Source organism: Silene latifolia, chromosome Y, assembly GCF_048544455.1.
Source record: "Silene latifolia isolate original U9 population chromosome Y, ASM4854445v1, whole genome shotgun sequence".
NCBI classification, from domain to species: domain Eukaryota; kingdom Viridiplantae; phylum Streptophyta; class Magnoliopsida; order Caryophyllales; family Caryophyllaceae; genus Silene; species Silene latifolia.
Window position 1 is genome coordinate 389,547,124 of NC_133538.1, and position 72,089 is coordinate 389,619,212.

The following is a 72,089-nucleotide window of genomic DNA, read 5'->3' on the forward strand; positions in this document are numbered from 1 at the left end:
TCAACTTCTATTGATAATTTATTATTATATTATTTACATTCATTTGTCATTATATAAGAGTATATTAATCAATATTTAAATAAGATATTCACAAATTATTGATAAGTACAAAGTTTGATATCTATTTTTCAAGGAGTATTAAAAGATAAAGAAAGTTGCTGCTAATTTCCGAATCGAAATATCATATTATGACAAATGAGTAAATGTTTTGAAAATTTTTATTGTGCGATTGTTTTACAATTTAAAGTAAAAATGGTACCACGAGTAATAAAATAGATTTGAATGAGGCTTGAAGGTAAATTAGATACACTTATTATAGAAATAAGTATAAGGTTAAGATTCAATTCAAGCAACGATCAACATTAAAAAAAAGTCATGTAAAACACATAAAAGGGTAAGAGTAGTTTTTCCCTAACATAGTGAAGACCGTCTCTCTCAGGCTTTTCTTCTGACAAATTTGCATGCATAAAAAACGGTACTATTCAATTATATGGAGCAAACTAATTATTGTTGATGCTATATTTTTTTTTGTGTGTGTAGATTGAGCACACCATCACTATAAGTTAGGGAGAGATACGAATTGGACAAGGGTGAGACATATTCGTCATGCATAATACAATGCTTTAACCACCTTTAGGCAAAAATATAAAAATAATGAAAAAATTTAAACCTAAAAGGGGTCACGTACTTGCCAACTCTTCTATAGTTCTCTACCGCATTAATATTCTCATGAAGTTTATGACATTTATTTCATATTAATAAAAAAAAATGATTATACTACTTCGTACAATTTGTGATTTATAACTTTTAACTAACTTATTTGAACTTGCTTAAATTTATATATTTTAAGTAAAGAATATTAATTATAAATATGATAAAGATAAAGTTTGATCTTTAATTTCCTCAGAGATAAAAAAAACTCAATTTTTATTTTCATATAATATAATAATTAAAGGTCATAATGTAAAACAAGAAATTACACCACAATCTACTATTTTAATATGTCGATGATCAACACTCAAAATAGCACATTTGTTATTTAAATAGTGTAAAAACTCTCAAAATGCTAAAAAAAATGTTCAATATGTCGTTATCAAACAAAACCTAAGTTTCGACATTTTTTTTGTCATGTTCAACTTAATCTTTACGGGATGTAAAAATGATGAAGTTCAGAGAGTAGCGGTTAGTTTTCTGTTAGTTAGATGGACTTTTCAAGAGAGAGATGAAAGCTTTGCATTTTAGACCGTTTTATGTGTGAACCGAAGGGATTAAGTAGTGGGCTAAAAGTTGTTTCGAGTGGGAATGAGGTTGATTGCGACGAGTTGGTTGACTAAAGTTTTTCCTTACTAGATCTAGAAAGGGGATAATAATTATGAGATAGTAAAATTTGAAGAAAAAAGGACAATAAAAATGAGACGGAGGTATTAAGATTTATTATTTATGCAAAGTGAAATAGTAGCAAAGTTCGTGTATATATATAATATTCAAATTTATTCAGTTTACAAACATAGTACCCAAACACTTTGTTTGAGTATTTGGAATGGAGGTAGGGGAGGTGACGAGAAAAAGACGAGGAAGGGAAAGGGAGAGAGATAAGAGGGAAGATTGCTTCTTAAACTTTTCTTTGTTGAAGGAGAAATAAATTGTCTTCGATAGGGGAGACGGGGATCCATATCATCTGGAGTAAAGATTGGTGTTTCATGGACGTGAATGTGATTTATGACTTCTTAGATGTAAAACGTGGCAGAAAGGTAGTAATAGTGGTAGTGGATTGGAGGTTGTTTCAAGTAGTAAAAACTAATCACAGTGGCTGATGTTTTATTTTGCGGGGAAATTAGTGGGATGGAGAGAGGGTGCATTTGTGGAGGGTGATGAGTTTCACGAGGATAGTGATAATAAATAAGATTATTTATCAGCAAAATATCGCTTGCATTATAACATATAGGTAACATGAATTATAACAAGAAACCTCAAAAGATCATATTGATAAACTTAATCTTGACCCCCATCAATCCAAATTAAAGTAAAATCTTAATTATTTGTCGAGAGTAAAGGTTAGTTTCCATTGGATTGTTGATTTTTCTAGAAGTAAGAGTTTAGTTTTACAGTTGGTTGGATAAATTTGAGAGAAGTTTCTAAGCAAGGGATGAGATTATCTTAGATCATGTGTCTGAATAGGGAAGAAAAATAGGGGTCTGCATGAAGGATTTTGTTTCAAATGAAAAGATGGGGGCAAGACTATTGTTATATGGGGTGTCCTAAGCAGCCCCAACCATGTAGTATTGCGTTGGAATTTGGTTCACATTCAAAGGTACGTCTATAGTTTGACCGTGAGATATAACACTTAACTACCTGTAAATGTTTTTACGTAACTACCATTTGACCCAACAATGATTAAATTATGTTTGTTATTCTAAAGAAAGAGATTTGTTGCATCATTGAGTTGATTATGCAAAGTAGATATTATTATTTTCTTTGATCAATTGAAAAATAAACAGGTATTAATGAACAAAATCTAAAACTCTGAGTCCCAAGTATCATATATATAAACTTCATATTGATTTTATTTTCTTAAAAAAAGAACATTGTCGAGAGCAAGGGTTAGTTTCCATTGGATGGTGGATATTTCTAGAAGTAAGGGTTTAGTTTCTCACTTGGTTGGATAAATTTGAGATAAGCTTTGGAGACAAGGATCGATCTTTCAAGGAATGACATTGTTTTAGATCACGTGTGTGAATAGGGAAGAAAAATAGGGGTCTGCGTAAAAGATTTTGTTTCAAATGAGAAGATGGGGGCAAAGATTATTGCCACAGAGAAGGGGGGGGGGGGGGTCATCAGCAGCCCTAACCATGTAGTATTGCGTCGGAATTTGGTTCACATTCAAACGTACTTCTATAGTCCCGGGAGATATAATATTCTAACTACCTCTAAATGTTTTTACATAATTACAATATTATCCAGTAATGATTAAATTATGGTTGTTATTCTAAAGAAGGAGATTTGTTGCATCATTGAGTTGATTATGCAGAATAGATATTATTGTTTTCCTTGACCAATTGAAAAACAAACAGGTATTAATGAACAAATTCTAAAAACTCAGTCCAAGTATCATATATATAAACTTCATATTGGTTTTATTTTCATAAAAAAAGTATTTTATTAATCAAACACTCTTTTATTCTTATATCAATATTATGTTAACAGGAATTATTTTTTGGTCATGCGGCATACATAAAATCTTAGACATGAACGATGTACTATATGTCTATATTCCATTTTATTGTGAAATTTATCACACATTATTTTAATATCCGTGCAACGCACGGGCAAGAAAACTAGTACTGTTACTATAGAACACATAAATAACATTATCAAGACAATCTAAATGCCATGTCTTGTAGAAGAGCTCGTTTCTGCAAAGCATTTATATCGTGATTAGACCCTGCATTCTCGAGAACATCTGTGAGTATTGCGGCTGCATGGCCAAGCGATTCCTTTGCTGCCCTCTTCAACATGTTCAGCCAAAACTGTATAGTCAGTTAGATAAATAGTCTAAAAAATCAATGAAAAAGCCCATCAAAATCAACAAGACAACAACTCAACAAATAGCCAATCAGCCATTGTCCTTCTTTTCGTCGTATTGAACTTTGGAAGCAAATATGTCAAGTGTGAAGGAGAAGAAAGATAGGGTTGGCATCCAATTGAAAAGTGAAAACTATTCAGAGACAATGAATAAGATCTACCTGAATTGTTCCCAGATGCCAAGTTCTTGATACACTCACACCTCCCATGTAGCTTCCAATGTTGGCAACCAGAGCACCCTCTGTATCCTACAATAATATATTGATAAATACATCAACAACCATGGTAGAGATTTGCCATAATGAATGGCGAAATAGAAAGTTCGATGTTGTTCTTCACTTCCATCATTTTCCTTCGGGTCCATATATTTCAAATGCGGATTATTGGCCACAAAGTGAATGATGGTTTCTCACTCAAGCTGAATTAGTTTACGACACATAAATCCTTAAGATAAAACCAAATGGGATCTATTAACTGCAACAACTGCTGAAATTTGACTGGAAATAGTCGCTGTTTTGGGGATATGTGATGCTATATGTCAAGCAGAATTAACTAACTATGCCAACCACTAATCCGAGTTCTGAATAAACCATCTACATATTATACAACAAACGAATACAAGCATTCAAACTGGAAGTAACCATATGAAATTAACATAAATCAAGCTTCAAGACAAAATAGACCAACTTGATTTGAATCAAAGACCTCATCCAAAACACACCTGAACAAGATAGTCGCTATATAAGACTGTTTGCTAGAAAGCGAATTTTTCCATCTCAACAAATAAATACTGAATTCTAGAACAATGACAATTGGTAGAACTTAAAAAGCAAATAAATATTGTCTGTGTAGTGTTTGTGTTTTTCAAAACTTGTATAAATAGAGGACAGGCAAAATCAAACTATCTCATTTGAAAATCTAAGCGAATGCGTAACTTATTCCATTTTCATCTCGTTTCCCCTTCCTTTTTCTTCTTAAAAATGTATAACAAGCTCTTAAAATTGACGGTCTTTGATAGTTTCGCTCCAAGAGACCAAAACCACCCCAAAAAAGAAAAACTTGTAGAAAAAAACACTGCATTTTTCACGCTATATATGTATTGCAGCCATAACACATAACTGATCCTGCAGACTTCTTTCACTAAAATGAACCGGGTAAGCTCAAAATCAGTTGCCTTAATTGTAGAACAATGACAATTGGTAGAACTTAAAAAGCAAATAAATGCATATACATAACTTTCGGATAGACGACTCTCATGCGGTATACCTTCTATTATTAAACAGACACCCAATCCTGCACACTACATGGATACGTCTGTACTCATCTTAACTCCATTATTTGTATGTTTCAATGTTAAGTCTCTCGTTTTTTTTCATGATGCTAACACATCAAAGAAGCCATCTTCGAGCACATAAAAAAGAATAACTACCACCAAACTTGATTTTTAAGCACGTGTCCATCCTTTTTTAAAAGCTGCTCAAACTAAGCTTTCACCAAAACAGAAACACACCCCGAATCATGACGAACACAAACTACCAAAGCTGGAACCTTTGCAAGCCTTAAATATCACCCTTTAATTCAGTATCAATTATAATCAATGCCCAAATAATACTACATCCCAGGGTTCACAGAATCATCACAATTATCATCAACCAAGTAAATCATTTGACTAATCTAAACACCATAACTTCATCCAAGAGCTAGACTTGCTAAAACCATTTCACACTCAAGACAGTCTCAAGACTCGCAACTGAACCGGATGCTACTTAAAGACGGTCTGACTACATATTCATCCAGAGCTAGCGTTGCTTAAAACCTTTATAGCTGACTACAAATTCATCTAGAGCTAGCCTTGCTTAAAATAGTTGTCAGCTTAAAACGGTCTCAACTGAACCAGATAGTATGAAAAGAGGTCGTCTTAAGTTACTTAAAGACGATCTGACTACTAATTCATCCAATTCATCTAGAGTAGCCTTTCTTAAAACTGTTGTAAGCTTAGACGGTCTCAACTGAACCAGATAGCATGAAAAGAGGTTGTCTTAGGCTAGTTAAAGACGGTCTCACCGTGATGTTAAGGCCGCTTTTATTGTGTTAGTCTTGTGCTAGTTAACATCTTCAGTGATTGATAGTAATGTATTGTGTCGGTCTAAGGGGGTGATTTTATCACCCTCGTGTCTTTTAATATGGGCCTTTTAGTCACTTTTCCTAGCATTTGGCAATTGGCTATGTGGTGGTAACTTGTGCACTTTACCTCGGTTGGATACTTGATCTTAATGCACGAAACCCGAGAGGCGATAGAGCACCTTTCAAAAGTCAAGACAAGGCACGAGAGGATCACTTGCAACCCGAAAGCCAGTGGGAGAAGTAAGAATGAAGATTAGAAGAAATGAAGACAATTGAAGAGGTCTAGCTCGTGGAAAATAGAAGTCCAGAAATGCGAGTCTGTGCGCAGCCTGCGCAAACAGGGTGTGCAGGTGCGCACTATTGCGCAGGCAAGAACAGTAGTTGCGCAGCCTGTGCAGCTCTGCTTTACGGGTTTTCTAATCTTCTTTTTGGGCTTCTTAAGTGGAAATCTTTCTAGGTTTTCGTGAAGCCCTATATATACCCGAGAGTTTGAAGACCTAAAACATTCACCTACCATCCTTTCATCTCATCTAATCTCATTTTTAGGGTTCTAATCTTGTAATAATTTAGGGACTATTTCCATTCAAAGTTGTAATCTTTCCTTATTTCTTTGGGTTTTGAAGACTATGGAAGGCTAAATCTTTCCCTTCTTGGTGTAATTCATCCAAAGTCTCCAACTTTGGTATTGTAAGACTCTTTTAATCTCCTCTTATTTATCTAATGATCTTTCCTTATGCTTAATCTTCATGTTGAATGAGTTTATGTTTGGGTTGGCCATCCATGCTTCTTATTTGTTCAATTATTGCAAATTCTAGAGAAATGGTTTAATCTATCTAGGATTGTTTGGAGCAAGCTTGTTGTATTTTGATTTGGTTTAAAGGATTCATGCAATAAGTAGGAAATTTCATGTCTTTTCTCATTTGTATGGTTTAATCTTGTGAGAATTGATCTTAGCTTCTTGTCTTGGCACAACTCTTAATGCTCATGTTTTATTTGCACTCGTGGTTTAATGAATTGTTGATTAAACTTGGAGGACATGCATAGATGGTTTAATTTGTGCATGTTATTATCTTGACTTGAAAGTATTGGGTAGAAATTAAGAGGAGAATTATTAAAGAGTTAAACTTTACCATTGTTGGTTACAAAGGAAGAATTGCACCAAGTTCTCTTAATTATTGAATCATCTTACTCACCAAGTGTTTGTTATATTGCTTGTTAGACTAAGATTGCAAATTTTACTTTGTTTCATGTCACCAATCAACTCAAAAACCCCCCTTTTCATGTCTCTCTATTGTTGCCATTGTGAATAACCATTGTTTGTTTATAATCTTGTCTTTAGTAGTCAATAGTTTACAATTCAAGTATTTAGCTTAAAAGACCTTCTTTTGGGACCGACTCTTACTTGCACTATATTACTTTATCATTTAGAGTAGTCTAGAGTATAGTTTGGCTTATAAATTGTTAATTTGGTAGCTTAATTCTAGTATTTTGCGACACCTAGTTTTATCGCTACCAAATTTTGGCGCCGTTGCCGGGGAAGGGCAACATAGCTAAAGGCTTGATTGTTAAATTGCATGTTAGTTATTTCTCTTCTCTTTGTTTTGGATAAGTAAGTGGAAGTTCTAACTTGTGTGTGTAGTGCGAAGGTTTATGTTTAGTTCTCCACAACACGGTGAATCAACCCCCGTGGAAGAGGACGCTTTTGGAGCATATTCGTGGTTATTTACTAATCCTTGGTACCAAAGAGCACAAAGAGAACATAGAGTAGAAGAAGCACCTTTAGAAGAACCTATTGAAGTAAATCCGATTGAAGTAGAGTATCCCCCTATGGCGAATTACACGAGAACCATCCGGGAGATACGAGCAAGGAATTATGATAAGCAACCCTTGTGTATCACCTATCCCCCTTTAGGAGCCAAAGCAAATTTCGAACTCAAAGGCTTCTTTATCCATAACTTGCCTAAGTTCCGTGGCCATGCGGGGAATGACCCAAACCGTCACCTTTCGGAATTTCACATGATGTGTGAAGGTGCTATTCCGAATGGGGTGACGGAGGATCAATTCAAATTACGGGCCTTCCCATTTTCTTTGTTGGATTCGGCCAAAGATTGGCTCTTTTATCTTGATCTGGGATCTATAAGAACTTGGAAGGAAATGAAGGCGGCCTTTCTTGAGAAGTACTACCCCGATGCCCGTCACAACCGTGCTAAGAAGGCCATTACTACCATAGAACAAGACCTCAATGGTGAAACCATGTATGAGTATTGGGAGAGGTTCAAAAAGTTGGTAGCTCAATGCCCATACCACGGGTTGAGCGATGATGATCTTCTTGTGCACTTCTATGAAGGGCTAGGCCAAGATGATCAAAGAATGGTCAATTCCTCTACCGGAGGAGAGTTGGAAAATTTTTCCATAGTGGATGCCAAGGAAATCATTGAGAGACTTGCCTCTACTACGAGGAATTATGGAAGAACTCAAAAGGGAACAAGGAATACTTCTTCAATGGGAACCTCTTCCTCATCTACTCAAAACCTTGAGCAAAGTGTGAATGATTTGACTCACTTAGTGAAGAATATGATAGTGAACAATCCAAACAAGGATGGGGGAAGGGGGAATCAAGTGGAATGCAACTATTTTCAAGGTCCTCGTTTGGAGGAAAATTGCCCCATCATGATTGAAGAAGGAATTGGCGTGGAAAATGTTAGTGCAATGGGGTATGGGAATTACAATGTTAGGAATCCTTCCGGAGGAGGATACTACAATTATGACCCTAGTGGCAACAATTACAATGTTGGGAGTAGAGACAATCCTAGACTTGGTTGGGGTGGTGACACCTCAAAGAGCTTTGTGAATGGTCAATTCAAACACTTGAGGGACCAAAATTCCCGACAAGGTCAAGGTTCAAACTCTCAAGGAAATAGGAATGGGAATTTCAACAACCAAGGTAGAAACCAAAACCAAGGTCAATCATCCCAATTTGGCAATCAAGGTAACAACAACAATTCTCAAAAGGAACCAAGTGTTCAAGACTTGCTTAAGAACATTTTGCAAGAGCAAGTCAAAACGAACAAGAGGCTTGACAAGATTGATGCCGACAAGAATGTTAGTGATGCCAAGGTTGCCAACCTTGAAGTCCAACTTGGCCAAATTGCCCAAGAACTTGCCAAGAAAAATCAAAGGACCTCAACTTCTATTCCCTCCACTACATTTCCTCCTAGAGAGAATGCTAGTGCTATGACATTAAAGAAGGGGAGAACTTTAGAATCCCCTCCCAAGAAGAAGAGAAGGGGCAAGTCACAAGAAAGGGTTATTGACATTGAAGAGCAAATTGAAGAAGAGCTTGTGGTTGAACAAGAGAAAGGATCATATTCAAAAGCTAATGAGGAAAAAGAAAGGAGTCCTTGGAGCATTGACAAAGGAAAGGAAGGAAGCACCAACACAAAGGATCAACTCAAAGAGATTGAACAAGAGTACGAACCGGAGGTACCATTTCCTAGTGCCCTCACAAGTCCCAAGAAGTTTGATAAAAATGTTGGAATATGTGTCCTCCGACAATAATGCGATCACAACTGTTGATCATGATGATCACATGTTTAAGTCTCATTATAAAGAATACAATTGGAAAGTAATATTTTACTGTCAACTGATCAACATATATCGGTAATGATTGGCTGACTAGAGTTTGACATTACTTGTAAATGCGACGGTGGTGATCATTGACCCCTAGGTCATATCTATAGGGCAACACTCTTAATTGATCATTTAATTAATCGTATAACGTTGCGAGTTAATTAAATTACTTGAAAATTGACGGACGATTTTGGAGGAAAAATTTACATATCACATTGAAATTTGATTAAATGAGATACGGTCTGAGTAATCGAATTGTATCATTACTCAGATGAAATTATTGTTTAAGGAAACAATTAAATTTGAATGAATTATTATAAATACAATTTATTGTGATTTATAATTGGAGAAATATTTTGGTACAAGTAATTATGAATTACTAAGTCGATTTTTGTTTATGACGTACTTTATTAATACGTTGATTTTTAATATGTTAAAAATACATAACAAATTTATGTAACATATGACATGTGACATATTGACAAATTTGACAAAAATAAAATGGGTTCCATTTTATGAGTGTACCGAAATTAAGAGGGGATTAGGCAAAATATTGTGTTGTTTAAATTAGTGGAAAACACAATCATTTGCATTATAGACTAGCCTTGCAACCTATTGCTTATTGTAAAGAACAACACAAGCATGCATTGGCTCCCCAAAATCCCCCCCTTCCACCCGGTTTTTGAGATGGAAAAACCATTATGGTTTTTCATCTTATTTACCTAATAACACACTAAATGTTGTAGTGTATCATTCATTCTTTACTCATCCAAAATAAGAATTCTAGAGAGACAAAAAAGCTCTCTTCTTCTTCTCTCCCAAAACCGAAAATATTAAGTGTTTTATAATATTTTTGGGTCATTTTTCTACAAGATTAATATTGTACTAGTAACTATAATATTAATTTTAATTAAGAGTAAGCTTTGGGTATAAATCCTTGGGAGAGATCCTACACTTGGGTCTTTGTTCATCCAAAAGGGAACGCTCAAGAATAAGAGAGAAAGGTGATCTCTCTTGTGCCCATATTAACCAAATTTCCAATATAAGAACAAGTTTCTTCTTTATTTTGTTTAAATGTTTGCATGCATAAGATCATTAGTTAATTTTATGACAAATTAAATTAAAATATATATGAATATGTAAGTATATAGATCTACTTTTCCTTCAATCGGTATCAAGAGTCATGGTTGTTTGCATGCAAATCGGTTAAAAGTTTTTCCGAGTTATAAGAATAACATATAAAACTTGAATAACTTGTGTTATTATGATATATCACGAAATTAATTTATGCATGTTAAATTTCTGGTCCTAAAATGTTTTAGGATATTTTGGTTAAATTTACGGATTTTTATTGTTCATATTATACAATAATGGCATTTAAATATGATTTTATGAGTAAAAATGTCATTTTCGGTCTAAAATTAGCTATACTTCGAATTTTCCAGTGATTTTTGGATATGTTGTCACATATATTATTTTGAGATAACCTGTAAATTTTCATAATTTTTGGACATGTTATGCTCGAAAAATGGATTTTTCATTATTAAAATCGGTTTTAGGTGAAAAATAGGTTAATATGAGATAAATTTCGAATCTGCTCATAGAAATTTAGTATGACGTCACATACAATTTTACAAGATGTGTGTAAAATAATGGGCTATAGTGAAGTCTTTTTGCGTGATTTATGGATTTTTGAAGAAAAATGGCATGAATAGTGACTTAATTAATGAAAAATTAATAAAACATACTCTATGACTAAATTAAAACATCATATATTGCATTTTATTATCTTTTTCAGATATAAAATTGAAAATTTAATGAATATAATTTTTCCATGTTTTTATGATTATTTTGTTAAAAACCGATAAACCGCAACATTGTTTTTTCGGATAAAATTCGAAATTTTTAACCTAAGTTTTTTGAACATTATGAGTGTCATGGTATTTTTCCAGAATGTTCATGAGTTTAAATTTTAAATTTTGTGATTTATTTGAAGTTTATAGCTTATTTTTGAAATTTTTAGTCCATTAATGAACAAATTTATAAATATGAGTTAATTATGGTCAAATTATTAGTGAAGACTAAATTTTGAGTCCTAAGAAGTTAGGGTAATTAACTTATGCATAAATATGAATTTATGTAATTTTTGTGATTATAAAATGTTGAAATCACGCAAATCCGTAAAAACCGAGTAATATACGATATTGGCTAATTAAAGGCGATTTAGCATAAAATTGGGCATGTTCATACATACTTCCTCCATTCAACTCCACTCTACCATCTTTCCTTTTCTATCCATTCAACTCCACTCTACCTATTTCCTAAAAAAGAATGTCAAATGACCATTTTATCCTCATACCCCATTACTTATTTACAATATTTGCCACTCATACCCCACTACTTCTACCTCAAACTCCACCCTTTTCCACTCATTCCCCACTTAATTACATTATATCTCATTATTTATTTACAATATTTTCCACCCAACCCCACCCTTCTTAATATTTGTGCAAAATACAAATAGGTAGAGTGGAGTTGAATGGAGGAAGTATTATAATGCTGCATTTTCTTTATGATTGTCATAATTTAATTTATGTAATTTTTGAATTATGTAATTTTACTTAGTATGGCCTTAGTTTTTAATTGATATTTCCCGAAATGTATGGGAATATCGATTCGGTTGTAATTTTATTGTGATCTCGTATCACCGTTTTGTAATTTAATAGATTTATTTTATTTTATCTTAGTTACAAATGTATAATAGGAAATTATGTAATTTGCTATGTAATTTAATTTATCTCGGAGTTCCCAAAGACGGATTTCTTCAAGATGGCGATACATAAAGACGGTGTTACCTCGAGATGCGTGCCACAACCGAAGTTCAAGGGACCAATGGAGTTGGTTTCCGAATATGTAATAGTTAAATAGTTTTTCTATTTTAGGAAAGGCCATACTAGGATTTATTTATTTTATGCTTGCATTTTATTTTTATGTCACATGCATCGCTAAATCGCCATAACTAAAACATGCATCATCTTCTTTCATCGAGTTTATCGACCGTGTCAATTAGAATTATCGTAGTTCACCGCTTTAGTTCACTTAAACCGTGATAGATAATAAATTGACATGACCTCTCGCTAAAACAATTAATTGAGACATAGCCTTACCAAATAGTAGAAACCATGAAAACCTATTTCGCGAGGGAGTGCACTCGGCCCTACCGGAGTACAAAACTTGTTACGTAGGGGAAGTGGGTGATGAATGTCTATCCACCGAATTCATGTTGATAAGGGATGAATCGGCCCTACCGTGCCCGAGTTGATGTGGATTTGGATCATGGACACATTTATTCGAAATTTGGATTGAACTCAACAAAAGTTTTTCGATAAGGGTTTCATCGGCCATACCGTGCCCTTGTCGGATGTGTTTTGGGCTATAGATAATTATTAGAGTAATTTTATCGACCAAGAGTTCTAAAAGTAGAATCGATTAAACGTTAATCCACCGAGTTATATTGATAAAGGATGAATCGGCCCTACCGTGCCTAAGTCGATATGAATTTGGGTCTTGGAATCATTTATCTAGTTGGGTAGAGGTCACTAGAAAAATGCATAAAACTTGTTTAAATTATAATTTTTACGAGTATTATTATTAAAACGACATTTGTTTTACTCCTTCTATTTTGTTTTGTAGACCACTTTTTTCATAACAAATGGCAACACCAACCCCTATTGCAACGCCTCTCGCTAGTTCATCATGGCTCCGATCCTTCATGGACCGATGTAAACTTGAAAAGAATGGGTCAAATTTCTCCGATTGGGATGCCCAACTCAAATTGGCCGCCCAAGGTGACGACAAGCTTCGTTACCTTACCGAGGCCTCTCCTCCCGAACCTACTACTAGGTCGACCGCCGCCACTAGGGAAGCATATGAGGCTTACCAAAAGGAGTCTGCCGCAATGAAAAATGTCTTGATATTTGCGATGGAGGCGGACCTCCAAAGGAGAGCCTTTAAAATGGGCAATGCTAATGAGATTTACTCCAAGCTTGTGACAATGTTTTCACAAACTCCGCGGATCGTCCAATATGAGGCGGCCGCGGCATTCTTTGATCTCGATTTCAAAGAGGGCCAAAAGGTTAGCCCTCATGTGCTCAAACTTATGGAGCTTGTCGAGACCTTGAAGATTCAAAAGGTTGAAATCCCCAAAGAACTCATTGTAGATAGGATTCTACACTCCTTGTCCAAAGTGAAAGCGTATGTTCAATTCCGGGTGAATTTTAACATGCAAGAGAAGGATGTGTCTCTTGAAGAATTTCACAAGTTACTTGTGCAAGCCGAAAGGGACATGGGGTTAAATGTGAACCCACCCAAGGATGTGCTTAACATAAGCACTAAGAGTAAGGGAAAGTTCAAGAAGAATGGGAGGAAGGGTAAGAAACAAGCTCCCACATTCACCAAAGCTAGGACTTGTGAAGCTAGCACTTCAAAAATCAAGAAGGGTCCTCTTGATAAATGCCATTATTGTAATGGTATGGGACATTGGAAAAGAAATTGTTCCAAATACCTTGGTGATATTAAGGTTTGGACATGATTACTCCAAAGTAGGTAAATGACTATCCTTTCTTTTATGTTTCTAATTCAACTATGGTATTATGATAAAAAGTTGTGATAATGTATCTCCCTTTTTATTGTAAATAGGGCCTCCACCAAGCAAAGACAAGGGAATGTAAAAGCAAGCATAAGATACCATCAAGAAGCTAGGAATAGCTCTTATGGAGCTTTGCTTTTTATTGTCTTATTTTATTCATGTTATGGATTTTAGAACCTTAAGTTTCCGTGTTTGACATGGAAAGGTATTTTGGATAATGGTTTGTATTTTGGATAATGGTGACTTGGTTTGCAACCCAAGTCACCCGTTTTATCATCTTATCCTTTTGTTCTAAAAATTCATGTTTAAATGCTTACTCTTAGAAACATATAACTTAAAGTGATCTAATAGACAAATATAATGGCGGGTTTCATTATATGTCCACATGCTTAAGGCTTGTGTATGATCATTTACAAAGTTACCTTGAGTCTACGAAGTCTCTTAAAGGTATGTCAATCACCAAGTACACATCTAAAACTATTAGTCAATCTATGAAATAGTTCTCCTTATAACTTCAACATCATTATTTGTGTGTCATATGCTATCTTTGAATCTATAGTGTATTTATTCTAAAGATAGAGTGGGAGAAAAATGAGGACACAACACACGAGACAAGAAAAATTTGTGTACTTGTGTAAATGAGATCTACGCAAGGTAGAATGATTTGAATTAAGGGTATATCTATTCACATAGTATACCAAATAGATGAGATCTATGGTCTCAAGTAAGTTCTATATGACTAAAGAGACCAAGTGAAGTAATCATAAGAGCATATTCTTAAGATAACTACACGAGGAGACCAAAAGAAAGTTTTGGAACAAAATGACTAATGTAAGGTCTTAACTAGAGTTTTGACTAAGTTTATGAATTTTTGACCAATAGTTTCAACCTTGAGATTTACTTAAGAGCCTAAATGAATCAATGTAACATCCTAGTAATAAGCGATATTTATCACTAGAAGTTGCAAGGATTGCTCCAATATCCAAAGTTTTAAACCACGCAGATGTCATTACTCAACCTCATTATGAAAATGAATTGGTTAAACATCCTTCTAAAAGGGATATTTTGAAGGATGTGTATTAGATATTACTTATATTTAATAAATGACATTGCCACACATCATTATGACATGAGTGTGTTAGAGATTTAAAATCTCTTTCCATAAGGTTAAAATGAGACCTCTTCAAAATAGGAATTTTGAAAGGATATGATGGGAACATATATGGTTTCATCTTAATAACTTTGCAAAGCAACATACATTCCAAAATTTTGAAATGTGTTCAATTGAGTAATCAATTTCGAAACATGTGGAATTAAGTGGGAGTTTATATATTATCATGTGAAGACATGGGATTTAGTGGGATCTGTCAGCCTCTGAATGTTTACAACTCATTACTCATTAGGAATGACGAGCTAATATCTTCTTTCATAAAGAAGTATTTGAGTTTTCAATTCTGGATGAAAATGGACTATGATGAATCCAATTACATCAAGGGATGTTGGATTAGTATCAAGAGATACACATCGTATCAACATTCACATAGGTTATTCATGTAGATGAAAATGGAATTGCCATTAGCAGTCATGGTCGTTCATTGAACCTATGAACGGTTGATCTCATGATTATTAGTAACTAGTGTTTCCGCCATTAGAATAATCATGTACATGTCCAATTATGAATCATATGCATAAGAGCATGATGATTGATTGGTAAGCCATAATAGAAACGTCATGAATTCTCAAGTAGAATCCGATGAGCGATTTCGGTGTTTAACAGAATACTCTATTATGTGTTAAGAGGTTGCACATATTATAGAAAGTTCAAACACACGTAAAAATTTATGAAAATCCTAAACTTTTCAAATAAAAAGGAAAAATAAGAGGTTATTGGAAAGATACATAGTTGAATAAGAAGTTATTCAAAACTAATCCTTCCTAATATGCTAGAACTTGTGAGAAGTGCTAGACCAATCTTCTTGACAAATTGTTGTAAGACTCTACAAAACATATACCTAGTGCATTGTGTGTGGATGGAGTACTTGATCAGTACAAGTTATATCATTCACCACAAATTCGTTCGTTATGTGATAATCGATAAGGAAGTTCTTTCAAGATAAAGAACCAAAACCGAGGTCGGGAACCTTGATGTGTACTTGGTAAGATTCATGCTATGAGAGAGAACATGAATGTAAAGGAAAATGCAATTATAAGAAGTTTGAACACATGGACACATGGCATGTTAAACTTCTATTGCAATCAATAAGTGTTTACACTTACGATATACATCACAAGGTTGTAATATGGTATTGACTACCCGAGTGTGATGTCGACATTTGTCGTTTGAGTTATTATTAACTCACCTTGTACATTGTTATATCCAAACGGGTTGTGGAGACAATTGAACCCCGTTAAAGTTAACATGGATTAACATTGTATTTGCCCATAGTTACTTCCATGAGGTGACGTCTCGAAGTGACTAGAGTGTGATGCGATTGATGGCAAGTTCAAGTGACATAGAGTCATGTGAGATGACTAGTCGATCACATAAAGGCATTTGTTAGGAACATTTTGTCGGGCCTAATGACCGCTTATAGAGTTCTGGCAAATTTATATAGCCTGGTCGTGGCGAGAGCCGCTATAGTATTCAAATGAGTCGATTCTTTTGACTAAAGACTATTCGCCTAAGATGGCACGATTTGGATTAACTTTGATTTGTGTTACTACGACCTTCGTAAATGGGGTCAAATGGGCATATTTTGGGTTATGATGGTCGTGGCTAGTCGAAGGGAATGAGTGCGATAGGAATTGTCCATCCCTAGTCATGGTTATAACAATATCTTAGGGCCACTCGAGGAGTAATGAATCGAAATGCGTGGCCACACTCGGAAGGTATCTATGATAGATAAATCCCAAATTGATCAATCGTTATTCTCCGGATCGAGGAAACCACTCTCGATATGATCACTTGCAAGTACGACCTGAAAGACACCTTGCATTGAGTGGGAGATAATAATAGGACAAGAGAATTGGTGACGCACACTTGTCGAGGACAAGTGGGAGATTGTTGGAATATGTGTCCTCCGACAATAATGCGATCACAACTGTTGATCATGATGATCACATGTTTAAGTCTCATTATAAAGAATACAATTGGAAAGTAATATTTTACTTGTCAACTCGATCAACATATATCGGTAATGATTGGTGACTAGAGTTTGACATTACTTAAATGCACGGACGGTGGTGATCAGTTGACCCCTAGGTCATACCTATAGGGCAACACTCTTAATTGATCATTTAATTAATCGTATAACGTTGCGAGTTAATTAAATTACTTGAAAATTGACGGACGATTTTGGAGGAAAAATTTACGTATCACATTGAAATTTGATTAAATGAGATACGATCTGAGTAATCGAATTGTATCATTACTCAGATGAAATTATTTTTTAAGGAAACAATTAAATTTGAATGAATTATTATAAATACAATTTATTGTGATTTTAATTGGAGAAGTATTTTGGTACAAGTAATTATGAATTACTAAGTCGATTTTTGTATATGACGTACTTTATTAATACGTTGATTTTTAATATGTTAAAAATACATAACAAATTTATGTAACATATGACATGTGACATATTGACAAATTTGACAAAAATAAAATGGGTTCCATTTTATGAGTGTACCGAAATTAAGAGGGGATTAGGCAAAATATTGTGTTGTTTAAATTAGTGGAAAACACAATCATTTGCATTATAGACTAGCCTTGCAACCTATTGCTTATTGTAAAGAACAACACAAGCATGCATTGGCTCCCAAAATCCCCCTTCCACCGGTTTTTGAGATGGAAAAACCATTATGGTTTTTCATCTTATTTACCTAATAACACACTAAATGTTGTAGTGTATCATTCATTCTTTACTCATCCAAAATAAGAATTCTAGAGAGACAAAAAAGCTCTCTTCTTCTTCTCTCCCAAAACCGAAAATATTAAGTGTTTTATAATATTTTTGGGTCATTTTTCTACAAGATTAATATTGTACTAGTAACTATAATATTAATTTTAATTAAGAGTAAGCTTTGGGTATAAATCCTTGGGAGAGATCCTACACTTGGGTCTTTGTTCATCCAAAAGGGAAAGTTCAAGAACAAGAGAGAAAGGTGATCTCTCTTGTGCCCATATTAACCAAATTTCCAATGTAAGAACAAGTTTCTTCTTTATTTTGTTTAAATGTTTGCATGCATAAGATCATTAATTAATTTTATGACAAATTAAATTAAAACATATATGAATATGTAAGTATATTGATCTACTTTTCCTTCAAAAGACACCGATCTTTATGAGACTTTTAGGAAATGTGAGGTCAACATCCCTCTTTTTACTATCATTAACACCGTTCCTAGGTATGCAAAGTTCCTCAAAGAACTTTGCACCCCTAAACGGAAGCAAAGGAAAGGAGTTGAAAGAGTCACGATTAGTAGGCATGTCTCGGCAATTTTCAAACAAAATCTTCCCAAAAAGTGCGATGATTCGGGCATGCTAACTATACCGTGCTCAATTGGAGGCAAAGCTTTTGCTAGAGCTATGCTAGACTCGGGGTCCTCTATTAATGTCATACCTTATTCCATTTATGAGACCTTAGAATTGCCTCCCTTGTCTAGGACCAATGTTGTGATCCAATTGGCGGATCGTTCCACAATTCACCCTAAAGGTCTTGTAGAAGATGTGTTGGTAGAGGTTGATAAGTTCATATTTCCGGCCGATTTTTATGTTTTGGACATGGAACCGGACTCTAAGGCTACACCCCTCTTGCTAGGGAGGCCTTTTATAAGAACCTCCAAAACCAAGCTTGACATGTATGATGGAACTTTGACCATGGAATTTGAAGGGAAAGTTTTGAAATATAATGTGTATGAGACGATGAAAAAGACCGATGATTTGAGTTGTTGCTACTTTCTTGATAAAATTGAACATTTGGCAAATCGAGTTTACCAAATTAGTCATAGGGACCCACTTGAGGTGGCCCTCACTAACAATGTCGAGAAGGAAGGGTTGCGGTTTTTGTTGTCTCATGATGTGCAGGAAAATATAGAGGCATTGGAAAAGGAAGAACCACTAGAAGAAGTAAAGGAAGAAAAAGAAATGAAAGAAATTGAGGAAGAAATGTCGAGCACATGCACAGCCTGCGCAATCCCCATGCGCAGCCTGCGCAATCCTGCGCAGCCTGCGCAATTTCCAGCTTAACCAAATCGTGTTTTTCTTCCTATTCTTATGACAACCCATCCAAATTTCATCCCCTAGAGGCCTCCCTTGAAAGACCACTTCCATCCATCATTAAGCCACCCACCCCCAATCTAAAACCACTCCCCGACCACTTGAAATACGTCTTTCTTAGGGCAAACAACACTCTACCCCTCATAATTTCAAGCCAACTTGAGAGTGATCAAGAAAAGAGATTGGTGGATGTTTTGCACAAGTACAAGGAAGCTTTCGGGTGGAGCATTGCGGATCTAAAAGGGATAAGTCCAAGCGTTTGCATGCACAAGATCCGTTTGGAAGGGGAAGCAAAGCGGGTTCGGCAACCACAAAGAAGATTAAACCCACCAATGATGGAGGTGGTGAAGGAAGAGATCATCAAGCTACTCCAAATGGGAATCATCTACCCCATTAGTGATTCTCAATGGGTAAGTCCCACTCAATATGTACCTAAAAAGGGTGGTGTGTGATACCCGTCATTGTGAGTACCAAAAATAAGATTTATAATTTCCTATTAAGACTAACCTAGGCTAGTGGTAACAGGGTCGAACCACAAGGAGGCAGACGTAATTTCTAGCTGTCTAATTCTAGTCTAAAGTAACGAGTGTGGGGGTTGAGTTAAATTGGTCTATAGCTAAGAATAAATAAAGACAATAAACTAAAAAGACGGCTTAAACAGATAAAGAAGGGGTACTAGGATGGTCGGTTCATTAAAGCTTCGGCGGCAGCATACTAAGTCGGCCTGAATCAAACACAAGTGAGGCGGGAAACAAGAGGTCCTCTCGGTCCACTCTTAACAAATAGCATCTTTCGATCTCGCTATAGGTCCCTAATATCACTAATACTGACTCTCGTCCTGAAAAGTGACTAACGATCTAAACTATACCTATCTTTCGATCTCAGCACAGTTTAGTCATCTTAATCGGTGATCAAACAACTTTCCCTATCTTTCAATCTAATGGGTCAGTCATAAATTAAGCATCTAATCAGTCGCATGCATTCGATTCGTTAAATACATCATTAAAATCAATTAAAACGAAAGCTAATCTCACGAGGTCGGTCGATCGATCGACCAAGTATGTCGATCGATCGACCGACACGCGAATCAGTCCAATTTAATACTATGCCGCCTACGCCATAATTCGCCTACATCCTAGCACAAACTATTTAGCTACTCATGCTGAAAGTGATAACAACAATAATACTAGGGCAATAAAGTATTGAATTCATGATTAAAGCGGTAATTAACATACAACAATAATACGGTTTCGGGAATCTAACTTAGCAATTCTATACTAATAACGAAATAGAACGAACTGAAAGTATAAGAGGAAGAATACCGAAAATCGCAGGAGAACAGTAACGGAATGATTAGGAGTATGAATAAAAATCCGATGCAATCAATATCCAAAACCCTAACTATGATATTCTAAAATTGAATGTGAAACTTAGATAAAAACTTGATGTAAAAACTGAATGCTAAACTGATGTTTCTAGGTTACGTTATATAGCAACTAACGTAGCTTTATTTCCTAAACCTAACATAACTTTGGGCTTCAAGATTCATGATCTTTTAATTCTCGTCTGGAATAGCAATTGGGTCGATCGACTGGTCTTGATGAAATGAGCTTCGAACTCGATGGTTGGTCGATCGACTGATGACCTTGGTCGATCGACTGCTTGAGCTGCTACTGACTTCTATAAACTCGTGAACTTGTCATTTAGGCCTTGAATTGCGCACCAAGCTTGTTCCTCGGGTGAATACTTCACGTCATATGCAATGCAGGATACTCGGGGACGGATTTAGCTCGATTTCCGCTGGATTCTTCACATTTCTGCAATAATGTACAAAATACGGAAGTAGACGGAAATAGGGAGAAATGTAGCATAAACTACATGAATGAGCTCTGAAATGCGTGTAAAATGGGATGTAAAACATCATATAAAAGACACGCATCAGTGTGACGGTAATCGAGGGCAAAGAAGGAGCTTTAATTCCCACCCGGATTCAAACCGGGTGGAGAGTTTGCATCGATTATAACCGCCTAAATGCCGTGACTTTCAAAGATCATTTTCCTCTACCCTTTCTAGACCAAATTCTAGAGAGGTTAGGGGGAAAGGAATTTTATTATTTCTTGGACGGATATTCCGGATACTTTCAAATTCCCATACGTCCGGAGGATCGATCCAAGACAACATTCACATGCCCTTTCGGAACATATGCATACCGAAGGATGCCCTTCGGTTTGTGTAATGCTCCGGGTACATTTCAACGTTGCATGGTGAGTCTTTTCTCGGATCTTGTTGAAAGAGTCTTAGAGGTTTTCATGGATGACTTCACCGTCCATGGAGATAGTTTTGAAGCTTGCTTGGACCACCTAACTATGGTCCTATCACGATGCATGGAGTCACGCCTTGTGTTGAATTCTGAAAAATGTCACTTTATGGTTAAAAGCGGCATCGTGTTAGGTCACATAGTCTCAAAGAGAGGGATTGAGGTGGATGTGGCTAAGGTTGAAGTGATAAAAACCTTGCCATATCCTACTAATACTCGGGAGATAAGGTCGTTCCTAGGACACACGGGCTTCTACCGTCGATTTATTAAGGACTTTTCCAAGATTGCTTACCCCTTGTGCAAGCTTTTGCACAAGGATGTGGAGTTTGTTTTTAATGATGCTTGTAGGTTGGCATTCGATAAGTTGAAGGAAAAGCTTGTAACGGCCCCGATAATTCAAGCTCCAAAATGGGACCTTTCGTTTGAAATCATGACCGATGCTAGTGATTATGCCCTTGGCGCGGTTTTAGGCCAAAAGGACGGGAAGATTGCTCATGTGATACAATATGCTTCTTCATTCTTGAATGATGCTCAACGGAACTACACCATCACGAAAAAGGAATTTTTAGCGGTGGTGTATGCCATTGAAAAATTTTGGGATTATCTCTTGGGTTCCAAGGTCATTATCTACACCGATCACAAGTCTATAAGGCAACTTGTAGACAGGAAAGACACCAAGGCAAGGCTCATGATATGGGTGCTTTTGTTGAGCGAGTTTGACATAGAGATCAAGGACAAGCAAGGGAGTGCTAATGTGGTAGCCGACCATTTGAGTAGGCTTCACATCAATGAGGATCTCGTGAAGACCATGGGAGTAGTTGACGGTAGCTTAACACATGAATCTCTATATTCCATGAAGGCCGTTGAGCCTTGGTATGCCAACCTTGTCAATTACATGGTAACCAAGAAGTTTCCCTCCTCACTCTCCTCAAGTCAAAGAAATAAGATCAAGTCCGATTCTAGATTCTATATATGGGATGACCCATATCTATGGAAAATGTGTCAAGACCAAGTCATCCGACGTTGTGTACCGGATGTAGAAATCCCATCCATACTCAAACATTGCCATGAGTACGCTTGTGGGGGTCACTTTGGGCCTCATAGAACGGCACGTAAGATCCTTGAGTGCGGGTTCTATTGGCCCAAATTATTTAAAGATGCTCACGTTTTCGTCAATACTTGTGACAAATACCAACGGGTTGGCAACATCTCACGACGAAACGAAATGCCCCAACAACCGATGCTTTATTTGGAGGTTTTCGATGTGTGGGAGATAGACTTCATGGGTCCATTCCCCAAGTCGGATGGGTATCTCTATATCCTATTGGCGGTGGACTATGTTTCAAAATGGGTCGAGGCTATACCAACTCGGAATGATGACGCAAGGACGGTCTCTAGCTTTGTTCACAACAATATCTTCTCAAGGTTTGGCTATCCTAGGGCGTTGATAAGTGACCGGGGGACTCATTTTTGCAATAGGATTTGGAAGGATTGTTAAAGAGGTACAGGGTCGTGCACAAAGTCTCCACCGCCTATCACCCACAAACCAATGGGCAAGCGGAAGTTTCAAATCGGGAGATCAAGAATATCTTACAAAAAACAGTGAACCCCGATAGGAAAGATTGGAGTCAAAGGTTGAATAACGCTCTTTGGGCATACCGCACCGCTTACAAGACACCCATTGGTATGTCCCCATATCGACTCATTTATGGGAAGGCATGTCATCTTCCTTTGGAAGTGGAGCATAGAGCTTATTGGGCCATCAAATCCTTCAACCAAAGCATAGATGATGCGGGGTTCCATCGGAAGCTTCAACTTCAAGAAATTGAAGAAATCCGTCTTGACTCTTATGATAATGCCGCCATATACAAAGAGAAAGCTAGAATATGGCATGATCGAATGATAAGTCGGAGGGTTTTCAAGGAGGGCACCAAGGTTCTTATTTTTCAAAAACGGTTAAAGTTGTTCTCCGGGAAGCTAAGATCAAGATGGGTTGGACCATTCATTATGAGCAAAGTTCATCCTCATGGAGCGGTCGAAGTTGAGAACCCGAGCACGGAAAAGACAATTAAGGTGAATGGACAACGACTTAAAGAGTATCATGAAGGCATGGAAGCACAAATCGTTGAACAAGTCACTTTGGAAGACCCCATTTACCAAGCATGATCATGAGAAGCACTTTGTCGAGCCATCGACGTTAAATAACGGCAATTTTGTAAATATTCTATCCCAATTTAATTGCTTTTTTAGCGTAGTTTATTTCCGAAATTTATTTCCGCAATTTAATTACTCGCATGTTAATTTCGTTAAATTAATTTCATTTGCATTGACATGTGAAAAGGCACTTGAGGTTTGTTTAATGATATAGTGATTTGCAAGAACCCTCTTGGAAGGCGTGCCCAAGAGGAGATGAGAGCCGGGTTTAATGGACAAAGTCATTGGAAGAGACCAAGGGAAAGGGAACAAGAAGAAATGGGTAAAAATTCGGCTAAGTAAGAAAATTGGAATCAAACGAAGAAGAGCCAAACTGCGAAGGTATGCGCAGCCTGCGCATAAGGCTGGCGCAGGTGCGCACGATTGCGCAGGCAAGAGTAAAATTTGCGCAGCCTGCGCAGGGCTGTAATCTCAGCTCTTTATTCTTCTCAAGCCCGAATTATTCCTCATTCCTCATACATCCTTCATCGACAACTCCCCCAAAACCCTCCTCTTAATCACTCCAAATCCAACCAAATCACCACTTATCATCAACAAACCCCAACTTCTTCACCAAATTCTTCAACAAATTCATCTCTGCAATCAAAAACACCTTCAAACATCCCATTTTCTGACAAAAATCCCCCAATTTCCCAAACCCTAGAATTTTTCCGGGTTGATTTGAAGCTTGTTCAAGTGGATTTCTGGGTTATAAAGGGATTTTTATGCAACTTTCTTCTTTATTCCAGCAAGATTGAGGATTTCCGGGAAGGTATAACAACTTTCTTCACTATCTTTGTCTTAAATTTATTCAATTCAATTTCCATTGAGTAGTTGAGTTGATTTCTTGCTTGTAATTGATTACTTGGGGATTGTTGGCAATCATTTTTACATTAGGGAAGGCAAACATTCAACAAAATTATCTTAACTACACTCGATTGTGCTAGTGCCCACAAGATTTCAAAATTCCTTCACCCGGGGACCTTGAGGGACATGGCTATCTTTGACCAAACCCTTGCCTTCCTCACCAAGGTGGGGTTAGAGAGGTACATTAACCTCCAACCTCATACATACCCCGCCTACACCTTAGAATTCCTCTCGACCATCCAAATCACGGGGGAAAAAGCGAATGAAAGGGTGAGTTTTAGGTTGAACAAAACGTGGCATACCCTAACCTTTGAAAGGGTGAGGGAAATTTTGAGAATCACCAAGCCTCCCTCCTCCATCAAACCCCCGGGATTAGCCTTAAATAACACTTGGTGTGCACTCACGATGTCCAATAATAACAAAATCTCCTCAATCACAACCCCCCCCCCCCATCCGGATTATCACACGTATGATTTCATGTTTCTTCTTTACGATGAGGGAACCTACCAAACTAAATGAGGGGGTCCGTGAGTGCATGTGGGCGATGTTGCCCGAGGGGGAGGGGGTTCCGGATTGGGCAAGACTTTTTGTGATTGGTGCATCTAAGCAACGAGAGAAAAAATGGAGCATTAATTGTGGAGGTTTGGTCACTCTTTTTGTGGCTAGTTTGGTTGGGGATATTCCGGATGAACAACCTCGAGTGTGGGGGAATAACCTTTACAATGAAGCGGGGTTGGTGGAGACCCATATGATTCATCCATTGGACACGGTCCCATGGAGTTGTCATTGGTTGGGGGAAGGGGGTGTCCAATACATGAAGCTACCATTGAATGGCCCCCTCCCAAGTGGACCACGAGCCCGGGATTTCTTTTGTCCCGCCGAGGCCAATCTCCCCAACCCACCCCCACAAAGAATGAGGAAGAGAAGAGCCGTTGAATCTTCCCGTGGTCCCCAACAAGAGGAAGAAAGAGAGGTTAAAATTATTGAGGGGGGATTCCATGCTACCCCCCACATTCCTTCGTCCTACCAAACGCCTCAAGACACTCCTATGTTTGAGGCCGGGGGTTCCTCAAGTCCACCTTTAGCACCATGGCAACACCAAATGTTCAAGTACTTTGAGGAGACCCGGGGGATGTTGGAAGCAATTAATGGGAGGGTTGAGAACTCCCATTCTTGGCAACAACAACAAGCGCTAAGATTGGAGAGTTTTGATCAATTTCGGAGATCTTTTGAAGAGCATAAAAGGTTGGGAGATGAGGCCGAATTGGCCCAAAGGAAAATGCTTGAGGGGATTGCCAAGAGGCAATAGGAGTCGTATGCGTGGCAACAACAAAGCGCCAAGGCTTGGGCGGAGAATCAAGCAATGTGGCAAGAGCAAAACAAGTGGCGTGAACAAGTGAGCCAACAATTTGGGGTGCAAAACGAAAGGCACCACCAAATACCTTGGGGATTCTTACTATGACGCTCAAGCCCATGAAGACTCCTTTGGCCTCATTCAAGGCCTTTTCGGAATGACTCTCCACCACCATGAATTAACCTATCAACCCACCATCAATGAAAATCAAGTTAATGAGGCCTACATGAGGGTCAAGAAAGAGAAAGAAAGAAGAGAAAGAAGAAGAAACAACCAAGGGGCATATGAGCGAGGCGAAGGCTCGGGCCCCTCCAACTAAAAGTTTGAAGAAGTTGGCACTCCCTCACATTGAGGACAATGTGAAATTTAAGTGTGGGGGAGTGAGAAATTGTAACATTTGTAAATTGTCTTACAAATCAATGCAAATGCAAAAAAAAAAAAAAAAAAAAAAAAAAAAAAAAAAAAAAAATACGGCTAGGTGAAAACCCACAAGGGTGGGCACCTAGGCAAGATTGGAAAAGGTGGCCGAGAACGGAATGAAAACCCGAAAGGGCATTCCGGGCAAAATGAAGAATCGAGTTGCGAGCCACCGATGAGAGGAAAGGAAAAAGCTAAGGTGAAAACCCGAAAGGGCACCTTATGCAAAATGAGGGATTTTCAAACAAAAAAAATCGAAAAACTGAAAAATGCAACACCAAAAAGATGGAGGGATAAGAAGGGAGCAATAAGGAGGGTCTTGGAAGGAGGTTAGATTTAGGATTTAATTTCTTTTTGAGTCAAAGAAAATTGTTTCAAATTGGTGGTTTTTCATGTTGGCTACTAGGTTGTTGATCTTTGTTGGTGTTTGGCCAACTTAGTAGCATGACTTGCATTGCTTGGAGTGATAAGGGGGTGATATATGGGGAAGATGAATGAGTTGGAGGATTGTTTAGGTCACTTTGCTATTGCCTTGGGATAAAGCAAGAGTGACCACTTCTACTTTGGTGATATAAGAAGGGTGGAGTTGCGTGATGAGTCGGCGTCGGTGGTGTGTTGTGTCCGTGTTTGAGGGAGAAATAAGGCGGGGGAGTGAGTGAAGAGTTGTGTCAAATTTGAGTCAAGTTATTTTCTTTTTAATTGGTGGTTGTGTTTTGAGGGAGATATAAGAATGAAGAGGAAAGGGGAGAGTGATCATTCACTCCTACACTCTCTTATAGACTTCATGTTTGCTTATTTCGGGTTTTGCTCGGGACTAGCAAAAGTCTAAGTGTTGGGAGTTTGATAGTAATGTATTGGGTCGGTCTAAGGGGGTGATTTTATCACCCTCGTGTCTTTTAATATGGGTCTTTTAGTAAACTTTTCCTAGCATTTGGCAATTGGCTATGTGGTGGTAACTTGTGCACTTTACCTCGGTTGGATACTTGATCTTAATGCACGAAACCCGAGAGGCGATAGAGCACCTTTCAAAAGTCAAGACAAGGCACGAGAGGATCACTTGCAACCCGAAAGCCAGTTGGGAGAAGTAAGAATGAAGATTAGAAGAAATGAAGGCAATTGAAGAGGTCTAGCTCGTGACAAATACCAACGGGTTGGCAACATCTCACGACGAAACGAAATGCCCCAACAACCGATGCTTTATTTGGAGGTTTTCGATGTGTGGGAGATAGACTTCATGGGTCCATTCCCCAAGTCGGATGGGTATCTCTATATCCTATTGGCGGTGGACTATGTTTCAAAATGGGTCGAGGCTATACCAACTCGGAATGATGACGCAAGGACGGTCTCTAGCTTTGTTCACAACAATATCTTCTCAAGGTTTGGCTATCCTAGGGCGTTGATAAGTGACCGGGGGACTCATTTTTGCAATAGGATTTGGAAGGATTGTTAAAGAGGTACAGGGTCGTGCACAAAGTCTCCACCGCCTATCACCCACAAACCAATGGGCAAGCGGAAGTTTCAAATCGGGAGATCAAGAATATCTTACAAAAAACAGTGAACCCCGATAGGAAAGATTGGAGTCAAAGGTTGAATAACGCTCTTTGGGCATACCGCACCGCTTACAAGACACCCATTGGTATGTCCCCATATCGACTCATTTATGGGAAGGCATGTCATCTTCCTTTGGAAGTGGAGCATAGAGCTTATTGGGCCATCAAATCCTTCAACCAAAGCATAGATGATGCGGGGTTCCATCTGAAGCTTCAACTTCAAGAAATTGAAGAAATCCGTCTTGACTCTTATGATAATGCCGCCATATACAAAGAGAAAGCTAGAATATGGCATGATCGAATGATAAGTCGGAGGGTTTTCAAGGAGGGCACCAAGGTTCTTATTTTTCAAAAACGGTTAAAGTTGTTCTCCTGAAGCTAAGATCAAGATGGGTTGGACCATTCATTATGAGCAAAGTTCATCCTCATGGAGCGGTCGAAGTTGAGAACCCGAGCACGGAAAAGACAATTAAGGTGAATGGACAACGACTTAAAGAGTATCATGAAGGCATGGAAGCACAAATCGTTGAACAAGTCACTTTGGAAGACCCCATTTACCAAGCATGATCATGAGAAGCACTTTGTCGAGCCATCGACGTTAAATAACGGCAATTTTGTAAATATTCTATCCCAATTTAATTGCTTTTTTAGCGTAGTTTATTTCCGAAATTTATTTCCGCAATTTAATTACTCGCATGTTAATTTCGTTAAATTAATTTCATTTGCATTGACATGTGAAAAGGCACTTGAGGTTTGTTTAATGATATAGTGATTTGCAAGAACCCTCTTGGAAGGCGTGCCCAAGAGGAGAGAGAGGCGGGTTTAATGGACAAAGTCATTGGAAGAGACCAAGGGAAAGGGAACAAGAAGAAATGGGTAAAAATTCGGCTAAGTAAGAAAATTGGAATCAAACGAAGAAGAGCCAAATCTGAAGGTATCGCGACTGCGCATAAGGTCAAGCGCAGTCATTTACGATCACAAGCAGTAAGAGTAAAATTTGCGCGACTGCAGTGGTCAATCTCAGCTCTTTATTCTTCTCAAGCCCGAATTATTCCTCATTCCTCATACATCCTTCATCGACAACTCCCCCAAAACCCTCCTCTTAATCACTCCAAATCCAACCAAATCACCACTTATCATCAACAAACCCCAACTTCTTCACCAAATTCTTCAACAAATTCATCTCTGCAATCAAAAACACCTTCAAACATCCCATTTTCTGACAAAAATCCCCCAATTTCCCAAACCCTAGAATTTTTCCGGGTTGATTTGAAGCTTGTTCAAGTGGATTTCTGGGTTATAAAGGGATTTTTATGCAACTTTCTTCTTTATTCCAGCAAGATTGAGGATTTCCGGGAAGGTATAACAACTTTCTTCACTATCTTTGTCTTAAATTTATTCAATTCAATTTCCATTGAGTAGTTGAGTTGATTTCTTGCTTGTAATTGATTACTTGGGGATTGTTGGCAATCATTTTCTGTTAGGGAAGGCAAACATTCAACAAAATTATCTTAACTACACTCGATTGTGCTAGTGCCCACAAGATTTCAAAATTCCTTCACCCGGGGACCTTGAGGGACATGGCTATCTTTGACCAAACCCTTGCCTTCCTCACCAAGGTGGGGTTAGAGAGGTACATTAACCTCCAACCTCATACATACCCCGCCTACACCTTAGAATTCCTCTCGACCATCCAAATCACGGGGGAAAAAGCGAATGAAAGGGTGAGTTTTAGGTTGAACAAAACGTGGCATACCCTAACCTTTGAAAGGGTGAGGGAAATTTTGAGAATCACCAAGCCTCCCTCCTCCATCAAACCCCCGGGATTAGCCTTAAATAACACTTGGTGTGCACTCACGATGTCCAATAATAACAAAATCTCCTCAATCACAACCCCCCCCCCCCATCCGGATTATCACACGTATGATTTCATGTTTCTTCTTTACGATGAGGGAACCTACCAAACTAAATGAGGGGGTCCGTGAGTGCATGTGGGCGATGTTGCCCGAGGGGAGGGGTTCCTGATTGGGCAAGACTTTTTGTGATTGGTGCATCTAAGCAACGAGAGAAAAAATGGAGCATTAATTGTGGAGGTTTGGTCACTCTTTTTGTGGCTAGTTTGGTTGGGGATATTCCGGATGAACAACCTCGAGTGTGGGGGAATAACCTTTACAATGAAGCGGGGTTGGTGGAGACCCATATGATTCATCCATTGGACACGGTCCCATGGAGTTGTCATTGGTTGGGGGAAGGGGGTGTCCAATACATGAAGCTACCATTGAATGGCCCCCTCCCAAGTGGACCACGAGCCCGGGATTTCTTTTGTCCCGCCGAGGCCAATCTCCCCAACCCACCCCCACAAAGAATGAGGAAGAGAAGAGCCGTTGAATCTTCCCGTGGTCCCCAACAAGAGGAAGAAAGAGAGGTTAAAATTATTGAGGGGGGATTCCATGCTACCCCCCACATTCCTTCGTCCTACCAAACGCCTCAAGACACTCCTATGTTTGAGGCCGGGGGTTCCTCAAGTCCACCTTTAGCACCATGGCAACACCAAATGTTCAAGTACTTTGAGGAGACCCGGGGGATGTTGGAAGCAATTAATGGGAGGGTTGAGAACTCCCATTCTTGGCAACAACAACAAGCGCTAAGATTGGAGAGTTTTGATCAATTTCGGAGATCTTTTGAAGAGCATAAAAGGTTGGGAGATGAGGCCGAATTGGCCCAAAGGAAAATGCTTGAGGGGATTGCCAAGAGGCAATAGGAGTCGTATGCGTGGCAACAACAAAGCGCCAAGGCTTGGGCGGAGAATCAAGCAATGTGGCAAGAGCAAAACAAGTGGCGTGAACAAGTGAGCCAACAATTTGGGGTGCAAAACGAAAGGCACCACCAAATACCTTGGGGATTCTTACTATGACGCTCAAGCCCATGAAGACTCCTTTGGCCTCATTCAAGGCCTTTTCGGAATGACTCTCCACCACCATGAATTAACCTATCAACCCACCATCAATGAAAATCAAGTTAATGAGGCCTACATGAGGGTCAAGAAAGAGAAAGAAAGAAGAGAAAGAAGAAGAAACAACCAAGGGGCATATGAGCGAGGCGAAGGCTCGGGCCCCTCCAACTAAAAGTTTGAAGAAGTTGGCACTCCCTCACATTGAGGACAATGTGAAATTTAAGTGTGGGGGAGTGAGAAATTGTAACATTTGTAAATTGTCTTACAAATCAATGCAAATGCAAAAAAAAAAAAAAAAAAAAAAAAAAAAAAAAAAAATTTGAAAATTCCGGCTAGGTGAAAACCCACAAGGGTGGGCACCTAGGCAAGATTGGAAAAGGTGGCCGAGAACGGAATGAAAACCCGAAAGGGCATTCCGGGCAAAATGAAGAATCGAGTTGCGAGCCACCGATGAGAGGAAAGGAAAAAGCTAAGGTGAAAACCCGAAAGGGCACCTTATGCAAAATGAGGGATTTTCAAACAAAAAAAATCGAAAAACTGAAAAATGCAACACCAAAAAGATGGAGGGATAAGAAGGGAGCAATAAGGAGGGTCTTGGAAGGAGGTTAGATTTAGGATTTAATTTCTTTTTGAGTCAAAGAAAATTGTTTCAAATTGGTGGTTTTTCATGTTGGCTACTAGGTTGTTGATCTTTGTTGGTGTTTGGCCAACTTAGTAGCATGACTTGCATTGCTTGGAGTGATAAGGGGGTGATATATGGGGAAGATGAATGAGTTGGAGGATTGTTTAGGTCACTTTGCTATTGCCTTGGGATAAAGCAAGAGTGACCACTTCTACTTTGGTGATATAAGAAGGGTGGAGTTGCGTGATGAGTCGGCGTCGGTGGTGTGTTGTGTCCGTGTTTGAGGGAGAAATAAGGCGGGGGAGTGAGTGAAGAGTTGTGTCAAATTTGAGTCAAGTTATTTTCTTTTTAATTGGTGGTTGTGTTTTGAGGGAGATATAAGAATGAAGAGGAAAGGGGAGAGTGATCATTCACTCCTACACTCTCTTATAGACTTCATGTTTGCTTATTTCGGGTTTTGCTCGGGACTAGCAAAAGTCTAAGTGTTGGGAGTTTGATAGTAATGTATTGGGTCGGTCTAAGGGGGTGATTTTATCACCCTCGTGTCTTTTAATATGGGTCTTTTAGTAAACTTTTCCTAGCATTTGGCAATTGGCTATGTGGTGGTAACTTGTGCACTTTACCTCGGTTGGATACTTGATCTTAATGCACGAAACCCGAGAGGCGATAGAGCACCTTTCAAAAGTCAAGACAAGGCACGAGAGGATCACTTGCAACCCGAAAGCCAGTTGGGAGAAGTAAGAATGAAGATTAGAAGAAATGAAGGCAATTGAAGAGGTCTAGCTCGTGGAATATAGAAGTCCAGAAATGCGAGCACATGCGCGCCTCTGCAAGAAACAGTGCGCAGTGCGCACTATTGCACGACAAGAACAAAGAGTTGCGCACCCGCACGGCTACGCTTTACGGGTTTTCTAATCTTCTTTTTGGGCTTCTTAAGTGGAAATCTTTCTAGGTTTTCGTGAAGCCCTATATATACCCGAGAGTTTGAAGACCTAAAACATTCACCTACCATCCTTTCATCTCATCTAATCTCATTTTTAGGGTTCTAATCTTGTAATAATTTAGGGACTATTTCCATTCAAAGTTGTAATCTTTCCTTATTTCTTTGGGTTTTGAAGACTATGGAAGGGTAAATCCTTCCCTTTTTGGTGTAATTCATCCAAAGTCTCCAACTTTGGTATTATAAGACTCTTTTAATCTCCTCTTATTTATCTAATGATCTTTCCTTATGCTTAATCTTCATGTTGAATGAGTTTATGTTTGGGTTGGCCATCCATGCTTCTTATTTGTTCAACTATTGCATATTCTAGAGAAATGATTTAATCTATCTAGGATTGTTTGGAGCAAGCTTGTTGTATGTTGATTTGGTTTAAAGGATTCATGCAATAAGTAGGAAATTTCATGTCTTTTCTCATTTGTATGGTTTAATCTTGTGAGAATTGATCTTAGCTTCTTGTCTTGGCACAACTCTTAATGCTCATGTTTTATTTGCACTCATGGTTTAATGAATTGTTGATTAAACTTGGAGGACATGCATAGATGGTTTAATTTGTGCATGTTATTATCTTGACTTGAAAGTATTGGGTAGAAATTAGGAGGAGAATTATTAAAGAGTTAAACTTTACCATTGTTGGTTACAAAGGAAGAATTGCACCAAGTTCTCTTAATTATTGAATCATCTTACTCACCAAGTGTTTGTTATATTGCTTGTTAGACTAAGATTGCAAATTTTACTTTGTTTCATGTCACCAATCAACTCAAAAACCCCCCTTTTCATGTCTCTCTATTGTTTGTCATTGTGAATAACCATTGTTTGTTTATAATCTTGTCTTTAGTAGTCAATAGTTTACAATTCAAGTATTTAGCTTAAAAGACCTTCTCTTGGGACCGACCTTTACTTGCACTATATTACTTTATCATTTAGAGTAGTCTAGAGTATAGTTTGGCTTATAAATTGTTAATTTGGTAGCTTGATTCTAGTATTTTACGACACCTAATTTTATCGCTACCAGTGATGTTAAGGCATGAAAAGGAGCAAAGAGTTATGTAGACGCCAGACTCATCTTGTACAACCCACTCTGTCTTCTCAGGTTGTTGCTTAGTGCCATTAGTTAATATGGAATCCATAGTTTTCAGATTTGACTCGCTTCTTGGAGACATAAGACCTGTAAGACTATTCTCAATGTTGTGTGTAGAGCTAGAGGATTGGCCAATAATAGAATCCGAACTGTTTAGAACATGATTTCCTTCTTGTACCTTCTCAACCATTTCTTTTAACTGCCCGCATATATTGTTAATACCCGTTAGTCATCTGTAACCAATATTTGCTCCGAAAACAAACGACCAGATGCGTATTATCAAAATTACGCGGATGTGTTTCAAAGAAGAACTTAAACAGGATCATTGTAAATCGAGCGGAATTTCTTATTATAGCTTTAATATTTTTGTACCCAAAATACCACATATGTTTTGGTTAATCAAATTAAATATTTGATAAAAAAGAACCCAATGGACTACTCGTATTTAAGTAAAGGACACCTTAAAAAGAATTGAGATTTTCTCTTTCGTACCCCTCAACTATTCCATTTTCTCACTTGTACTCCTCCTTTTCTGAAAAAAATCTTTAATAGCCATAAATCTTAGCTACGACTTCATAAAAAAAGTCAATTTTAATTTTAAAACTGATCATCTTTATGACATCATCGATTTGAAAAAAAATCATTATTTTTTGAACTTGTCGTCGAAAGTAACGGTCAATCAAAGATTGTGCGGTGATTTTTTTTTTTTCAAATTCACTGTCTTTAAGAGATCCTCGGTTTGGATAAAAAAATTCTGTTTTTTTAAACCTTAGCCAAGAGTTATGACTGGTCAAATATTTTCTTTTTAAATGAGGGGTATAACTGTATAAGTGAGAAAATGAAATAATTGAAGGATACTTGTATGACCTTAACCTATACTTCTAGACCAAAATTCAGGAATACCATCACGGCGTCACGCAATGAGGATCACTATTTATGAAAAGTAATGCTAGAGAGTGACGGGTGAATAGAATGTGACAAAGTCATTATTCTACCAAGAGAGAACAAGATTTCAGATAAGGTTGATTGGTATATATAAACTCTAAAGTTAAGTATTCTGGCATACCATCACCATCAGCTCTATGCATGGACATGATAAATTAACTCATCATACTATGTTACGGAGAGAAGGCAAAACCGCAAAAATTAGATGAGAAATGAGGGGGAAAGCGAAAATCAACTATGCAAAAACAATAAGTCAATAATATATGGCAATTTTATGATTTCGCGAATGTTAATTATAACAAAGGAGGAAAGGCTACCTGAGAAGTTAGAGATTTGATGACTTTTTTTGCAGCCTTAGATTTTTCAGCCTCGTCAACTGCTACAGCCTTGGCCTCGTTAAGTTGATTTTTGGTTTTCTCCAGCTCTGTTTCAAGAAGGCGATTGTTGCTGGAAAGGTTCTTTACCTGTTTAATATAATCAAAATTATAAAAACAAAAAGGTGAAAATGATACTGTTATTACCACAGAGCCTACTTAGACAATTCAACCTTCACCATAGTCAAATAATGACTAACAAAAAAAGCTTCAACAAACACGAATCTCATTAAGATGGGGCTAGAGTAAGTGAACTGATACATAAGTCATTGGCGTTTTTTGGCAAAATTTGATGGAATGAATAGTTCAACTTTTTTTGTCTTCTTATGACTTGGGCTTGGGCGGATATGGATATTGGGTTGGCGGGTTTGTGCGTGTTCAGCCCACTACTCACATGTCTTCTATTTTGGGCCTTTTCACCCAACCCTTCACTGTTTCCCTTTCTCTCACACCCACAACCACAACTTTAACTTCATCATTCTGATCCACTCATTCTCATCTCACCGTTCATCGGCCCTCCATCTCCAACAAATAGTTAACATCATCAAACTTGCGCAAGAAATCCAAACGTGTATCCATCGATGTAATGCATCTATCGTTGATTTCTCATTCCCCCTTGACATCTCAGCCCTTCCTTTCTCTCACAGAAAGCCACAACTTCCTCATTACCGTTAGTAGCTATTACACAGTTTAACTCTAAGTCCCCCCTCTATCGTTGATTTCACCTTCCCCCTTTACATCTCAGCCCTTCCTTTCTCTCACACAAAACCACAACTTCCTCATTCCCTTTTCATTCTAATCCGCCCATTCTCATCTCACAATCTTACTTCTCACTCATCAATATCTCGTCGAGCCTCGTCGTTTTGATGAACCTCTGAGGAGTTCCTCTAACCTACGTCGCTCTTTTTTTGCTGTCTCCTCTAGGTCTTCATAAAGGTGGTGGCAACGAAGACTTGGTAGATACCAGCAGAAAGTCCAGCAATAATAAACTTCAGGCCAAAACCCACTTCAGATCAAAACAAATATGAAACACAATACAGAGGTCAGTCCGTGGCACAAGCGAAATTGTGACATGTTAATTCCTAAATTATCATCATTCATCAAAGAGCAACAACACATCAGAGAAATTCAGGGGGAGAAGTGGGAGATAAACTGAAGAAAAAAAATTCAAAAACGACACCGAAACTCCCAACTTAAATTTATCTGCCATTTCCAGCTTTCCAACATTTCCTGCAGATGCGTTTTGTAAATTCATAAACAAATAGGACCATCCACAAATAAACCCTAACTTAGGAAATTAAGGAAAATATACCTTCTTATCTTTAGGGAAATTAAAAGATTGAAGGTATGCAGCAGCAGCAAAAGATGACAAGAAAATTTCTTCCTGAAAAAAGTCCATTATAAATAAAGTAGACAAATTTGAATAATCCAATTATGTGTGCCCGTATGCATCAATAACCAACCTCGCTGACAGTAATCCCAAGCGACTCAAACTTCTTTCCATATTGTTTTCTGGACTTGGTTGAGTTATTGGTCACAAACACCAATCTTTTCCCCTGAAAGAAAAGAAAAAGCTATGGAAGTATGCTAAGACAAAATAAATGATATGTTTCGTTAGAAATAGCAATACCTACATGTCAAAACCAACTTGTCGAATTAATACTCCTCTCACGTATAATCAAATTCACGAACCTTTGCACGAAGCATATCAAGTGTCTCTGGAACTCCTTCAATCAGCTTATCTTCTTTCCATATAACACCCCCAAGTGACCCAACCCTAATCAATGGAAAACCAAGCAATCAAAACCCTATGCTATGTTGTTCAGGTTAAAATTGTTATGGATATTATATCTAAAAGACAAAACCAATAACTCACTTGATCTATCAAAATTTCTGCCAGTCTCTTTAGGCGATTCTGAGAAGCGCTGTTTTAACCCCGTACATGTAATCTCAGCAGCAATCCCAAAGCATTTACGTAAACCTATAGCAGGTATAGAATGAGGAGAATATATATATATATATATATATATATATATATATATATATATATATATATACTGAAGAAAGAAATTCAAGGATCTGAACATACTTGTCGGGACTGATGATCATAAAGCAAAACCCCCATTACATTATTAGATCAGAAAAAGTGACAAGGATAATGGCGAATTACCGTAGCTCCCATCATCATCCTAATCATCATCATGGTTGTCTCCGTCGCCATCGCCGTCGTCGTCACTGGCAATGGAGGAAGAGGATGAGATGAGATTATATGTAAAATAAGTGGTTTGTAATGAGTACAAGTACCCCCCGAAAAGGTGGACAGTTTAACCAATAATGAACCACGGTGTAATTGCATACCTGCAATCAAAGGAGCGGCGAAATCAGAGATGGTTTGTGAAGGGAGATCGAGAAGGGAGAATGAACTGAGTTGATGAGTGGTGAGAAATTGTGAATATGTGGTGAGAGTGCGAGGAGTAATGGAGGGTATAGATGCAAATATGAATAAGTGATCGACGGATGAGAAACACCAAATAGTTGGACTGTTCATTTGCAAAATAAAAATACCGGCCCAATTGCAAATTAAAAATACCGACCCAATTGCACAACCCAAACACAAAAGGACAAAAGAAGATAAAGACAAAAAAAGTTGAACTATTCATCCCAAAGTTGAACTATTCATCCCACCAAATTTTGCCAAAATGTGCACACCCTTAAAACACCCTTGCATACTTTTATATAAGGGGGGGATAAAATTTGAATTTGTATAACTTTATCACATATCTTTCGAATTTGAATTGTTGAAGGTGTAACTTTAATAGGTGACGTGTATAACTTTAATAAAGCAAGTATGTAACTTTAGTCCGTCCCACCACCCTCGCCTCTTCATTCGGAATCCAATTAATTATATGAGTAAATTAATTAATTACGTTCAAGTAGAAATAGTGTAACTTCAAGTGGGCATGGTGTAACTTCAAGCAAATGAGATAATTTAAAGCAAATAAGGTGTAATTTTCGAGTAATTAGCAGTACTCAAAATTTTGAAAACTTAATGGTATTCGAAAATATTACCATTGCGTCGGGCTCGAAAAAATAATAAATTTAGGATTTTGATTCGCCTTAATCGGTGTCCGAATAAAGATTTACAGAGTCTTTTACGAACCCGCTTTTATTTTACGCGGGTATGAAATTTCTTTTAAAATTCTATATTTTGATATTTGAAATATAAATGATAATATATTAATTTAATAAATTAGTTGGTAACAAAGAGAAAGTTATTGATTAAAAAAATTGGGAATTGAAATTATGAGAGACAAAGCATTAATTACATGTTGGATGAGTGTTTTTTTTTTTAATCTCAACCACTCATATTGTGAGATCTAATGGTATAGAGAAGGACTTATGGACTCAACCAAATTTGTGGACTCATCTAAACCTGACTCCGATTAGAGTGTGTGTGTGTGTGTGTGTGTGTGTGTGTGTGTGTGTGTGTGTGTGTGTGTGTGTGTGTGTGTGTGTGTGTGTGTGTGTGTGTGTGTGTGTGTGTGTGTGTGTGTGTGTTTTACAAATAAAAAAATTAACATAAACTTACCAAAAATGATCTGGCCGAGCACGGGCTGATGAGAGAGTCACCTGCATGCCCTCCTGTCTTCGTGTTGGAGGATCAGGATCGACCTCATCCTCAACCTCCTCGTCCTCCCGATCATGTTGAGATGTATTACTATTGCTCCCAAAAACACGGCGAAAAATGTTCGGCATAATCACTGCTTGAAAACAATTCAAATGGTTAGTTTAAAGAAAAAATCGTTAGTTCAAATCAACCATTTCTGCAGGGTATATATAAACAATGGAAACAAACACTAACTATGGAAAACAAGGTATATGTCGTTTTAACTTGATTCACACAAATTAAGATTTACAACTGTACTACTTTTTATCATTATTGTTTTATTTGGTGTTCATATGTCCTATGGAAAACTGTGAACTAATTACCACTTGCCTCTTCTTTAATGCATTTTATTGGCTGAATTGAGAGGCTTCTTATAACCAAACCTAGGAAATTGAAACACACTATTGATGTTAAGCTAAAACGACATGTATAAAACAAAAAACCAAATAGGCTAGAATGACAAGTAATAAAAAACGGAGGGAGTATAATTTTAAACAATGAAAATTTTATTGAATGTTTAAAATTTAAACTTTTTTACAAATGTATTAATAATTGTACAATTACAGCTAGTCCTCCTCACTATCACTGTCACTACAAATTAAAAAAAGGTTCATCATCTGAAAAAAGCACTCCTACTTCTTCCTCTGATTCCTTATTTTCGTATCTAATAAGTTCTTCAACTTCATCTTCATCCCCTTCTTCTCCGACGTCTCTGTCATATTCCCCTTGACCTCTTTCCACTGCCACTTCGTATACTTCTTCATCCTCTATATCTTCCAACAAAATCGGTGAAATTGAGTGATCATTCACAACCACATCTTCTTGAAAGACACTTTCTTCAATAGGAGCATCAACTTGTGATCTTGCCTTGGTTTTAAAAACCGCGGACCACTGAATACCTTGATTACCATTCTTAATGGTTGGATAAGGAGTATAACAAACTTGATCGACTTGAAAAGCTGCCACAAATGGGTTATGTCCAAGAAATTTCTTTTTCTCATTTACATCTACAAGTTCATAAACCTTATGGATACTAAGTCCTTGTGGGGAATTATCAAACCAATCACAATTAAACAATATAACCCTATAAACCCTTTGCTCGGCATAATAAGAAAGCTCAATTACTTCATTTAGGGTTCCATAGTAGCCCAACCCTTCAATTGAATTCACAGAAACCCCATTGCTTAACGTAGATTTCGAAACATTAACTCCCTCCTTAAAAGCTCGAAATTTATAGCCATTGATGGAATACCGTCTCCAAAACTTCACCATGTTACTAGGTCCCAATGATAAAGCTATTATTAGATGATCTTTCAATCAAACCAACAAATCTTTACGGAATCCCACACTTCATCACCCGTTAGTTTCGATGCGGCTATGCGATTCTCAGTTCTTCTGTTTTTAAGAAAATGCTTACAATTGTCGCGGAAAGGATGGCCAGGTCTTAAGAACTCATGGTGACAATCAAACCAACAAACTTTTTTGCTATTTCTAAGACAAAAAGATCTATGATCATTTTCTGGACAATAAGGACAAGCACGATACCCACTTGTGGACCAACCAGAAAGCATGCCATATGCCGGGAAATCGTTGATCGTCCACATTAATGCAGCCTTTAATTGAAAATTTTGTTTCTTAGAGACATCGTAGGTGTCCACGCCGGTTTCCCAAAGTTGTTTCAACTCTTTGATCAACGGTTGGAGAAAAACATCTAAATTAGACTTAGGGTTCTTAGGACCGCGAACTAGCACAGATAAGAACAGAATTTATCTCTTCATGCATAACCAAGGAGGTAATTTGTACGGAGTCACAATCACGGGCCAACAAGAGTATTTCGTCCCGAACTGCCCAAAAGGTTGAAATCCATCCGTACACAAACCTAGCCGAACATTCCGGGGTTCACTTGCAAAATCTGGATGCTCTCTATCAAAATGTTTCCACGCTTCTCCATCACTTGGATGTGCCATTGTCCCTCTTTCTCTTAATCGAGAGTTTTTGTAGTGTCAACTCATCTCACCTGATATGTGTTTGGTTGCATATAGTCGTTGTAACCTTGGCGCAAGCGGGAAATAAGTTACTGGTTTACATGGAATTCGTCTCCCACTTGAATTCTTTTTACCTTTATACCGAGATGCACGACACTTTGTACATTCTTCAAGATTAGAATTTTCCTCCCAGAAAAGCATGCATCCATTGAGACATGCATCAATCTTTTCATGGGGTAGTTGGAGTCCCTTCAGAACTTTTTTAATCTCATTAAAATTGCGCGCAATTTGATTTCCTTTGGAATTATGTCACCAACGAACGACACAAAATCATTAGCGGATCTAAGAGATGTGTTGTTCTCACATTTAAGTGATAACAACCTAATAGCTGTTTGCAACAAACTCATATCACTTCCCTCATATACCGGCTGTTCGGCTTGCTCTAACATTTTAAAGAACGAAGAAACTTGAGGGTTCGGGGTTTCATAACGCACTTCTTCATCGTTAAGGTCATCAGGATTAAGTCGATCCTCCAAAATTTGGTCAACAGTATCACGCAATGCATTTTTCACGAACTCACGGTAAGGATTCTCACTAGCATTTGTACTAGGTAGTTTCTCACCGTGATATGTCCATACATAATAATTATCGGCAAAACCATTCGACCAAAGATGAATTTGAACATCTGCTTTTCTTTTAAAACCTAGGTTTTTGCATTTCTTACACGGACACCTCATTTCACCTAAATTCTTGTACTCACTACTTTCTTCCGTGAATTTAATAAATTCTTTCACCCCCTCTACAAATGCTTTCTTGGGTTTCTTTTTTTCGTCTAATCTTTCATACATCCACTGCCGTTCTAATCTTTTCATGTTATTATGTATCTACATATTTATATATGTCATTAAAAAAGATAATAACCTAACAACAATCACAACTAAGAATAATACACAATAATTTAACATTTTAACCAATATAAATATTGTATTTCTTTGAATTAGGTCCTTATCACTCCAACCTAAACCCATCAAATGTACGTTTCAAGTCACTAGCAAACATGTATTTGTGATTTATTAATGAGGAAAAAAATCGGCAACATTTCCCATCCGTTCTCCAAATAAACAATGTAGAATAAATAATTACTCTACATATGCATTTAGAGAACATTAAAGAAATTGTCACCAAACTCTTTCCTCATTCACAAATCACAAGCACATGTTTACTACCTAAGTGACTTAAAACGTACAAAGACAGTCCCAAAACGGGGACTATTCAAAAATTACTCACTACTATTCAAAAATTACTCCTAGTGAGTAATTTTTGAACGGGTACTAGGTCAATATGAACAATAATTTTAATAATACAAAAAAAACATACAACAATGACTACTTTTATTTTCAATTACAAAAACCAACATGACTAATTTTTCATTTTACATATCTAGTCTAATTATCATTTGAAAAATATTAACATTTCACAAAATTTAACAATAATCTAATTAACAAAAATTCCAATTTATAAAAATAATTCTAATTTTTAACAATAAAATTACATGCATACATTAAAATATAACAACATACATTTAAACACAATTGGCTTCTATCCTAAGTCAACATGCATCAACATCAATAAAAATTCAAAAATAATTAAAACAATAACTAATATTCTAAATCAATTAAGATAATTAAACAAAAAAAATTAAAAGGAGAAATACCTAATTAACTCCACAAAGGAAAAAAAATGAAAAGGAAGAATGAGAAAGAAGAAAGATGACGGTAGCAAGGGCGGCGGCGGCGGCAGGGTGGCTGTGGGAAAAAAAAATTTAAAAACAAGAAAAGGAAAAGGAAAAAGAGAAAGGATAAAGGAAGAAAAGACAAATATAAATACCTTATAGTGACGGTGACGGCGTGGTGGTGTTAGTGGTGGTGGTGGTGGCGCCGGAAGTGGAGGAGGGTGGTGGTGTCGGGTTTTAAGGTGGTGGTGTTAAGGTTTGGCGATTTTTAATTTGGGCGAAAATTGGTAAAGTGATGAAGGAATGATCCCGTGTTTGAGATAAAAGGCACGACGATCAATTTCCGCGCTTATATAGATTCTCGACGGAAATTCCGTCAGTATTTCCAAAAAACTGACGGAAATTCCGTCAAAGGCCAACTTTATCAGATCAATAATGCATATACTGTACACGTCACATTATTTGACCAACTGACGGAAATTCCGTCAGTATTTTCAAATTACTGACGGAATATCCGTCAGTTGGTCAATTACTGTGACAACTGTAACACACTCTGGATTCAAATATCTAATACATTTGACGGAAATTCTGTCAGTTTTTTTATTTTACTGATGGATATTCCGTCAGATATCCTAAATTATCACCAACTGTCATCCACTGTTGCGTGTGAATGCCAATGACGGAAATTCCGTCAGTTTTTTTGGAAATACTGACGGATATTCCGTCACATGTTCTTTAGCGCCATTGACTTTGTCAAGGCGCCAATTACAACTGACGGGAAATCCGTCAGGAATTGATACCGACGGAAATTCCGTCAAATAGCCGTCAGTATCCCGTGTTTTCTGACGGCTTGTTTTTTCCGTCGGTATGCCCGTCACTATGCCGCGTTTTCGTTGTAGTGATAGTTGGTTTACATTCTCATAGTGTTTGCTTCTTCAGTTTTGCTATATTTCACGATTGAGTACGGAATATTGTGACTACTAAATATCATGTAGTCAGATAAGAGTAGATATAATATTATTTCTGTTAGAATATCATATTTTGAAAACATCCTTAGATAGAGTCCTTACTCCTCGCACAAAAAAAAAGTCCTTACTCCTTATGAACCGAAAAAAAAGAGTTATTTAATGATAATACTCTACACTATTACTGCTCTTCTCAAAATACTCCAAACTACTCCCTCCATTCAATTCCACTCTACCATATTAGTTTTTACACACTATTCACAAATAAACTTTCAATTGTAATTTTCTCTCAATATATAAGTGAAAATATATTCAAGTGAGATCTTGTTTGATTCGTCTTTACGAGTACATTAAAAATATTTAATTTTTATAATTTTTACAAATACGTAGTTAGCGATATTTACCGCGTAAAATACGCATTGACAAACATGAAAAAGCAAAGTGGTAGAGTGAAGTTGATTAGAGAAAGTGCAATTTAACTCCCATTATACTCAATTATTCCACCCAAAATTGCATTTTTTTTACCCGAAGTAGAAGGTTAAGTTAATTTACAGTCCGGTCCCACTTTTAGTTCTTTTTAATTTTTATTCATCTTTCCCAGCAAACTTTCCCTCCCTCCTTAAGTTTTCTTCCATTTTCATCTTTATTAACTAACTCCAACTAAGTTAAGGAATCACGAAAATCAATACTTCCTTCATTCAACTCCAATCTACCATATTTCTATTTCCATCCATTCAACTCCAATCTACCACTTTCCTAAAAAAGCAAAACAAATGACAATTCTATCCTAATTGCTTTATCTTATTTACAGAAAATGCCACTGGTTGGCCCACACTTAATTACACTCAAATCCTTCCCTTTTTCTAATCTGGCCCAATTAACAACCCTAACCCAATCCACACTCACTAATCCTTCCCTCCAAATTTTACTAACCAAACCCACCTATACCCCTTAAATCGTTCAAAAAAAAAAATACCCAAACCAACCCACCTCATTCATTCCTCCATCAGCCCAACTACTCCTCCATAACTCTCTAGAATCTTCATTACTCCCTCATTCAATCCCCAGAAACCCTAAAGCCGTCCTCTCTTTATCTCTCCCTTATTCCGCCTCCTTCAATCCCTCAGAAACCCTAGATCTCCCTCATTCCGTTTTCATCTCTCTTCTTTAATCTCCCTCATTTCCTAAATTTTCTTCAACTATCTCCCTGATTAACATCATGAAACCTCCTCATCCAAACTGTGGTAATGATTGTATACACTGTGTCTTTTATCGTTATCGTGTTGGGTTAGTAGACGATGAAGGCGATGATGATTTTGATGAATCTGCTCCTGAATCGCCTCCTCCAACCCATATCGTTCCTGATTCGCTAGATCCTGATGATTTGGGGACTGTAGTTGAAGAGACGGAGTTTGATGATGGTAGTGTTTGCATGCCAAAGTCCCCTGAGAACGTCGCTCCTTCAAAGTTGCCTGAAACGCCTGAGAAAACCACTTTAATCGAAGTGGGTGGTGGATCTGGTGAGTCTAAGAGTCCTTGCACAAAGTATGCAAATCGGTATTTGAAGAGGATGGCTGATAGGCGTCCTATAAACGTTGCTCCTTCAAAGTCGCCTAAAACGCCTGAGAAAACGGCTTTAATCGAAGTGGGTGGTGGATCTGGTGAGTCTGAGAGTCCTTGCACAAAGTATGTAAATCGGTATTTGAAGAGGATGGGTGATAGGCGTCCTAAAAACACCTGATTTTATTTAAGCAGTAATTACTTCAAGGTTTTGGTATATTTCCTCACCCCTTCACTTTTTGTGTATTTTTATTTTATTTATTCCTATATTACTGCTGGGTTAACTGCTGTTAGGAGAATATTTGTATGAATATTTGTATGATTTTTTGTATGCTTTTTTCTATGAATTTTTCTGATAATGATTTTTGTATGTTGTTAACTGCTGTTAGGAGAATTTTTGTATTCTTTTTTCTATGAATATTACTGCTGGGTTAACTGCTTTGGTTTGTCTGATAATGATTTGGTTTCTCTGATAATTTTTCTGATAATGATTCAATGCTATGGCTTTTCTATGACCCTTTTCGTCTGTCTGAAACTGAAATGAAAAACTTGAACTGAAACTGAACTGTTTGGTCTGTCTGGTTTGTCTGCACTGTTAATGAAACTGAACTGTTAATGTTTGCCTGGACTTTTATGGTCTGTCTGAAACTGAAATGAAAAACTTGAACTGAAAAACTTGAATAAAAAATGAATGAAACTGAACTTAAAGTTTTTCAGCAATTAAAATTGTTTGGTCTGTCTGGTAATTAAAATTAAACTTTTAATGAAACTGGCCTGTTAATGTTTGCCTGAACTGTTATCCTCTGAACTTTTATGGTCTGTCTGAAACTGAAATGAAAAACTTGAACTGAAAAACTTGAATAAAACTTGAAAAACTGAAATGAAAAACTGCTGTCTGGTTTGTCTGCACTGTTAATGAAACTGAACTGTCTTCTTTGTCTGCACTGTTAATGAGACTTGAACTTAAAAATTTGAATGAACCTGAATTGGTTTAGTTTGTCTGCTCAATGGTGAAAATCCTTAATGGTTTGAGAGCTTTTAGGTTATTGCTAGAGTTAAATGTTAAGTGGCCACTATGTTTAAGTAAACAAGCCACCACATGGTCTACCAATGAATGAGTGTGTATGCCTTTCCATTTCAAATACAGTTATTGATTCTCTATGATGACTATTCCTTAATGGTTTGAGAGCTAAGTTTCTTGTTGCCTTAATAAATTCTGTTTTGTATAGAAAGCATGGTCTAACTTCATTGTGTGTGTGTGTAGGAGGCTTTTTTACTTTACAAAACTCAATGATGAGGCCATTTAGAGCCTGAGAGTTTTGTGCTCAATGATGATGCTTTGAGAGCAAGTGCTTGTATGGTATAGTTGAATGGAGGAAGTATATGTATAGGTATCTGGCCATTAAATTAAAGTATTTAAGCCACCACATGGTATACAAATGAATGGGTGTGTGTGTTCATCTATTTCAATTATAGTTTAAGAACTCTGTGATGACTGTTCCATAATGGTTTGAGAGCTTTATTTATTGCTGCCTTTCTCATTATTGTGTTTGTTTGATGATCATGGTCTACCTTCATTATGTAATGCATGTAGGAGGCTTGAATACTTGACACAACTCAGTGATGAGGCCACACTATGCCTGAGAGTTGATGGTCTATCTTCATTGCATTTTCCTGATTTGTGTTGCTAAATTGAACATTAAACTGAACTTGAAATTGCATTCTGAACTGAACTTCAAATTTAACATTGCATTTGTCATTTCATTTCAAACAAAACATTCCATTCAAAAGTAAATTGAAGTTTAATGTTCATATGAAACATCAGTTTCAAATGAACATTAAACTAAACATTACATATATTCAATTGACAATGCATACCACTCTATAATCCTAAAAACTTAACCTTCAACATTGTACCCTAGTGCCTCCATTAGATTTTCAAGTCCTTCTGTCTTCCCTAATGACTGCATATATTCAATGCATTCTCTTACCAACTCTTCATTGACTACTAAATTCCTTGGTAATATTCCAATAGCAGCTAGATGACCCTTCCCCATGTGTGGGAGTGCAAAATCATTATGCCCCTTACGCATCATAATTTCAATCATGACTGCTTGTAATGATAAGAATATGTTGTTGAGTTTGGTAGAACTGTAATCTACGAATGCTTGCATAACTTCATTAACTAGTTCATCAACTGTTTTGTATGCACTAGATGATTGTAATGACTGTAATGCCTTGAAATATCCAAGATCATTACAGTTTAAATCTGGAGAGTTTGGGGGTTGGAAAACTAATTCAATGTGAACACCATCTGAGTTTGCAGCAGCCATAAAGTCAGGGTCGTTATTCTTGATATGTGGCCTTGCATTGTCTTGTTGAATGTAAATATGCTTGCTTAAACAGTTTGGCGACACACTCTTAATTGCTGGTATAACTTGATTAATTAGACAATCTTTGACAACCTGTTTTGTGATTGAGTCAATGGGCTTAGTTTCCATTGTCCCCCTTGGCCTGTTTATGTTGTTCCTTGCTGCTGGTACTTCATGTTTAAATGGAAACATGCCAATTTCACCATCAAATATTAACTCCCCATCTGCTCCATATATTGGCCTACTAACTGCATACATGAATATGACCTTTGTAAGTGTTCCGGGTGTAATTCCGGAGCAGGATTTGTTACCACGTAAGCTCGTAGAATGATGACTTTGCTTGACTCTTCCTTTCGGCCTCTCCTGAAACAATGAACAAACTGAGGACTCGGCTTGGTACCGAGCGAACTCACTCCGACGCTCAAGTCAGTAAACTTAAAGAGATTAAGTTGTGTGTTACTTGGCAAAGTATATTGTAGAGAGATCAGGGAGTTTATACCAGATTAATAGTGAGTTTATGGATCAATTGTGGATTATTGGATTGTTTTCTCAATGAGGGTTGAGGAGTATTTATAGACTTTCACCTTTTGTCACGTAGTGGCCAAGTGGCAGAGTGGTGGAAAGATGACTTTCTACCCTCGCCGAGGGACCCATAGCAGGCCGGCGGACCTGGTTGACTCCATGCCGAGGGTCTTGGATATGAGTACGCGGATATGTCTCCTACAAGGCTAGTTGCTTAGCCGAGACCCAAGTGACAGCCGACAGTCGCACGGTTATCTTTGTCTAATACGTTGACTTCTTGTCTTTTGGCTTTGACCTTGCTCAATATGTTGACTCGGTCAGCGGGTGCAGAATATGCCCCATCAATTTGCCCCCAGCGTAGTCTATGCCGTGGTATGGACCTTCGATGAGTGTTGAGCGTATTCTGCGCAAGTAAAAATTTCTTCCCCGGCTTGCTTCCGTTGAGGCCGTACGATATCCCCCCTCCACATGGTTGTGTAATGGACATCCGATGTGGAAAAGAAAATGGCACGGGACGAAACCGAGGTTGAGAGTGCCGTGTGCTTTTGATTGCCCCCGGCCTGTCTTGTCTTTGCTTTGTTGATCAGCTGGCCGTTAGCGAGTGGATACCAAGGAGCGTGTTGGAGAATATACGTCGATTGGCATTCTGCCAAGGAGCGTGTCAAAGAAGATTTGTAACTGTATGTCGATTGACATTCCGTGGCTGCATGTCTGACACGTGGCTTGGCATTGATTGGTTGACGCTTCATGGGCTTTGCCCTGATTGGTCCGTTTCATGGGCTTTGCTCTATAAATAGAGCAGTTAGCCCCTGATTTTGGCCACCAAAAATTCATTTTCTCAAAAATTTTTCTTCTCTCTAGTCTTCAAAGCGTTACTCGGCGTAACACTTTTCCAAGGTAAACAAACAAATTTTTCAACTTTTATTCGTTAAGTATTTGATGTCATGTCTTCTGCTGATGCTGGACCCAGTACTTCTGCGCCGAGGGGCGAACCGTCGCATCTTGATGAGCAGGAACCACTTGCCGTCACCCCGATAAGGTTCGGGGGCCCCAGGTCTCCTTCTCCTGAAATTGATGAGAGATATTTGGAGGGTATTGATGATGATGATGATGATGAGGCGACCCCTTCTGCCGTAGGGAGGCCGCTTGTTTCGGTCACGGTGATGCCTGCTCGATCAGTCCTGATCGTGCCTGGACGAATAAGTTCGCTAGCTGCTCCGGCTCTGAACTTTTTGAACACCATATCTCCTTCGGCAGGGGGTATAGAATTGTTATCCCTGAGGAGGGTCAGGTCGTCTGTTGCCCTCCTGAGGGTTGTATCGGCGTATATATCAGACACCTGGAGTATGGGCTCCGGTTTCCTCTGAATGAATACGTTGCTGCCATTATTAAAGCCATGAATGTCGCCGTGGCCCAACTGCATCCGTTGGCCATTAGGACAATTGTTGGTTTTGTATGGTTGTGTCTTTTCAAAGGGGAGGCCCCAACGGTGAACCTCTTTCGCCGGCTTCACCACCTTCGACAAAATGTCCTAGGTGGCACGGGGTGGTATAGCATACAGACTGAGCCGGGTTATATCACCGTCTCTAAGCTTACTTCTTGCAAGGACTGGAAGGGGCGGTGGGTATACGTTGAGGTTCCGGAGGACTATCCGCTGCCCCAGTCCTTTCAGAGCCGCGTCAATTTGCGGTGTGAGAACCAAGGGGAGCATGACAAATATGTCTCCCAGAGTAAGCTTAAGATGGACGCCAGCAGGGTCTATCTTAATGAGGACGAAAAATGGGCAATGAAGCTGTTTGAGGCTGAGAAGGATGGGACGCCGAAGGGATGGATGCCCCCGACGCAGATCGTTCTTCAAGATGAGCTGCTCTGCCACGTTGGCCTCATACCGGCCCTCGAACAGGGTGAGTGGGGTCGGTGTGAGGCCCATCTTTGCTTTTTATGTTTCTGTTTTTGAACTTGTTTTATTTCTTTTGCTTAACTCCCGTTTCTTTTGCGACCAATTTGGCCGGGGCCCCGTCTGTCTCCGTCCTCGAGAGGTTGGGACTTGACCAGAAAGGGAGAGTTGTTGAGTTGCATCCTAAGGCCGCGACACGTGATCGCAGACCGGCCCCAAACGAACTTATGGAGCAGCAGTTGAAGGCACTGGATGTGACGGCGGCTCAGGCGCGGATTGCCGGTAACGTGCCGCGCCGGAGATCAAAGACAACGTCTACGGCGGCAACGGCGTCAACCCCAGCTCAATCTTCAATCCCTGTGGTCCAAAAGGAGCAGGTGGTGGTGGTCGTCGATGTTGAAGAGGAGGTCACCGTTGCTGAGGGTCCTCCTCTTTCAAATAAGAGAAAAGAGATAAGTCTGTCTGCTGCTGCCGCACACCGAGGCCGGAAAGAAAAGGGTCCTCCAACCAAGAAGGCCAAGGCTGAGGTACGGATCTAACCTATGGCTCGATTTAGCCGGTTCATTAGGCATTCCCGATGACAAGCTTTCGACATGTCAATGAATGTTGACATGGATGCTTTGTCCGATTTTTTGTAGATCAACCGTCCATTGTCCCTCTCACTGAACGGCAATTGGAGAAGCGGCTGTGCGGACGGGCAATCAAAATGTCACTGTCGACTCCTCGGCCCGAAGCCTTCCCCGCCTGATTAGGCGGAAGGCATAAGGCCGTCCAAGATGTCTTTGGCGAAGTGGATCGAACTAGCGGCGCTCACATTATGGAGCAAGAAAAGACCATGGTCAAGCTGTCCCCGTGCTTGAACGGCTTAGGCTCGAGCTTGATGCCTATAAGCAAGAGGCCGAGAAGGCGAAGAAGGACCTCCGGGCCGCCGAAAATGATTTCCTCGGCCGAGCGAAAGCTCGGGGAGGATCTTGAGAAGGCGGTCCTAGCCGAGAGGGCCAAGGTTGAGGTCAGATCTTGGGCCGATGCCGCTAAGTCATGGGGAGGAACGAGACAAGCTTCAGGGTGGTTACGACGCTGCGGTTGATAAGAGGGAAGAACGGAAGTCTCTGTATTCGGCTCAGGCGAAGGGGCACAGGAACACAAGGGCAATCCTCGCCCAGAGGGAGAAGTACATTGAGACGCTCTAAACTGTCATCATCCCTAACATGTGTGCCCAGTACCGGGACCAGGCCGAAGATGCCACCAGGGAAGTAATCAGAGATCTCTTTTCTAAAGACCCCTTTCCGTGGCAGGATTTTGACCGGCTTCTTGATGAGAAGGCGGCTGCTGCGGAGGCAAAGGTCGGAGAAGGCGAGAGGGCGAAGGCCGCCGAGAGAGGTCATGCGGAGAAGGCGGCCCATGCTTTGAAAAGGTGAAGGCGGCCAGGGAGGAAGCTGAGAGGGCAAAGGCAGGTGAAGCTGCCAAGTCGGCTTCTGGGTCGCCCACTGATGGTAATGCCGTTACTGTCGCCGGTGGCGAGCAGGAACAAGCATAGGGAGACGGGCGGTCGTCACCAGATTCACCCGGCCCTTCAGACAGTTTTAGCTGTTCGGGGGCCAACTATTGAGCCTTTCCTCCCTGCCATCTTTTTTGGCGCTTCCAATTCTTATGTCTGTAACCTTTTGCTGTACCTTTCTTTTTTTGTTGAACTTTGGTAGGTAGTGTTTAGGCTATCCCTATGGGGACGGCCGCCGACTTCTTTCTTGTATTACCTGTGAACATTTTTAATAAGAGTTTGTTTATTTTGCCTCTGGGTTGGCCGAGGTTTTTATCTCATTTTCATCTGAGTTGTCTTCGTACGTTTTTAACATATTGAGTGCCCTTTCGTTTTTACTTTCGGCCTGGCCGAGGCAGTTAGAATGTGCATCTCAATTGTACTTAAACGTTTTTTAAACATGTTGGCATGTCGGTCGCTTCCTCCTTCACTCTCGGTCTGGCCGAGGCGTCAGATTTGCGCTTCCCAACCGTCGTTGTAAACATGCTCTTGAACATGTTGGCATGTCGGTCGCTTCCTCCTTCACTCCCGGTCTTAGCCGAGGCATCAGATTTGCGCTTCCTAACCGCCGTTGTGAACATGTTAGCGTATCGGTCGTTGTGTCCCCGCCGCTCCCGGCTTTGGCCGAGGCAATCGGGGTTACGGCTCGACAGCGTTCGTATCTATAGACTATATTGATCGCTTCCTCGTTCACTCTTGTTGGGGTTGGTGTCCTTAACAGTTAGTGCAAGGACTTATAAACCTCTAAAAGGATCAAAGGGTATACTTTTTATTATAATCAGTTGATCCACGTTTATCAATAACGGTTGGCTTGCTAGATAAGTTTGACGTTATTGTCATACAGATGGCGGTGATCAACTGGTCCCTAAAAGTCACACCTATAGGATACGTCTTGAGTGACGTGACGGTATGAAAATACAGTCATATAGATGCCAAATTTGACTAACCAGTTAGTTCGAGTTATTTGACTAATAATTAGTCAAAATGTGATGGTGAGATATTATATTTAATACGGATTAAATATCATGAGCTAAAGGCGAATTAACTTGATTAATTAAGTAAATTTAAATATAAGCGTTTTATATTTAAATTAAATGTATATTGAATATAATTATACAATATTTTTTTGTCGGACATGTATTAATAATTCAACTAACCCGTATTATTAGTTGATGCCTTAATTTCCGATAACCGATAACAGTTTATAATGAAACCGCGTCGTATACATTTAGGAAGCTATGGACCGGACCGCAAGTTTAAGTGAAGAGAAAATTAAAAGCCCGCGAGCTCCCTCTCACACGGTTTGGCCGAGAGCCTTTCATAGACAAAAGGAGAGCATCTCCTCTTGTCTAAGCTAATTGTTCATTTGCTAAACAAAATTAGGGTTTTGGGAATTGTGCCTCTCAGGACTCGGATCTCACATCCAACACAACTCACAAAAACTATCCTCTCAATATTGCAAAGGCAATTAGAGGAATTGATCTAGCACAAGGGCATAACTCGGACTATCTTGGGTGCATCGTTTAGGAGGAGATTTGCTTTAATCTCTCATTGCCTTTTGCACTAGGACCGAAGGTTATTTCTAATCTCTATCGTTTCATTTTGTTAATTTCGTTTATGACCATAAAATACATATGAATTTTGCGTTATAATCCTATAAAGAGAGGGTTTTATACGGATCTAACCCTACAAGTGGTATCAGAGCGAGGCCACGTATATTTTTATATGTGTTTTTCATTAAACGATTTTGAAAACGATGAATTTTGTTCAAAAATTGGTCTCATTTGCCAGTTTTTTGTCACGGCAATTTTGAAAAAAAATTTGCTGCGTTTTTTTTTTTTTTTTTTGATTGTTGGAAACCGTGTCTAGTTTACACGGTGTTGATTGCCTTGTTTTAATTTTTGATCTTTGCATATTGTCTATGTAATCGATATTCATCGCTATATGTTAAAGATCGGTTAAAATCATTGCATAAAATTTCGTGTTGCACAAAATAATTTTTGTCTCGGCATTTTGTTCTTGAAAACCGTGAGGCTTGTAATGTTCACGGCTGTTTTCGATTTTTACATTATTTTGCGTGCCACACAATTTTGTTAGATCGTTCGATCTCTTGTTTTGTGTTGTTCTTAGCGAATTGTTGTTTTAATCGATAATTACAACAAGATGTGAAGAACATGTCAATTGTATTTTTGTTTTGATCCGGATTAGAATAAATTGCAATTGAGGTTTTACAAATCGTTTTGTTGTTTGATCACTTGTTTGATCACGTTTTAGCCGTGTAAAATTTTTTTTTTTTTGGCTTTTAGAACCTCTCGGCATTTCTGCGGTTTTAAAAAAAAAAAAAAAAAAAATTTTTTTAGGCTCCTGGTACTGTTCACGTGAACAGTACAGAAGAAAAAAAATTTTTCTGGTTTTTTTTTCTTTCGGCCTTTTTAATGCATAAAACGTTTTTTTTTTATGCTCTCGCTTGATTAGTGAAACGGTTCACCCACGAAAAATAAAGTTACACTAACATGATTTATTGTAACGGATTATATCGAATTAAAATTAAGTTGATGAAGCGGTTTTGTCACATAATTTTAATTATCTTTGGTGGTTTGGATAAATTAAACATAATTACGGAATTATGTCACGAATTAATTTATTTTAGTTGATGCATTTTATTTATCGTTCTTTTTATATTTTGAATGTTTTGAATGCCTTTTAATTACGTATTTAATTATTTTGCAAACAGTTGTAACTTAGTGTGGCCTTAGTAGAACGTGTTACCGTAATGATGGAACACGGTCTTGGTTGTATTTTGAGATCTCGTATCTCCATTTTATTTCTTTTAATTACAGTTTTTTATTTAGAATGTAAATAGGTTTATATTTGTAAATTTTAAATTGTAATTCTTGAGAAGACTAAAGATGGAGACCGGATGCTCACTCCCGCTACATGGATCAAGATGGAACACCAAGACAGGCTTTTCGGGTCCAACGGTGGATTCCAAAGTTGTATATTGTTCTTTTTACTAGGATAGGCCACACTAGGATTTTTATTTACGTATCGCATTCATTTATTTATTTTCATGTAACGATAGTATGCATCATATTCCGCCTAAAAACCAAACCACCTAATTATTGCATGAAAACTGACACATATAGAGGTCACGAGTTAGTTTTCATTGACATTCGTATGTCACACGATCATGCTAAGCCATCACCTAAATTGATTCATTCACGCAGACGCTAGTTTTTCGTTCACTTAAAATGAATTATAATTAAGTTGATGGGATCTTCCTCGTATAAACCAAAATTGAGAACGGTCTTTATGGGTCAAACTCCAAGGACTCCCTTCTTCGTCGGTAGGCATACTATGACCCCTTCTACGTTGGGTAAATTGGAACCGATTGACTTATTTTATCTCAACACTATGGTCACTCGTACGATCCTGTGACTATGGTGGACTATAGATAGGATTTACGGAAATCTATCGACCAAGAGTTCTTCCTAAGAATTAGCTAAACAATTGGCTTATCGGTTTACGAGAAATTGAGTCTTGGGATCACTTGTATCATTCTTGAGGGAGATCAATTATGCAAGTGGGAGAGTCTACATGTTTAAAATGAATTTTAAAATAGACTTAAATCACCTCGATGAGTTGCTTATTTCGTTTTGTTTTTCTTTCTTTTTCAGTGTAGATCACGTTTTTAAACTGCTAAACTACAAATGGCTGGTTCTACTGATAACCCAATGCCAAGTGCCACATTGGACCGTGAGTCCTGGCTTAGGATCTTCATGAATCAGATGAATCGGTCTACTCGATCAAGAATGATGGATCCAACTTCGCGACCGGGAGGCGGCATTACGGAATGCCGCCGCTGCCGACGGAAGCTCAAATATCTCTTGAGCCCATCCCGGCAAACCCAGTCCCACGGCTAGAGCTGCGCAGAAGTCACCAAGTTTAATGACTTCGTATGGAAGCGGTGCGATTAAAAACGTACTCATTTTTGCAATGGAACCCAATTTGCAGAAACGCTTCATAGCCCATGGTGCAAACAAGATTTTCACCACGCTCACCAAGGAATTCTCGAAAGCACCGAGAATCGTGACCTATGAGCATACCACTCGCTTCTTTGATGCGAGACTCGAAGGGCCAACCGGTTAGCCCACACATTCTCAAAGATGATTGAGAATGTCGAGAAACTGGAGACCTTTAACTGCAACATCAGCGAGAATATTGTTATCGACCGTATTCTTCACTCACTCCACGATGGTTATTCGCAATTTAGAGCGAATTACTATATGAATGATTTGAAGAAGACTCCCCATGAACTGCACTCCCTCCTCGTACAGACCGAGAAGGACATGAAGTTCAGTGGGAGCATGAAACAGGATGTTCTCGTTGTGTCAAATAAAGGAAAGGGTAAGGGCAAAGCTCGAGCAAACCTAGCGAGGTAAGGCGAAGTTCAAGAAGTCGGGCTCGGGTAAGAGTGGTCCTGGTGAGTCGAGTAACTCATCTGGCGCGACAAAGAGCAAAACCGAAAACATGGAATGCCATCACCGCCACAAGATCGGGCATTGGAGGCGGACATGTCCTGTTTATCATGAGGACATAAAAGCGGGTCGCGTTAAACCTGTTGGTATGTCTTCTTCTACTACTTTTATTCATATGATTGAGATTAACCATGCAAGTTACGGAACTTGGGTACTAGATACTGGTTGTGGTTCTCATCTGTGTAATCATGTGCAGGGCCTCCGAAATCTCGAACCTCTCGTAAAGGGTGAGGTTGACCTGCGTGTTGGGAATGGAGCAAGAGTGGCTGCCATCTCAAAGGGGACATATGTGATCCAGCTTCCTAGCGGATTTGAGTTATCATTATATGATTGCTATTATGTTCCTAGTCTTTCCAAAAACATTATTTCGGTTTACGCACTTGACAAACTTGGTTTTTCATTTGTAATAGAAAATAATGCTTGCATTTTCTCTTTACACAATATGATTTATGGCAAGGCAGTCTCCTTGAACGGAATTTATGTTTTAGATCAGACGACCGAAATATTACACGTAATGAATAAAAAGTTAAAGGTAGGTGATAAAGATCAAACATATCTATGGCAATCGCCGCATGGGACACATTAATGAGAAACGCGTAAAACGGCTCATTAAAAATGGAGCTATCTCGGCTTTTGATTTTCAATCATTTGGCACGTGTGAATCATGTCTCATCGGTAAGATGACTCGTATTTCCTTCAAAGGTGTTGGAATGCGCCCTGCTGACCTATTAGGGCTCATACACACGGATGTATGTGGTCCTATGTCAATCACCGCACGAGAAGGCTATCGGTATTTCATCACTTTCACGGATGATTTAAGTAGATATGGCTATGTCTACTTAATGAAGCACAAAAGTGAATCCTTTGAGAAATTCAAAGAATACCAAAATAGGGTACAGAACCTACTTGGTAGAAAGATAAAAACACTACGTTCGGATCGTGGTGGCGAGTATCTTTCTCACGAGTTTGATCAACACCTTAAAGACTCGTGGGATCGCCCTACAGTTAACTCCACCGGAACACCTCGGTGAATGGTGTGTCCGAACGGAGAAATCGAACACTACTTGATATGGTTCGATCCATGATGAGTCACACGGTTTTACCTGATTCATTATGGGGTTATGCTCTTTTGTCAGCCGCTCTAATACTTAACCGAAGTCCGTCTAAAGCTGTTGACAAGACTCCATATGAACTATGGAAGGGAACGGTCCCTAACTTGTCCTTTATACGGGTTTGGGGCTGCGAGGCTTATGTCAAGTGGAGACCTGAAGATAAGCTCGGCCCGCGATCGGTCAAGACATACTTTATAGGTTATCCTAAAGGATCACGTGGTCATTACTTCTATTCGCCAACCGAACAACGCGTTTTTGTTGCGGCGAGTGCGACATTCTTAGAGAAGGAATTTCTCGAGAATGCAAAGAGTGATAGAACCTTCGACCTGTCGGAGATTCCAGAACCAAACACCGAGCAACCATTGGAGGAACCTATTCCTTCAATCCCTATTTGCGATAAATATTCTGAGGAACCTAGGAGGTCGGGAAGAGTCTCTATTCCTCCGGACAGATACATTGGTATGGTCGAGGAACATGACATAGATGACGTTCTACTCTTAACGAGTAGTGAACCCGCAACCTATAAAGGTGCCGTGACCATTCGACTCGAAACTATGGCTTGAGGCCATGAAATCCGAGATGGACTCTATGTATGAGAACAACGTATGGGATCTTGTTGACTTACCTGCTAAGGTTCGTCCCCTTCAATGCAAATGGCTTTACAAGATAAAGCATTCTGAGGAAGGTCAACAAGATATCTACAAAGCACGACTAGTTGCTAAAGGTTTCACCCAAGTGCCAGGTTTGCACTACGATGAGATTTTTGCACCCGTAGTCATGTTGCGTTCCATCCGGATTATCTTAGCGATTGCCGCTTTTCATGACTATGAAATTTGGCAAATGGACGTAAAAACCGCCTTCTTAAACGGCTTTTTGGAGGAAGAGTTGTACATGGTACAACCCGAAGGTTTTATCGATCCAAAGACATCCTAAGAAAGTGTGCAAGCTTAAGCGTTCCATTTATGGACTTAAGCAAGCATCAAGGAGTTGGAATCATCGCTTCGACCAAGTGATAAAAGAAAATGGATTTACTCGATCTGTCGAGGAACCATGTCTATATATCAAGTCGAGTGGGAGCAAGATTGTCTTCCTAATATTGTATGTTGACGACATACTCCTGATTGGGAATGACATACCTCTCTTAACTTCGGTGAAAGTATGGTTGAAAAACCATTTCCAGATGAAAGATCCGGGAGAGGCACAAAGAATTCTAGGCATCCGTATCTATCGAGATAGATCACGACGGATGCTATCTCTCGATCAGAGTCTTACATAGACAAAGTCCTAGAGAGATTCAGCATGACTAACTCCAAGAAAGGGTTCCTTCCTATGTCTCCAGGGGTGCATTTGAGCAAGTCTCAGGCACCAGAGACACCGGAAGAGAAAGAGCGCATGGCACGGATACCTTATGCCTCGGCAATAGGATCTATCATGTATGCCATGATATGCACACGTCCCGACGTGGCATATGCATTGAGTATGACAAGTCGATTCCAACAAAGATCCGGGTGAATCACATTGGTTGGCTGTCAAGAACATTCTTAAGTACCTACGGAGGACTAAAGATTGGGCATTGACTTATGGAGGCGAACAAAAGCTATGCGCAACATTCTGCAGATGCTAGCTTCCAAACGGATCGTGATGACTCGAAATCTCGATCGATTCGTTTTTACTCTTAATGGCGCTGCAGTCAGCTGGAAGAGTTCGAAACAAACTGTTACAGCAGATTCTACGACTGAGTCCGAGTACTATGCCGCGTCTGAAGCTACAAAGGAAGCGATATGGATGCGTCAATTCTTACATGGGCTATCTGTAGTGCCTAGTTCGAATGACCCGATCACCATCTATTGCGACAATAGTGGTGCCATCTTCCAAGCTAAGGAGCCAAAGTCTAGCAACAAGTCTAGACATGTACAACGGAAAGCTCATCTAATCCGGGATTACGTGGAGCAAAAGACAGTAGTGATAGAAAAGATTGCTACAGATGACAACATAGCAGATCCTCTCACTAAAGCATTACGACAAGATAAGCATGAAGGGCACGTTAATTCCATGGGAATTAAACGTGTTCCTAAGTTGTAGTACTCTTTTATGGATTAGATTCATTCGTTTTGTACTCTATACAACATCATCGTTTTGATATTTTATATATATATTTTGTTTTTCATGTGGATTTGTACGACAAATTTTGAACACCACAAAGTGAACTGCAAAAACATTATATTTTTTAGTCCTTAATTGCCCACATGAGCTGATAACTCGGCAATTATTTTGTGACGTTGGTTGATGGTGGGTTCAACTAGCCATAAGTCAACAAAGTTGACGACCAATCACGGAGGCGTTTTATACGGATATTTCGTAGGACACAATTGTGACATCGACATGGAGTCCTAAATGTTTTACAACATTCGGTGCCCGGTCGTGGATAGGACCTCCATAATGATCCTAAGAGTCGAATCTTTTGACTATCGACTGTCTCTTGAGACTAAGGCAGATTTTGGGTGACTTTGGTTTCTTTCTCACGGTCATCCGTAACAGGGGGCCAAGTAGATTGTTTCTGGGTCATTTCATGCTGTGCTTAGATCGGAAGGAGTTCGAGTTGAAGGAAATATTCAGCCTTTATCGTGTACTCGATATTTCTCGGGGCCACTCGAGGAGTCAGAATCGAAATGCATGGCCATGCTCGGATACGGATTCGTTTTATCAGTTGAGTTACTCTCTAGTCGGGGAAACCACTCTAGATACAGATCGATTGTAAAATACGACCTTTGCGGATCCAGATCTGCAAATTGTTTTACATTGAGTGGGAGAAATTTTAAATGAATATGAGAATCGGTTATCGCACATACACTTGTTCGGACAAGTGGGAGTTTGTTGGAGGTAGTGTCCTCCAGTTAGTGCGGATAACGTCATTGCACATACACTTGTACGGACAAGTGGGAGCTTGTTGGGGTTGGTGTCCTTAACAATTAGTGCAAGGACTTATAAAACTCTAAAAGGATCAAAGGGTATACTTTTGTATTATAATCAATTGATCCACGTTTATCAATAACGGTTGGCTTGCTAGATAAGTTTGACGTTATTGTCATACGGATGGCGGTGATCAACTGGTCCCAAAAAGTCACACCTATAGGATACGTCTTGAGTGACGTGACGGTATGAAAATACAATCATGTAGATGCCAAATTTGACTAACCAGTTAGTCTGAGTTATTTGACTAATAATTAGTCAAAATGTGATGGTGAGATATTATATTTAATACGGATTAAATATCATGAGCTAAAGGCGAATTAACCAGTTAATTCGTAAATTTAAATATAAGCGTTTTATATTTAAATTAAATGTATATTGAATATAATTATACAATACTTTTTTTTTATCGGACATGTATTAATAATTCAACTAACCCGTATTATTAGTTGATGCCTTAATTTCCGATAACCGATAACAGTTTATAATGAAACCGCGTCGTATACATTTAGGAAGCTATGGACCGGACCGCAAGTTTAAGTGAAGAGAAAATTAAAAGCCCGCGAGCTCCCTCTCACACGGTTTGGCCGAGAGCCTTTCATAGACAAAAGGAGAGCATCTCCTCTTGTCTAAGCTAATTGTTCATTTGCTAAACAAAATTAGGGTTTTGGGAATTGTGCCTCTCAGGACTCGGATCTCACATCCAACACAACTCACAAAAACTATCCTCTCAATATTGCAAAGGCAATTAGAGGAATTGATCTAGCACAAGGGCATAACTCGGACTATCTTGGGTGCATCGTTTAGGAGGAGATTTGCTTTAATCTCTCATTGCCTTTTGCACTAGGACCGAAGGTTATTTCTAATCTCTATCGTTTCATTTTGTTAATTTCGTTTATGACCATAAAATACATATGAATTTTGCGTTATAATCCTATAAAGAGAGGGTTTTATACGGATCTAACCCTACAACTCTCGGTCTGGCCGAGGCGTCAGATTTGCGTCTGAACTGTACTTATACGTTATTAAGCATATTGGTCGCTTTCGCGAGTATCAACTGCTGTTGGCAGATCGCGTTTCCCTCGTCACTCCAGGCTTTGGCCGAGAAAATCGAGTTTACGTTTTGACTGCTTTTCGTATCTAGACATATTGATCGCTTCCTCTGCTACTCATGGATTGGCCGGGGCAGTCAGATTTGCGTCTCAACAGTGCTTATACACTTTTATACTTCGGTAGTGACTGCCCGGCTTTGGCAGCGGTGTCTATTCTAGCATGACTATGGAGGGGACTAGTATTTGGGTGAAAAACTTGGATTATTCTTCATAAGGTGTAATCATGCGTTGGGGTGTCCACAACGGTCTCGGACACCTCCGCCGTTATACAAAATGTTTCCTTAAGTTGTCCGTGTTCCAGTGGCTTATCAAAGGAACACCCTCCATGTCCGTCAGCCGGTATGTACCCGGCCTCATTTCTTCAACCACTTTGTAGGGTCCTTCCCAGTTGGCCGTCATTTTTCCATGGACGTTCCCTTTGTTTGTGGCGGCCGAATTTCTTAGGACTAGATCTCCTACTCTTAAGTCCCTTTTGTGGACCCTACGGTTGTATGCTCTTCTCATTCGGTTTTGATATACTGCCAAGTTAAGCCGTGCCGTGTCTCGGCTTTCTTCGACCAGGTCTAGGGAGGCTTTCAGGCCTTCCTCATTTTCGACTGGGTTAAAGGTTTGCGTTCTGAATGTCGGCACCGCTGCTTCAATTGGCAGGACGGCCTCAGACCCGTAGACAAGGTGGAATGGACTGTATCCCGTTACCTCTTTCTCCGTGGTTCTCAGGGACCACAGGACGCCGGGTATTTTATTAGCCCACCTTCCCTTTAGATCTTCAACCTTTTTTTTTTCAGCCCGTTTAGGATTGTTTTATTAGCTGCTTCTGCCTGCCCGTTGCTCTGAGGGTGGCAGACGGAGGAGTATGCAAACTTGATCCCGAGCTCTTCTAGCCAGTTCATCACCATGTCACTCCAAAACTCTCGGCCGTGGTCAAATACCATGCCTTGGGGTAACCCAAAACGAGTTATGATGTTCTCCCAAATCACCTTTCTTACGGCCGCCGTGGTCTTGGCAGGTACCACGACAGCCTCGACCCATTTGGTGAAGTAGTCAACGGCGACGATTAGGTACTTCCTTCCTCCGGAGGCCGTCAGAAATGGCCCTAATAAATCCATCCCCCACTGTGCAAATGGTAGGGGGCTAAGTACTGGTTGTAAGTCTCGGGAGGGTGCGTGTATCACCGGAGCATGCATCTGACAATTCTTGCACTTCTTGGTCTTAGCTCTGGAATCCTCAAGCATGGTAGGCCAGAAGTAGCCGGCTCGAAGAGCTTTGTGGGCTAGAGTTCTTGCCCCCATGTGATGTCCACAGATGCCTTCGTGAATTTCTGTCAATATAAGCCCCGCGTCGGCTGGGCCGACACATTTTAAAAGTGGTCTTATTACGGACCTTCTATACAATTCTCCTTCAAATACCAAGTACCTTGCGGCGATCCTTTTTATCTTCTGAGAGAGACTGCGGTCCTCCGGTTACTCTTTTGTTAGTTTGTATTTCATTATCGGAGTCATCCACGTCGTCTCCGCTTCTATGTCGCCCACCATGCCGACGGTCTCAGTGATGCTTTTAGCATTCCTGATATCCACCAGCACGGTTCGGCTGACATTCTTGATGGTTGAACTGGCAAGTTTTGAGAGAGCGTCGGCTCAGTTGTTCTCAGACCTGGCGATGCATTGGATTTGGAAAGTGAAGATACCCGTATCCGTCGATATTGGAATTTATAGAGAACCCGACAAACACCCGATGATGATAGGACACATTTATTCTTTAGTTGTCATTGTCATTATTTGGAGCTCGTTTTACGATTTAGAATGGGCGTCGTCGATGAAGTATTTTATTAATTTAAATGATATTTAAATTAATGTTTTTTTAAGTAAGTTCATTTTATTAATTTAAATGATATTTAAATTATGGCTTTTTTTAGGTGAATTCAATTTTTTTTTTTTATTTTGAATTTATTTTCCCAAGTTTATTTTATTGAAAATAAAATAAATAATTGATTTGAAAAATCATTTTATGAATATATTTGATTTGAAAAATCATTTATTTTAATGTGTTAATTGATTTGAAAAATCGATTTTAAAAGCGAAGAAAACTCGTTTTAAAAGCATGTTTTTGAGCTCGATTTTAGCTCGGTTTTTGGGCCCGTTTTCTTTACGAGTTGGCACGAATATCGAGTACACTAACCAACCTAAGCCTCTACCCATCCAACCCAGTTCGAACCCCCATAACCACGGCCCAAATTCCATCCCAAACACCCCCCAACCAGCCCGCGCATACAAACAGCCCCCCTGTTTTGCGTGATGAATCCCGAGCCCAAAACCCGCTCCAAATACCACCAAAACCCGTACCCATTAACCCTAACCCATACCCTAGTATCCTACCCATATTATCCTAGCTTAATCACCAAGAAAAACCCTCTCAAACCCTCACAAAAGCTGCTGGACAGCAGCTATGCGTGAGCAGGCCCGACTGCCTCTCCCTCTCTTTTACCCTACTTTAACTCCTTATAAATACCACCCCTTCACCATACATTCATTCTTCTAAGTTCTACATACATCCTACCTTCACTCACAAGCTTTAAACCTCAGAAACAAACCCTAATTGCCTCTCAAAAACCCTCCACAAAACCGACATACAAACTGAAACTGTTTGTGTGTCCTCCTCGAAAAAGAATTTGTTCCTCCCTCAAACCTCCATCAAAACTCGATTTTCTTGTTCCTAATTAACCACATAACATTCATCTACACATTAGACAAACATTTAAGAGCCAAATTGCCCTTGAGAGTACACGAAATCCCTCGAAAAACAGAGTGTTATACACTCTGTTTTCGCGGTTTGTTCTTGTCTGTCCAGTTCTGTTTGTGCTCGTTTTTCGTGCCCAATAACCCAAAAAGAGCAGGGGTCGCTTTAAGATCTCTGTTCTCCTCTCTTTCTAGTTTTCAAAACATCTTTTAAATCGAATTTTCGTCGTGAAACGAGGGAGAAATCATCGTTTGAAAGTTGCTGTCCAGATTTGTCAAAAAACGCGTGTTTGCTTTGTTTCTTCGTCGACGACGGCCTCTTGAGATAAAATCTACCATTGATTACGACCCAAGACGGTGTCAACGATACATGTAGGTTGAGGGTGCATCAAATACTCCTCTTTCTCCTTTTTTATTTCGTTTTTTTATGTTTGTTTTTCTTATAGTTTATTTTTGTTTGTTCATCGCTTTTATTTATCGTTTAAATTAACTATGAAACTAGTTTAGTCCGAGTATGAGTTAAAGTACCACCATGAACACCCGCATTGACTTGAGATGGGAAAATAAACCGCTACTTCAGTCGGTCGTACACCCCCGTCTCATTTACATATCCTCGTGTTCAAGGTAGGGCATAAATAAAACGAATTTCTAACTTCCGTTCCTCGCTTTTGACCCTTTGTTGTCTCGGCCAATTCGACCCACCTTAGGACCCGTTGCATGTTAGTATGACCTCTGATTGCTAACATATGATGTATTTAGACGACATTAGATCAATTTAATAACCTAATTAGACATGTTAGGTGGCATCGACATAGCTTTTAAAATCAATTAACAATTCTATAACCTAATTGAATACATCTTTCTTTTCACTTGATTTCTCGCTAGCATAGGAGTGCGTGATTAGCACCTTCCTATTAACACTCGACGAGTAAGCATTAATCTTATGATATCGTGACCTAATTTGACCCTTTAGGCCGTGTAGAATACACACTCGCGCGTTTCTTCTCAATCGATCAACCTGTCTTATAACTCGTTTTCTAACTCGATTTCTAATCCGTTTCGCAATCATTCGATCTAACCAATGAACCTAACCTAGGAACTAGGATGGCCTTGTCTTGGCCGTGAGGGTGGTCGTGGTTTGGGCCGTGAGCTTGGCCGTCTTCTTTGTCTTTCTTGCTTCGTTTTTTTATACCTTTTGTTCTTCGTGGTTTCGTTGCTTGTAGTTTGTAATTTGTTTATCGAGTTGTAATTTTCGAGCTTGTTTTACTTTTATTGAGTCAAAACCTCTTCAAAAAACCTTAGTCTTGTTTGGTTAGACGGTTATTCCCCAATGCTTGTAGGAGCGTAGTAAATCGCATGTTGTTTAAAGCAACATGGCCCGGTTTATGCTAATGCATGCTTTGGTGTGTAGCCTTATGCCTAATTCGATAAGATTAAGTGAAAGCATACATTACGAGGAGTGACCCAAGGCCGTGAGTCATGTAAGCCGTGGGCCACCCCTCTTGTGCACGATTTTCTAGGCCAAATGGCCGTGTATTGCGTCGTGTGTATAGCTTTGTATTTAGATCGAGTTGTATCTTTAATTCATTGTTGTGTCGGCATGAAATGCCTGGTTTGTAATAGGTAGATCCCAATGGCTCCCCCATTCCCCCTTAAGCCTTGTTTGCTTTGTTTTGTATGTTGTTAGATCAATCAACCCACATGCTAAATTACAACTTTGACAAAGTTAGTTTAGTTGCATCTAAAACGACATAGAAATTGTTGTCACATGATAGGGTTAAAACAACGTTTGCATATCATACATCGTAGTAGCTATGACCTTGTTTGAAATCCATACTTGACTTAGTAGAGGCCGTTATCGACGGGCGGGGTTAGGTGTCCTTATGGGCTTCCCAACACGTACCCTCACCCCTTACTCAAGATCAATGGTTTGTGGATCCGTCTAAATACCATTGGATTACGAGAGTCATTCTAATCGAGTGATATAGGGTACAAGTCTTTATCTTTAATCACTCGTAGTCGATTGGCTTTATGCTTTTCGATGAAAGGTGTAAAGTTGACTTGAACGGTTCCAAGTTCCCAAAAAACTTGGTGGCGACTCTAATATGTCTTAATTCGATTCGAAAGAACCTCGAGTCGATTATGCCTAGTGTGGATCCCGCGGACGCAGTTCCCGAGGGCCTTGTCCACGCTTTGGCGACTCACTGGGGAAAAGAGGACTAGTTACACTTTGTTTCTAGGGTCTTTTCCTCCGAGGTGAAACTTGAAAAGAAAGTGTTGGAAAGTAAAACATTACTCATAGTGCTACGATTCATGCATAAACCCTTAAGGACTTGCCCGGGTCGTCCCAGCGTTTCTTCGTGATGCGTGGGGGGCGACGTCCCACTATGCTAGGAAGCTGCACATTGCTCGCTTCCACTTCACCTCGCGTGGTTCTTGATGGTGGGGACGATCTTCTAGGTACTCTACCTTAAGATACCTTGCTCTATAAGACCGCAAAAGGATGGAGGGCATAAACCTTCTTGTAGAAGACTTGCCGAGACTTAGAGATGTCTAGGAGCATACATCCTTGTAACATGAGAATGACAATGTGCAAATTGTTTTCCCGAGTCTTTTCGAAATTTCCCATGTCCTTTTCAAAACCGAACTTTTGAACAACTTACTTTCAAAATAGCATGGTTTTAAAAACGCGAATCTTTGCCCAAATAGGACTAGAATTTTCGGCCCAAAATGAGCTTTTATAGCCGGCATGCTGCCCATTTCAAATCTCATTTTCGAATCAATCTTTCGTTTTTCAAAACCAATCCAAAATGCCTCTCGAACCTCAACCAAGCATGAAATGCGTCAAGTCGTGTCCAGGTCATGGCCGTGTTAGGCCGGGTGTGTTTCGTTCTAAGAGTCTAGAACACGACCTTGTTGGGTCACCCAAGCTCACCTCTTGGGCCTTGAGTCATGTTGGTCGACCTTTTGGTCTAGGATAGTCCACAAAAACGCCCAAGCTAGGCCATTTAGGGCGTTTCACCCGAACCTATGGGCTATGTTAGTCCAATCACGGGTTTAGTCACACCGAGTCCGGTTTATAACCGATTTATGACAGTTTGAGTCATGTCGTTTTGTCGAGTCTAAAATGAACCAAGGTCTAAATCCAACCGTGAGTCGAACCTTTGGTTAGTCGATCTCAAGTCGAGTCTTTGTTTGAGTCAAGTTGGGGTCGTGTCCTTAAGTGTGCGGGGGCTCTTACTTTAAATATTGACTCGACGGGTTTTCTTGTAGAAAGGCCGCCAAAAACCCGACGTCAAGCAATGGAAGATGCTGTTAACAAGCTCACCGAGGCCGTGAACCTCATGATGACCCGAATGGATGCAATCGAATCTAAGTTTCGGGTGAAGATTCCCCTCCATTTACCCCACCTCCGACGATCGGAGAAACGGTTCAAGTTCATCGAAGACCGTCTGAAACTCTCCCAGGGGAAGAACATCCACTATGAGAATGCTAGGGCCTATGCCCCACTCGGATAAGTTGCCCACGAACATGGTACTCACCGACATCCCAAAGTTTAAGGGCACGAAGATCCATCCACCATGTTAAGGCCTATAAGGGGTACTTAGCACTGAAGGGAGTACCTGCTGACATGCTCTCTGAAATTTTCGCTCAATCTCTGGATGAACACCCGAAGGCGTGGTTCTATAATCTTGACCTTAAGAACTTCCCCACTTTCGAAGATATTACGGTGGAGTTCTGCAAGCACTATGCTGATAATGTCGAGATTCAAACCAACATAAGAACATTGGAGGTGATGACACAGAAAGACAAAGAAGGCTTTACTGAATTCCTTGCAAGATGGCGCGCTGAAAGCGTGAAATTAACCAAGAAGCCTGACGAAGTTGAAATGGTAGATAAGTTCGTAACGAATCTACGACCTATTTACCGCAATGCTCTGAAATACCAGAATTTTGGCTCTTTCAAAGAATTGATAAGAATCGGGATAAAGGTAGAAGATGATGTCATAAGGGCAGAGGCTGAAAAGCCGAAAAGGGTACCAAGGGGCCTCATCGTCTAAGGCCAAGGCCCCAAAGAACGACCCATATTGATGAAGCCATCAATCTCTAGAAGGGCAATCGAAGAAGTCGCAGCGCCAAACACCTAGGGCATTCACCGATATCGGATGCACTTATACATACGCTCTCCAAAGGCTCATAGCCCAAGGAAAGCTGAAGCCTATTGGTCCAACTCCGGACCCTCCCGCTGATCAACAAGATAAATGGTATAAACCAAATGCCTACTGCGCCTTTCATCAAGGGAAAGGCCATGATACTGAAAGGTGCTATCGACTAAAGCACGAAATCCAAGACATGATCGAGAATGGAACACTCCCGATCCCAAATGTTAAACCCAATAACATCACCAATCCATTTGGCGATCACGCTAACTTTGTTTTTGTCGAAGACAATGTCGATTATTCCCATCTTATCCGCCCATGTCACTCGAAAGGAGTGTTTATCGGGAAAATATTTGTGGATTGCTCTGAATTCTTGCCAAACCCGAAGAATGAAATTCATGACGGGAGTCTTGCTATAGAATGTACTTCTCTCGTTAACGAAATTAATAAAAGACAGTTCAGTTCACCAACCTTTATCACTGGCGTAGATCCTCAGAGGACTACCTCAGGATGGAGGCAGACCATCACAGGGATCAAGGACAAGAGTCGAGCATCTAAGTTGACAACTGAACAAGGGAAAGCTCAAAACTAGATTTGAAAAGTTATGAGTCGGGATCTGTTTTCTTTTCTTAGTCGAGTCGAGTCTAGGACTTTCTTTTCTTGAAGTTGAGTCGTTTGTTCCACGATGACCTAGGGTGTGTCCTAGGAATCGTTCCTTTGAGTCTGTTAAGCAATTGCCTTTCCAATAAAAAGTTGCAGTTTCGTTTCCAAATATGTCTTGTTTTCAATCCTCAATCATTCCGAAACATGATAAAATGCACAACACACTCAAAGGCATCCCCGGGGTAGAAATATGTTCCGTTTCAAAATGTAAGGTACACTAGGATCCCGTGTTTGTTTCCTTTACCTATTCCATGCCTGGTGGTAGAAAACCTCCATCTGAACCAATGTTTGTGACAAGCTTTTAGATGATTCTATGACAAACCCGGACTAGCTCCTTGTTTCCCCTATTGATGATGGAAGGCAAGCCTTTTCCCCAACAAAATCATCCCATCTCGAAGAGAGAAGATATCAACCCGTTCTAACAAGGAATTGTTAGTTCCTACCCAAATTAGTTGGCGAAGCCCAGTTTTCAAGGTGTATCCATTTATGACTAAGAGAATGAATAGAAGATCATTTTCAAAGAGAGAAAAAGATGTAAAAGAATGAAAAGATGAAAAAAAAAAAAAGAATGAAAAGATGAAAAAAAGAAAAGTGATGAAAGAAAAAGAAAAAAAAGAAAAAAAGAAAAAAAAGATGTTGAAATTATTGCAGAATGCTTTTGGTTGAGTGTCGAAGTTACAGAAGCCAGAATTCAAGTCAAGTACCCATAGTTGAGGTTCAATGGGCGAAGCCCAAAAGCGTAAGTAGTGACCTCTTTACCCTCTAAGTCCTTCCTGAGACGATTCTGAGGGGATAGTCGGGAATTTTGAGAATTATTCCGCTTGTGTTGTTACACCCAGCCTTTAGGGTCCAGACATGGAAATTTGAACCCACATCATTTTCCAACCCATTTGCACTCGGGTTTCATCAAACCCGAGACACCATTTCCAACCACATCAGAAGCCATAGCCCTTAGCCTTAACACCACAAAATGAACCTTCGAATGACGGTCCACTATTCAAGCCTTTTGTTTGCCAAGCTCCACATCCCGAAAAATCACACCTTCTTCACCGCCCTAGACACGGGATACAACGGTACCTTACAGGCTAGAATGGGATACGACATGATACCTTAGGTGAAACCTTCGAGTGTGTACACACAATCAATATGCCAAGTTTATGCACCATGATCGAACTACGTCGGATTTGATTTCGCTCCACGCGAATACGTAGGCAGTCCCTCTGAACAAGGGATTCAATCCACTCATCAACCAAGTTGTCACCTTGTCGGTTTTTTACGGGTCCTAACCAAGTCCAAATGAAGCCACCTTTGATTGAGTCGGTCTTAGCACTCGATGTAGGCTAGGATAAGGATATAGGTTCAGATGAGTAGTGTCAAGTCTCGGAATGAGCTTTATCTAACGGTGTAGGCAAAGATGCTCAGTCATATAGATGTGAGTTTGTGTTGGGAACGGAAAATATGAAAAACCCGCTGAAAAGAAAGAAGGCGTGGAAGAAAAATAGTAAAAGCCCGCTGAAAAGAAAGAAGGCGGTGGCAAGAAATGCTGAAAACTCGCTGAAAAGAAAGGAGGCGAGGATAAGAGTGACGGAATGTTCCCAACAAAAGTCATGTGTGGTGTCCAACTGTTCTCATAAAATCAACCTGTGTTTAGTGTCTGGGCGAAGCCAACGTTGGTGCTCCGTGAGTTTAATCCACCTTGTCAATGTCAAGTGATCTTGATTCCCATGTGCCCTCGGGAGAACGCCCATGCCATACGATATCTCCTTCCCAAGTCGACGACTTTGTGATTTCCATTTGTCATCTTTTGGCGCCAGAATGGCCAATTTACATTTCTACCCCCAACAAGTCAATATTTGAATTTAAACTCGTGCACACTTACGGTTTTATTTTCCTTTTTTGTTTTACGGTAGCGGGCTACGCCCACGTTGTTTACGGGTCATACGGAGTGTCTGAGTTGTATTTCATGCTCACCCATCAAGGTTCGATTTCAAAAAATTTCAAAATTTCAAAATTCCAAAAACTTTTTGCGAATTATGGGATATATGATCCAAGTAGTGGTACATTTCAAGTCAAGGTTCAAATCTCAAAGTTCAAAGTCAAATTTTGGGTCGACGACCCAACATCCGAATGATTTGTTTCAAATTCCAATTTCGGATCGATGGCCCAACATCGTAAGCGATGTCAGTATTCAAAATTTGGGTCGATGTCCCAATTACTCAAAATTTTCAACATGTTCAAATTTCGGGTCGATGACCCAGTCTTTCAAACTCAAATTTCGGGTCGATGACCCAACATTCCAAATGATGTCAAAATTCAAAATTCGGGTCAATGACCCAATTATTCAAAATTTCCAAATTCAATTTTTGGGTCGATGACCCAATCTTTCAAATGATCTAATTTTAGGATCGATGATCCAAATGTGCTTATGTGATGATTATTGCTAGTACGTTTTTGTGTTTCAAATATAGCAGGATATGCTTCAACTGGGGGCTCTAAAGTCTTCGACTTTAGAGCCATTGCAAACTGGGGGCTCTGAAGCCGTTGGCTTCAGAGACCATTATCAAGATGTAAAGGATGACATCCACTCAGAATTCAATTCAATACAAGAGTATGAAATGGAAGAATTCCATAGCTGAAAGCAAATGATGAAAGTGGCGGCAACCTCCTCGGAAAGTCCCGTCCCATTTAGGCACCTGCTAGCAGATGATAAGCTTTGGGCAAGTGTCAACAGATGATGAATTTCGGACATATGCCAGCGATGATAAACTTTGGGCATGTGTCGGCGATTCTTAGAACTACGACGCGGTTTGATTACTGTCGAGAAACGGATACGTAGGCGCCTAAGGATAAGGCTCAATCCACCATATATGCAATTTGCGGGTCGACGACCAATGACGATAATTTGACACAACAGAAGCAAGAGTCAATCCCAAACGAAGTTTCGGTATGATCTCTTCTTATGGTCAAGAGCTTATATACGCAAGTCTAATGGACTATAAACAACCCGAAGAATCCTCAGGTCGAGAGGGACCTGGGGTATACTTTGACTTTCGCCTTGTCCAAGCCTCAGTCAAAGTGGGGGCTCTGTAGATACCCGTATCCGTCGATATTGGAATTTATAGAGAACCCGACAAACACCCGATGATGATAGGACACACGTATTCTTTAGTTGTCATTGTCATTATTTGGAGCTCGTTTTACGATGTAGAATGGGCGTCGTCGATGAAGTATTTTATTAATTTAAATGATATTTAAATTAATGTTTTTTTAAGTAAGTTCATTTTATTAATTTAAATGATATTTAAATTATGGCTTTTTTTTAGGTGAATTCAATTTTTTTTTTTTATTTTGAATTTATTTTCCCAAGTTTATTTTATTGAAAATAAAATAAATAATTGATTTGAAAAATCATTTTATGAATATATTTGATTTGAAAAATCATTTATTTTAATGTGTTAATTGATTTGAAAAATCGATTTTAAAAGCGAAGAAAACTCGTTTTAAAAGCATGTTTTTGAGCTCAATTTTAGCTCGGTTTTTGGGCCCGTTTTCTTTACGAGTTGGCACGAATATCGAGTACACTAACCAACCTAAGCCTCTACCCATCCAACCCAGTTCGAACCCCCATAACCAC

General features: G+C 39.2%; 2 protein-coding genes across 4 annotated transcripts; both read right to left on the reverse strand.

Annotated features, from left to right (window-relative positions):
- Positions 1–3,160: 3,160 nt before the first annotated feature.
- LOC141629162 (uncharacterized) lies at positions 3,161–37,399 on the reverse strand. Of its 3 annotated transcripts, none has more exons than XM_074442208.1 (9): positions 37,291–37,399; positions 37,103–37,167; positions 36,809–36,913; positions 36,625–36,709; positions 36,396–36,488; positions 36,245–36,316; positions 34,876–35,022; positions 3,744–3,830; positions 3,161–3,506 (listed from the first exon to the last, which is right to left on the reverse strand). In XM_074442208.1, the coding sequence occupies exons 4-9, from the start codon at positions 36,637–36,639 to the stop codon at positions 3,372–3,374; spliced, it is 549 nt and encodes a 182-aa protein (XP_074298309.1). In that variant the 5' UTR covers positions 36,640–36,709; positions 36,809–36,913; positions 37,103–37,167; positions 37,291–37,399; the 3' UTR covers positions 3,161–3,371. The 3 variants fall into 3 exon arrangements, with proteins under 3 accessions (XP_074298309.1, XP_074298307.1, XP_074298308.1); XM_074442206.1 differs by having other exon boundaries at positions 3,161–3,527; XM_074442207.1 differs by having other exon boundaries at positions 3,161–3,527; positions 37,022–37,167.
- Positions 37,400–46,739: 9,340 nt separating this feature from the next.
- On the reverse strand, positions 46,740–47,471 carry LOC141632055 (uncharacterized). The gene has a single exon (XM_074444643.1). The coding sequence runs from the start codon at positions 47,469–47,471 to the stop codon at positions 46,740–46,742; it is 732 nt and encodes a 243-aa protein (XP_074300744.1).
- Positions 47,472–72,089: the final 24,618 nt, after the last annotated feature.

What these genes read in the sequence shown, in the direction of transcription:
- LOC141629162 (XM_074442206.1), bottom strand. An exon ending in TTGGGATTACTGTCAGCGAG is followed by an intron (nt 36,317 to 36,395) that starts GTTGGTTATTGA and finishes GACTTTTTTCAG; the next exon opens with GAAGAAATTTTCTTGTCATC. An exon ending in GGCATCTGGGAACAATTCAG is followed by an intron (nt 3,528 to 3,743) that starts GTAGATCTTATT and finishes CTGACTATACAG; the next exon opens with TTTTGGCTGAACATGTTGAA.
- LOC141632055 (XM_074444643.1), bottom strand. Translation starts at nt 47,471, where the DNA reads ATGTATGCAGTTAGTAGGCCAATATATGGAGCAGATGGGGAGTTAATA.